This window comes from Notolepis coatsorum, assembly GCF_963971535.1.
Source record: "Notolepis coatsorum genome assembly, chromosome: 1".
NCBI lineage: Eukaryota > Metazoa > Chordata > Actinopteri > Aulopiformes > Paralepididae > Notolepis > Notolepis coatsorum.
The window spans coordinates 16843361-16904308 of NC_140165.1; the positions used below are offsets into that span (position 1 = coordinate 16843361).

The 60948-nt window shown below is 43.4% G+C and overlaps 1 protein-coding gene across 1 annotated transcript; it reads left to right on the forward strand.

The window, feature by feature from the left end:
• Positions 1-40812: 40812 nt before the first annotated feature.
• LOC311224623 (cyclic nucleotide-gated channel cone photoreceptor subunit alpha-like) lies at positions 40813-59675 on the forward strand (the record flags this gene model as incomplete). The annotated part of the gene is made up of 6 exons (XM_084309663.1): positions 40813-40882; positions 43492-43545; positions 47643-47741; positions 54621-54722; positions 58100-58206; positions 58327-59675. Exons 1-6 carry the CDS (start codon positions 40839-40841, stop codon positions 59673-59675), a joined length of 1755 nt encoding a protein of 584 aa, XP_084165789.1. The 5' UTR covers positions 40813-40838.
• Between the last annotated feature and the right edge of the window lie 1273 nt (positions 59676-60948).

Consider the following 60948-nt stretch of genomic DNA (forward strand, 5'->3'; position numbering starts at 1 on the left):
ATTGCAAGTCAAATGATACATATCTATAGAAATATCTAGTATCTAGTATCTAAAAATATCGAGTATAAAGCATTTGTCTCTGTGTGCACCTACCGCGTCTATACTTTCCGTAGCCGCATTTCTGGCAGACGTTCTCTGATTGGCCGACGCCAGTTTCTACACTGGTTAGGCTTAGGCACTCTTCGAAGTAGGTTAAGGTTAGAGTTTGTCTTAGAGCGTGACGGCAAGTTATTTCGACGGTTAAGCTTAGGCACTCTTTCGAAGTTGGTTACGGTTAGAGTTTGTCTTAGAGCATGGCAATAGAACGCCAGGTAGTTTGCAGGCTGTTCGACGCGGAAATGGGAAAAGACACAGCTCGTCACGCTATTGGGCAAACATGTCAGTGGCCAATCAGAGAGCGTCAGTCAGTGCCAATCAGAGAACGTCTGCCAGAAATGCGGCTACGGAAAGTATAGACGCACACCTACCGCATAGAGTTGTCCTCCGTACGCAGCGACTCCCACTGCGACACGCCTGCTGCTCATGGGGGCGATCAGAATCCACTGGTCGGTGTCTGGGCTGTAGCACTCAGCTGTGAACAGATACTCCCCCCTGTTCAAGCCACCACAGATGTAAACCTGTAATAAGAAAGAATATTCTAATTTAGTTTATATATTCCATTTGATTTCATTCTACTTTAATTGTCTGTTAATGTTGATGCACCAAAGGACCCAGACACATCTTTTGTATGTGCAAGCTTGGCAATAAAGACATTTATGATTTATGATCTAACGTTCCTTGTGTTCATCTAGCACCCTGTGTCCCTCAGTTCCACCCACCTTGCCCTGGAGGGCTGCTGCCCCGGCGCCGCCCCTGTGCTCCAGCATGGGTGAGATCACTGTCCACTGGTTGGTTTCAGGCTTGTAGCGCTCTGCAGTGTTCAGTACCACGCGTCCGTCTCTCCCTCCCATGGCGTAGATACAGCCGTCCAACGTGACCACGCTGAGCTGACTGCGGTGTGAGTGCATGGGAGCCGCCTGCAGCCAGCTGCGAGTGACGGGGTTGAACCTGCGCACACTGTTGAGACGCTGCCCTCTGTTGTCCCAGCCGCCGACGCAGTAGACCAGACCGTGGAGATAAGCGGTGCCGTGGCTCCACCGGGGACTCTCCCCCTCAACGCTCACGTCCATCCATCCACCGGCTCGGATATCGTAAGCCTCCATGGTGGTGCTGCCGCTACCCCAGCCTCCGATGGCCAATAGGACCTCCTGGGGCCGGCGTGGACGCATCAGGGGGTTTGGGAGCCTGTCGGAGCCAGAGGGGTTCAGGACGCTGAGGATGAGGGCCTTGCAGTCGTGGCTGTCCCTCACCACAGGGTTGTCCTGGACGTTGCTCTTGAAGTAGTCAGGCCTCATCAAGCCCATGCGAACCTGGGAAGAGACAAGCAGACAGCGGGTACAACTTAGACATCGGTTGTAGACGGTTTCTGTTGCTAGGGAACAGTTTGGACCCAAATGTTTGAGAACCACTGTACTAGGGCACCTAGTGTTGTTTTAATGTAATGCACAGTAATACAATTATTATAATCTTTTTTTTATAAATGTTTTTATTTTATTTTATTTTCATACATAAAACAGAACATAATAATAATAATAATAATAATAATAATAATAATAATAATAATAATAATAATAATAATAATAATAATAATAATAATAATAATAATAATAATAATAATAATAATAATAATAATAATAATAATAATAACAGTAACATGAATCATAATGACCTTGACAAGAGACAGACAAACAAGAAAAAGTTAAATAATAAAAATAAAATTAAAAATAAATGTGGCTCAGGCACTAGCAACCATGTTTGTGTATCCGTAATACAATTAGTTACCTTGGGCAGCAGCAAAGGGATGTGTGTTTTACGCTCCTCACGGGAGTGGTCGATCCAACGGAGGACGGCCTCGAACACCATCTCCTCGCTCTTCACGTTCAGTTCATCCCTCTCGATGATGTCCACCAGTTGCTGCGGGGACAGCTCCACAAACTCCTGTGAGACGTGCAACATCTCCTCAAAGTGGCACACGATGAAGAGATGGGCCTTGCGCCTCAGGTCAGGGCAGCAGTAGATGTCCGTGAACCTCCAGATGCCGACACAGTTTTCCAGAGACAGATGGCCATCTAGGAAGTCAGAGCACGCTCCTACTATGCCAGTGACGCGAAGCTGGTCTGCAGCCACCAGAAGCTCTGCCACGTTCTCTGCTGTCACCCTCACAAATCGTGTGTAGGAGTACTCTATGATGAGCTGCATCATACCTGCGGACACCCCAGGGATACTGTAGACTGGTTTCTCTGAGTCGCTCCAGCGAGTGAAGAGGGCTCTGTGGGATGCAGAGTATAGAGATATCTGATGAGTAAACAGTAAGCAACATTCTGTCCTGTGTAGTAATATATTTTCACTGTAGAAGTATAGGGTCTTAGCACAGTAGAAGTACAGTATAGTATATTTTTACAGTAGAAGTACAGTATAGTATCTGTTTACAGTAGAAGTATAGTATAGTATCTTTTTACAGTAGAAGTACAGTATAGTATCTGTTTACAGTAGAAGTACAGTATAGTATATGTTTACAGTAGAAGTACAGTATATGATCTGTTTACAGTATAAGTACAGTATAGTATCTTTTTACAGTAGAAGTACAGTATAGTATAGTTTTACAGTAGAAGTACAGTATAGTATCTGTTTACAGTAACAGTCCAGTATGGTATCTGTTTACTAACCAAGCTAACCTGAACCAAGCTAACCTGAATCAAGCTAAGCTGAACCAAGCTAACCTGAACCAAGCTAACCTGAACCAAGCTAAGCTGAACCAAGCTAACCTGAACCAAGCTAACCTGAACCAAGCTAAACTTACCTGAAATAGTCACTGCAGTCACACAGGAGGGCCTTGTGGGCATTCAACTCAGTGCTGTTGACTTTAATAACCACATCACAGAACCTTCCCTCCAGACGCAGCTCATTAAGGATTGTACAGGACATTGTTTCCTTTTCCATGTGGTGATTTTAAAATAGTATCTACAGAATATATTCAAGCTTACAGACAAGTAGCCGGAAACAACAAGTGAGATCTTCACTTGTCTTCTGAGATCTGAAATATTCTGAGAGAATTGTTGAATAATATACTGTACACAAATGTTCTAGAATGTTCTATTATGACATGTGACATTACAAATGTTCTAGAATGATCTATTATGACATCATACTGTGACATCACAAATGTTCTAGAATGTTATATTATGACATCATACTGTGACCCAAATGTTCTAGAATGTTTGATTATGACATCATACTGTGACATCCAGTGATGGGAATAAGAGCGTTATAAATAACGGCATTACTAATGGCGTTCGTTTTTTCAGTAGCGAGTAATCTAACGGATTACTCTTCCAATCTTAATAACGCTGTTACCATTACTGCCAAAAAATGCTATGATTGAAGCTGTTTTATTTCATCAGACAGATCTCTGCGCCGAGAAGCAATACTTTTTTTCCTTGGTTAGTGGGCAGTGCGCTGAGGTTGAGTAAAATGTCATGGTAAGCCAATCAGAGGTAGAGGTGGGCGGGTGTTCGAAAGAATCCAGAGTCTGACACACAGCGACAACACAGTCAGAGTCTGTCAGTCAATGACAGACCGCGGTTCCGTGTACGTTTTGATAGTTTGTTTGGCGCAGTGGCGAATCCTTATGGAAGCCAACGGAAGCCATGCCTCCCTAATATTAAAATATGAATTAATATCAAATATGAAATATGAAAAAAATAAATAAAAAAAAAATATTTTTTTTTTAATATAGTTTACATTCTTTTTCATCTGTGTTATAATTTTTTTTTTTTTTTTTTTTTTTAATGTCTCCCTCTTCTCCTTCTCACTCCCTCTAACACACTGTCAGACTCACTGTGCTCACTGATGCTAGTATAGGAGAGAGGCAGGGGGTAGGTCTCTTTCTCCAGGCTTCCAGCATTATAGAGTCCAAATCCGATCCTAGCCAATCAGATTCGAGCTGACTGCCACACCCTAAAAGTTTAAAACGGGGCTGTGAGGAAAACACTCAGCATATTTTCCCCTCTGCACTCTGAACATTGTATTAACCCGTAACTGTTCCCACGGGCCGAATATTGCCCCGATCCTCGCGAGATTAAATCCACGGGGACCTCTCGGCGTGCCGAAGCTTTTCCTAAATCACTTCCATCATCGAAAACGAGGGGAAAAGGTCGGCTCGCGACCCTGAAAATGTCGCGTGATTTTAAAAACGCTGTATTAAGTGAGCCTATTATGGGATCCACGCGAGCTTTCTATCGTGGAAACATCTGGGCGTCCCGCAACTTTTACTTATTCACATGTAGCCCCGAAAATGCTTAGAAAAGGAAAACAGAAAGCGTGGAATAAACTCGCCAAAACGGAAAAGTGTCCCACGGGCGCGCCGTCATTCCGATCGGCGTGAAAATATTCATGGCCATAGAGGAGACCGTGGGACACCTTTTTGCAACCGAATATGTGTCTCGAATTTGCTCCCACGCGGCGCGCAAAATCGTGCAAGGAAATATCGGACCAAAAATGAACCAATGCTCCAGCAGTATTAATGACCCTGATGTAAACAAGACAAACGTCTTTCTCTGGTCTGCATCCCCTTATACAATTGTGTGTATTGAGCCGTACTGTATTGTACCCATTCTGCAATCTGTTAAATAAATAAAAATAAAGTTTGACTGGCCGCCGAGCCATACTGTAGTGTACATGGTGACTGCTTGACTTAAAAAAAAAAAAAAAAAAAAAAAAATATTAATATTAATAAAAATATTTAATAATTTTTTTTTTAATAATTTTTTTTTGGCTTCCCCTGTTATTTTACCCACGCGACGCCACTGGTTTGGCGAGCCCAAATAATCCAAAACTAATCCAACGAACAACACAAGCGAGCAGTCAACGACAGACCGCGGGTCCATGAGCGTTTTTTTGTTCACTCTTGTGTTAGTTGTGTTGCAGCGCAAGGCACTATACAGTAGTGGAGGATACAGCCTTATCAACAGTGCTGCACTTCCTGGTTTAATAGCACAGTCTTCAGGTGCTTAGATATATATTATATATCTGTATGTTGTGTATGTCATAAATGTCATGAATTGAAAATGGGGGACCCTGATGTAAACAAGACGGAAGTCTCTCTGGTCTGCATCCCCTTAACAATTGTGTGTATTGAGCTGTACTGCACTGTACCCATTCTGCAATCTGTTAATTAAAATGTTCAATCAATCAGTATATATTTGTTATTTATTTTTGGTATAGTGCTTAAAGTGGAGATGAAGCAGTGAGCAATGTGATCCTAGTTTGTTTGTTGTGTACCTTGTGTAAGACAGGGTTCTATAATCAAATGTGAAATCTATCTTATTTGTCTGAAAAATATAATATAATATCCCTGTTTTCAACATGGGCGCCGCCATTTTGTTGCTGACGTCATGGCTGACGTCATACCGGGGGTTGGGTGTATACACTCTGGTTAGCTGCCTATATTGAATGGGTCAGTCAGCAAATAAAATGTTGCCTACAAAACAACGGGACCGCGGTGGTTCTGTTTGTATTGCTCCTGGCTGTTCAAACTAATTTTACCATGTGAGAGAGAGGAAAGTTGGTTAATTTCCACAAACTACCAGTGAAAAAAACAGTGTTGTTGACATGTTGGCTCGGGCTGCCTGCACCCAGACGGCGCGACCAGCCTGTTGGACAGGGAAGGAGGATCTGCAGCGAACACTTCATTGCCTCGGATTATGTTGTTGGGGTGGGATGTTTGTCCAGAAGACCACTAATCAGCTGAAGCCGGACGCGGTTCCCTCGGTCTTCGACAGACAGACCGGCGTTAGCTCTCGGGAGCGATCGCTAGCTAGTTGGCACCAGCCGGGGCCCGGCGTTAGCTCTCGCTAGCTAGCGTTAGCAACCGGAGCGTCGCGGAGCATTCAGCCTGCTGGCTACCTAGACCCACTTCAACCAGCGTCGCGGAGCAAGCTGTGTAGCCAGCAGGCTGAATGCTCCGCGACGCTCCGGTTGCTAACGCTAGCTAGCGAGAGCTAACGCCGGGCCCCGGCTGGTGCCAACTAGCTAGCGATCGCTCCCGAGAGCTAACGCCGGTCTGTCTGTCGAAGACCGAGGGAACCGCGTCCGGCTTCAGCTGATTAGTGGTCTTCTGGACAAACATCCCACCCCAACAACATAATCCGAGGCAATGAAGTGTTCGCTGCAGATCCTCCTTCCCTGTCCAACAGGCTGGTCGCGCCGTCTGGGTGCAGGCAGCCCGAGCCAACATGTCAACAACACTGTTTTTTTCACTGGTAGTTTGTGGAAATTAACCAACTTTCCTCTCTCTCACATGGTAAAATTAGTTTGAACAGCCAGGAGCAATACAAACAGAACCACCGCGGTCCCGTTGTTTTGTAGGCAACATTTTATTTGCTGACTGACCCATTCAATATAGGCAGCTAACCAGAGTGTATACACCCAACCCCCGGTATGACGTCAGCAACAAAATGGCCGCGCCCATAATGCTAAATGCTTCAGAAATGTACACAACAAATCGTTTTTTCTTAGAAACTGCTTATTTTTATAACGTGACTTCTTCTGTGGCTTATCTAAATACTAATGTGATGCTATGAATATGTATTTATCGCACTGCTTCATTTCCACTTTAACAAGCATAATTTAATGTTGCCCAGTTGTGGCCTGTTGAGGGGCAATACATATCAAAAGTTCCAAAACATCTATTGTGTTTGTATTTGTATGATCCACTATATAAACATAGTAATTATAATATCTACATACATGGCATTTGATTGGAGGCTAGTCTCACTTTGTCCCACAGCAACATTAAAATAGTTTAGATTTGTGTATGTTGTTTATGTAAAAAATGTACTTGAAAGTAACGCAATAGTTACTTTCTGAAGTAACTAGTTACTTGTAACTGAGTAAGTAATTTAGTAACTTTTTGGAAGAAGTAACTAGTAACTGTAACTAGTTACTTTTTAAAAGTAACTTGCCCAACACTGGTGACATCACAACGGAACATGTTTGAGTTCCATTTGAATAATTTAAATAATATGCTGACATTAAAAAAGAACAAATAAAGTGATAAAAAAGAATACATAAAACAATGATACAAATTATAATAAAATATTCAAGTAAAATGTATAGAAATAAAGAAAAATAAGACAATGAAATAAAGGTAATAATTCATTTAAAAGCTATTGTAAAAAGGTAAGTTTTGAGCAGTGCCAACCGAGTCTGCTGTCCTAACAGACTTGGGGTCTGTAGGGTAAGCACTTATTCCCTCCGCCCTGAACATTTATGGAGATGTATGGGCCTTTTAAGTCAGTGATAAAAGTGTCTTTCAAGGATAAGTGAGCTCCTGCACTGATTATTATAGTTCAATATTCAATATTTGATCACCAAAAACCCCCAAAAAGCTTAAAAAGGCCCCTCCCCGCCCAAAAAGGGCCCCCAAAAATAGCACAGTCCCAGTGCCCTTTTCAGCCTTTGAGCACCTGCCCCTCTAAAGCCCTGTGCACGTCCCTGGTCCGTGGTCAGACTCTAGACTAGGGAGATCCACCGTTGTAAACAGTAAAATGGGTGAACGCTTCCCCCCCCCCCCCCCCCCCTCGTGTGAGCCGGTGCTGGTGCCGAGGAGACGCACCTGAACGGAAACGCGTTTCGCGGAGCTGTCCAACTGACAAGGTGCTGAAACGCAGAGACAACGGCTAACGTCGAACGATAAAAGTTTTGACTACACCGATAATAACGATGTGAATCTTTTTCCTCTCTCGAAAATGTTGACACGAGGAAGAGGAGGACGTTGCCAATATGGGATTAACAAGTAAGAGCTCACCGTGAGATGTTCTTTGTATCGGTGGCTAATTAATACCGGACTGCATGTTCTCATCCACGAAATTCAGGTAAATTAAATGTAATCTACAGATGATGAAGTATAGTGTTATGTTTCTGTGTTACCCCCAGAGGCTTTTCCTGCACGTCCCCACCTAAGAGATCAACAAGTCTCACCACTTGAGGGTCTAATTTTAGCCAACATAATCCCAGAGAAAAGGATTTGAGTTAGGCTAGAAGGAGGCATATAGCTGAAGGGACTATTTATGTCTACTGTGGTAAACTCTATCTATCTATCTATCTATCTATCTATCTATCTATCTATCTATCTATCTATCTATCTATCTATCTATCTATCTATCTATCTATCTATCTATCTATCTATCTATCTATCTATCTATAGTCTGTCTGTCTGTCTGTCTGTCTGTCTGTCTGTCTGTCTGTCTGTCTGTCTGTCTGTCTGTCTGTCTGTCTGTCTGTCTGTCTGTCTGTCTATCTATCTATCTATCTATCTATCTATCTATCTATCTATCTATCTATCTATCTATCTATCTATCTATCTATCTATCTATCTATCTACTATCTATCTATCTATCTATCTACAGTATTTATCTATCTTGTTTATTATGTCTACTGTGATCTATCTGTCTGTCTGTCTACTTTATGTCTACTGTGATGAACTTGTGATAAAAATGTTCAAAATGAAAATGTATCTATCTATCTATCTTATTTATGGCTACTGTGATCTGTCTGTCTGTCTGTCTGTCTGTCTGTCTGTCTGTCTGTCTGTCTGTCTGTCTGTCTGTCTGTCTGTCTGTCTGCTTGTCTGTCTGTCTGTCTGTCTGTCCTATAATACTGTAATATACCTATAATCTAACATTCACTAATATAATGTAAAATAATGTTGGCATGTTCCTTTACAGTAAGTAGATGCAGGGTATATAGAACTGGGGTTTCCATTTGCCTCACTTGGCACATATCTTACTGGGAAAGGACACCCAATTTAAACATCCATACATGTTATGCCTATAGCTATGGTCTAAGACAGTCCAGAAATATTATTGACCATGAACAACTCCATGCCAAACCCGGAAATTAGTGCTAAAACACAAATGTATATCTATCAAGTCATCAGGTATAAAGTCTGAAGCTGCAGTGAGTTGGGAAAGTTCAAGTTTAGTTTTATTTGTCACATATATAATGTACATTACAGTGAAATGCTTGGTTCTGTATGAGCCCCCTGAGATTGTGCTTCTTACAGTAAAACAAAGTAAAAATAATAAAGACCAAACACTATACAAATGATACAATATACAACTAAAGTATAAACTAAATTACAAAATAAAGTACAAATGCAAACAAGAAGAGTCAGCTGGTTGGGCGGCTGAGTGGCGCAGTGGGCAAGGCGCTCGCCACTAACGTAGGATATGCTGGTATCGAGCCCAGCTCTCGGCGTTGCTACCGGCTCGGCTGGCCGTCATACTAACACAATTGGCAGTGTTAGAGGGTGGGAAAGCCGGTGGGTGGGGATTGGACGTTGTGGACAGCGACTCCTACAGGTCGGTTGGGTGACGCCGGTAAGGCGGGAACAGGAAGTATCGGGGGCAGCGTGAGCCTCCCACGCGTTACTCCTCGCCACAGAGAGTTCGGGCTGTTGCGGTGAAAAGATGCGACAGGCTGCCTCCTCGTGTACCAGAGGGGACGCGTGTATGCTTTTACCAACCCAGTTGTGTTTCCGGGTTCCCGTTTTGTGCTCTGATTGGCCACTGACCTACACGCGTATGCCCCCCTCGCTATCGCCTTTGGGGCGTGAGATATGAAGCCAGATTTAACTGGGTATAGGAAGGCAGTAATAATAAACACACTCGAAACAGCTATTACCAGACAATTACAACAGCAGTGGTGCCTGCTTCAAATGTCACGTATTATAGGCTATAAGCCTGTGTAGATCTATTCGGAATAATAAACATCGCCACCCTCTAGCAAAACATAACACAATGTGATCCTATCTCCGATAGAGCGTCTGGTCGCAGAGACGCGAGTTGAACAAACACATCGGGAGGAGAATGAATGAATGAATGAACCTGATGTAAACAAGACAAAAGTCTTTCTCTGGTCTGCATCCCCTTAACAATTGTGTGTATTGAGCCGTACTGTATTGTACCCATTCTGCAATCTGTTAAATAAGGTTTCATTCATTCATTCTCCTCCCGATGTGTTCGTTCAACTCGCGTCTCTGCGACCAGCCGCTCTATCGGAGATAGGATCACATTGTGTCATGTTTTGCTAGAGGGTGGCGATGTTTATTATTCCGAATAGATCTACACAGGCTTATAGCCTACAATACCTGACATTTGAAGCAGGCACCACTGCTGTTGTAATTGTCTGGTAATAGCTGTTTCGAGTGTGTTTATTATTACTGCCTTCCTATATCTCACGCCCCCAAAGGCGATAGCGAGGGGGGGGGCGTACGCGTGTAGGTCAGTGGCCAATCAGAGCGCAAAACAGGGAACCCGGAAACACAACTGGGTTGGTAAAAGCATACACGCGGAGGGGACACGTGATGCAAGGCTTCTATCCTCACTACAGCCGACCAGTGGGAGGCATAGTCTAGCAACGTTTAAGACAGGGGAGGGGAGAATTGGAAACACGAAATTGGGATGGGAGAAAAATAGAAAATGGGGAGAAAAAGTGGATAAAAAAATAAAAAGAAGAGTCAGCCGACTCCATCCCAGGCTGTGACATCATCTGTAGGGATGTGAATGGATTCATGTTTAATTTTGGCCACAAGGCACTCATGGCGGCGGCCTCTGAGGCCTAGTGTCACAGGCCAGAGGTTCTCTATGGCGCCTCGGACCACCATGGCTCAACCTGTGGGCGTGGCCTCTGAGCGGCACCAATGGGCAGAGCGAGGCCTCCAAGAGGGGGTGGTAGCTACTCTGCAGGGGGCCAGGGCTTCGTCCATTAACACGGCATATCACTCGCGCTGGCAAGTATACAGTTCTTGGTGTGCAGAGCATGGCCTAGACCCAGAATCCTGCAATGTGCAGGCTGTAGCCTATTGCTGTATGACGGGCTATCTGCCTCCACTTTGAGAGTCTCATCTTCTTCTCCTCTGTCCTCAGCTGTCTCCATCACCTCTTCTTCCTCTCCTCTGTCCTCAGCTGTCTCCATCACCTCTTCTTCCTCTCCTCTGTCCTCAGCTGTCTCCATCACCTCTTCTTATTCTCCTCTGTCCTCAGCTGTCTCCATCACCTCTTCTTCCTCTCCTCTGTCCTCAGCTGTCTCCATCACCTCTTCTTATTCTCCTCTGTCCTCAGCTGTCTCCATCACCTCTTCTTCTTCTCCTCTGTCCTCAGCTGTCTCCATCACCTCTTCTCCTTTGTCCTCAGCTGTCTCCATCACCTCTTCTTCTTCTCCTCTGTCCTCAGCTGTCTCCATCACCTCTTCTTCTTCTCCTCTGTCCTCAGCTGTCTCCATCACCTCTTCTTCTTCTCCTCTGTCCTCAGCTGTCTCCATCACCTCTTCTCCTCTGTCCTCAGCTGTCTCCATCACCTCTTCTTCTTCTCCTCTGTCCTCAGCTGTCTCCATCACCTCTTCTCCTTTGTCCTCAGCTGTCTCCATCACCTCTTCTTCTTCTCCTCTGTCCTCAGCTGTCTCCATCACCTCTTCTTCTTCTCCTCTGTCCTCAGCTGTCTCCATCACCTCTTCTTCTTCTCCTCTGTCCTCAGCTGTCTCCATCACCTCTTCTCCTTTGTCCTCAGCTGTCTCCATCACCTCTTCTTCTCCTCTGTCCTCAGCTGTCTCCATCACCTCTTCTTCTCCTCTGTCCTCAGCTGTCTCCATCACCTCTTCTTCTCCTCTATCCTCAGCTGTCTCCATCACCTCTTCTTCTCCTCCTCGAGCCCATCCTCTTTTTTTGTATCCTCCAACCACAACTATTGCTTCCCTCAGACAAAGTCTGAGTCCGAGGGAAGCAACAGTTGCGTTTAGAGGATCAAGAAAAGAGGGCGGGGTTTGACATAGAACAATGTTGTTTTGACATGCGGGTGCCAAGTCATTCCTGCCTTGATACCAAATTGATGACTCATATTGTTTTTTCATAATCTTTCATTCTTTTACTATGACTGAACAATTTAGTAAATGTCCCCCCAATTGACCACTATAGGCTTTCAGAAGTTTTGAAATTGTGATATAATACAGTATCTCCTCTTTTGTTGACACTATATTAAGGCAGAATAGTGCACATTTTCAGGGAAATAAATGTACCTCAGAGGTTTGCGTGGCATTTCTGACAAATGTCATAATTTTCATTGTTTAAGATACCATTTCAGATACACTAGAAGCCTATAGCATTTACATTTAACTGATGCTTATATCGAAAGTGACTTACAAATTATGTACAACAAGTCAGCAGGAGGGGTGAGTGGTATTGTTCATCTAGCAGTGCATAGTAGATTAAGATTAAGATTAAACTAGATTTGAAGAAGTTTAAGAAGTCTTTGTTCGCAGCACACATTGCTACGTAGTCCTGCAGTGAACACACACATGCCATGCGAGATGGGCGACACATAGGGAACACACACACGCATTTCTTTTTGAGCCGCTGATGAAACTTCCTATCTGCACTTGACTCATCCCGTCGTCCACTCCCCCCCCCCCCCCAAGGTCAGCCGGGAACAGACATGGGCTATGGCGTGGGGCCGCACCTGGCGACCAATCCAAGTGCTCCTGTCCATCTTTGCCAGGGACGCGATAGCGTTAGCGATCTGTTCTGTATGTTCTTCCATAGGGTTTATCTCTTTTTCATGGGGAAACCCTTGCGAGCACAGGGAGAACATGCAAAGTCCTATACTAGTATAGACACAGACACATTATCATAGTAGGTAGTAGTATATAGCAGAGGTGAATCAGAAAAGATGTGATGCCAAATATTTGAATAATGGCAAAAGATTATATATTTAAAAAAGGGCATTGTCCTTTAAGCAAACGTGCCTTAAAACAGTGAGTCAACACAGTGAATTCGAATCAGTTTAATTGCCGCTGACGTGGTGCTGCTGTGTCAGATCAACACTGGCTCGTTAACACCGCAGCACCACTGGGAATAGGGCTGTTATGTGGCCTGTTGAGACTGTGAGTAAGGGGGACGCAGCTGTCAATCAACTCTGCAGTCAGGCTGTCTGTCTGTCGGTTGCTTTTCAATACAGCCGCTCATTGAATGAATTCAAAGCAGAGTTATTGTAATTTTTTTTTGGGGGGGGGGGGGGGGGGAGGGGTTATTTTATTATGTATGAATTTCAGTTTAGTTTTAAGATAAGATATTCCTTTATTGATCCCCTTGGGAGGGGAGGTACAGGTACACAGTACATTTCGCAGAGTACATTTGACTCAAACTGAGTACATTTTATTCAAACTGACTCAGTTTGAGTAAAATGTACTCAGTTTGAGTCAAATGTACTCAGTTTGAGTCAAATGTACTCAGTTTGAGTCAAATTTACTCTGCGAAATTTACTGTGTATGGGTAGGGTAATAGCAGAAAGACATAAATATAGGCAATCACGATTCAAGATTCAAGAGTTTATTCATCACATACAGTACATACCAGAGGGCATACAGTGAAATGCGGTTGGCCATGCCCGCTACGATTGTGCAATAAAACAATAGTCAAATTTGATCTGAATATAAAAATATGAGAAACTGCTTAAAAAGAATCAGTGAACACACTCCTAACAGCATCTTCAAAATTTTATGGAAGCTTTCCCATGTCAGAATTTACAGTTGGGTAGAATAAACGTCAAATTAATGTGAAGTTGTGACATGTCAGTTGGCCTAGATTTTGGTCAGCCGGGTAAGTTGAATTTTTCATTTCACTTACCTATAAATACATACATTTTCAAGGCTGGTTTTAGTTTCAATTCAGGCCACTGAACTTAGAAGCAGGCCAGGCCAGTGTTTCTAGTTGCGGCGGCGCAATAGTTAGATAACCTAAGTGGGGAACAACCAGGAGATCACTGTGACAGAGAGTAATGCAGTCTAAACAGTCATACATCTTTTATTCAACTTCAGCCCTGATCATAACCATTTTTATTTTTAGATTTTTTTGTAATGTCAGATAAAAAATGAAACACTCCCACTTTTCTGAAAAGAGTTGTTGTTAAATCTGACATTACAAAAAATCCATCAAAATCTGTGTTGTTGCTAATCATTGACACATGTCTAGCTTGTAATAATCCCGCCCAGAAAAATTTACTTTGCATTTGATATATTGAAAATATTTTACTTTTTGTGTGTGTTTTTTAACAATAATTTGTGATGCCATCACACAAACTGGCATTTAAAGGGTTACAATTCGAAAATGTATTGAATATGTGTTTTCTTTGTGTGTGTGAGAGTGTGTGAGAGAGAGAGAGAGAGAGAGAGAGAATTAACTACATTTGCTGAAATACAGTTGTTCTTCATTTTCTCACTTGCTATGTGAGAATGTTAGTTATTATGTTCTCAATGCCCCTTGCATTGTATGAGTTGTGTGGAAGAGTTTGCTAGTTCTAGTGCTACCCCTTTGTACATTGTGGCTGTGTCTGACAAAAGTTAACAATAAATAATAGTATTAGGAATACATTTGCCTCCTGTGTGAACTGTGCATAGCTGAATAGACTGTATTTTAACATCGGTCATATGGTGGTACTTGGAGAGCCAGCTACGTTCTCAGGTGGTACTTGGTGTAAAAGGTTTGAGAACCACTGGCCTAGGCATTGTCCAACTAACACCTCTCCCGAAGGCTAACCGGTCATGTCCGCTTCCATTCATTGTGCTAAGCTAGGCTAACGTGCAGCCAGATTGCTGGTCTCTATCTTCTTGTCTCTATCTGGAGAAGACGGTAAGCTAATTTCCCCAAATGTTGGCGTGTTCCTTTAAATGTTTAAATGTTGAAACTGAACCTACGCCGCCTTGCTCACCGTGACCCTCTGTCACCCTCCTCTGTCTCCACCTCACGCTTCATGTACTGCCTCAGTAACAATAACAATAAACATTGAGGAGGCTTGACTGTTGCTGACAAGAAAGAATGAAAAAAAAAACGGCCAAAATGTGAGTGTCAATGTCAAAACATTTCATTTTAAACCTACGCCCTCAAAAGGAATGGACTTTTTGGCAACCCTTTCCCCAAGAGGACAGGGGTTAGTGGGTTGGCAACTTGGCATTAATACACAGCTAAATGGATCATAAAGCTTTTATTGCCTAAAGATATTCACTACATTTCATTATCTAAATACAGATTACATAAACCATGTCGTTTGGTGGGTACCTTCAATGTGTCTTGTACCATAAGTGCAAACATTTTTAACCCCTTCAAACTCATTATGATATTTGGCACCAATAATAGTAGGCTAATGTGATCTTGATTCTCCATGGGTCCAAAACACAGTCTTTATATTTATTGCTATCATTAAACTTAAACTCACCACTGGATATCATTTATGTTATTTGGTATCTTAAAAATTAATATTATTTAGAGGATCACCATCATATATAGTGGGAATAGCCAATTAGTTAGCTTGTTGAATGAAACGCTTCCACTGTGGGCGCTGATGGTGTAAACCAGTAGTTCTGAAAGTGGTGTCCGGGTTCTTGAATGGGGTTACAGCCCAGGGGGTCCTTAGCTAAATGGAAATAGTTTAATTTCACTATAATTTCATCCACAAGGAACAGAGTGACAGAATGTATGACTATTCTGGTCATATGTTTCACCCTCTCTCCTCTAATTCCCTCCTCTATCTACAGTAGACGTAGAAGTAATAAAACATTATCTAAAAAGCTAACATCTTATCAGGGGGGGGGGGGCCCTGATGTAAACAAGACGAATTGATTGATTGATTGATTGAACATTTTATTAACAGATTGCAGAATGGGTACAATAAAGTACAGCTCAATACACACAATTGTTAAGGGGATGCAGACCAGAGAAATACTTTAATCTGGTTTACATCAGGGTCCCCCATTTTCAATTCATCATAACATATATGACATACATGACATACAGATATAGACAGTACTGCTACATCTAGACATTTATGACATACCAGATCTACAAATACAGTACTGTTTGTGATACAAAAAGGGTCTAAAAAAGAGAGTATATACATTTGAGGGGGAAGAAACTGTACATTGGAGGAGGTTGGGTAGGTGGGGTGGGGGGAGGGAAACTGTACATTGGAGGTGGTTGGGTGGGTGGGGTGGGGGACGGGGTGGGTAGGCGGGGGGGGGGGGGTAACTGTACATTGGAGGGGGTTGGGTTAGGACATTTACAGGGGCCAGTTTCGAATTGCAGTCTCCCGTAGGTGCTCCTTGAGAGTGGTTTTGAAAGTGGGTAGTGATTCACATTCCTTTACAGCTGTGGGCGTTCCACATTGATGTGGCATAATTGCGAAACGTGTTTAGTCCCTTGTTTGAGCCGAATCTGGGTTTAACATGATTTGTGGGGAATATTCCATAGGCCTACACCTATAATGAAAATGCAAGTCCTTTTTCCCTTTTTATTTTATAATTATTATTTATTTTTTTAAACTTTTATTTGTATATGTATGTGGGGACGAGTAGGGACGAGTAGGGATGTATATTGGATGTATACTATGGATGGATGGATAGGTTTACCAGTCCAGGATCAGTAACATCTATACTGGTACTCACCCTTTTGTCTGTGTGTTTTTGTTTTTGTTTTTGTATGGGTGATGGGTAAAAAAAAAAAATTCAAGATTTACAATATACGTATGTACATTTGTGTGTGTATTTACGTATGTACAGGTATGTATGCATACCTGTACATGTATGTGTGACTATGTATATTTGTGTGTACTCTAAATGTAGAGTGATTTATTGACACAATAAAGTATTAAAAAAAACATGATTTGTGGAGCTCCCTCTGGTGTTGTGGTTGTGGTATTCACTGACCTTTGGGAAGTATTTTGACATGTACATGGGTACCTTAGTTGTGTAGTGTATCTTGTAGACAAGGCCCATTGCAAGTTGCTGTACTCTGTCATCTACTCTAAGCCATCCTTGTTATGGTTTGACACCGACCCCAAACGCACGACACAAGAGAGTAGGAATTCAGAGTTGCCAAAAACAAGGGCTTGTTTATTGAGACTAATTAACGAGCACAGAATAGGCAAGTCAAACAAGACAGGTACACAAGCAAGGGGGAAAATGTTCTGCTGCTCTGCAGCTTCTCCCGTGGTGGTAGTAGGGGGTAGCAGATGCTGACGTCTGAGCCGCTCTGCAGACTTCTCTCGGCAGAATCTCCGAAGTGTTGCGGGACCGAGAGAGAGAGAGAGGGAGCGAGTCAACAAGGGTGCAGGTGGAACGAGCAGGAGAACAGGAGAGGTGACTTGTACCCAAATACAAAAGTTATCCAAGTGAACTAATCTTCGTGTAAATACACACAGTGAGCAAAGTTCCACAACACAATCCCAAGTGAATATCTTCGTGTAAATACACACAGTGAGCACTGTTCCAAAACACAATCCCAAGTGAATATCTTCGGTGCAAAAATAGACACTGAGAGTGAAGTCCAAAAAACAATCCAATGTGAATAATATCTTCGGTGTGAACAACACACAGTGGGAGATGTAAAGTCCCAAAAATATTATCCCAGTGAGAACAACAAAAAGGCGATCGCTGGGTGAGTGACTGTCTGATAAAAAAGGTGGTAATCTTCAGTGTTATAGAAACACACGAAAACGGAATTTGATCAAGACAGTCAGTAAAAAACTCACCCAGACGAAGTGCGTAATGAGTGCTGGAACAGCAGCGGAGCGAGCGCGTCGCCACGGGGAAAAGGTGTCCAAGAGGAAGGCTTCTTGGAATATCCTGGAGGTAAAGCACAGAGAGCAACAGCAGCAGCAGCAGGAACGGAGAATGCAAACAGAGAAATATCAAAACGATCCAACAAACTTGAGTGGGGAAACGGGGTATAAATAATACGGGATTGATTGATTGACAAGCAGTGACAGCTGGGGAATGTGATTGAAAAGCGTGTGGACGGGAGAGAACCAATCAACGACGTCTCTGGGAAGAAGCGTGTGAATAGGGGAATGAAATGATTAACAGAAAACTTAAAGGGACAGAGCGAGTGGGAGAGCAGCGGACCAATCATCACAGTACTTCAAGAAGCCTGTGGTGGGGAAAGAGCCAAACCTTACAATCCTAGGTAGTCAAAGTGGGCAGGGGTGAGGTGGGTTCTAGGAGTCAGGTCAAGCAGTAGTCTGACCAGTTTGTTTTGAGATGTTTGTAATTTTGTTTTTAGCGCCTTTGAGGTGCTTTGGTACCATGAGGTGCAAGCATAGTCGTAGTACCCGTGAATGAGTGCTCCTGCCAGAGTCTTCAGGGTATTCTTGTTTACCAGAGAGGAGATCCGGTACAAGAATCGAGTTCGTTTGTTGACTTTTTTTTATTACATTGGATGCCATTTTGTCACAGGAAAGATTTGCCTATAGGATGGAACCTAGGTAGAAAGTCTTTCTCTGGTCTACATCCTCTTAATAATTGTGTGTATTGAGCCGTACTGTATTGTACCTGTTAACAGAATTCGGTTATAGGGCGACAATAATGTGGTCAAGAGGCATGGTTTCTATCTTGAGCCTTAACTGGCGTGGTTTATTATTCACATGGCAGAGCAGTAACACTACAGGTCTTCGCTCACTGAGAGACTGGGGGAAAGAGAAAGAAGTGGGAGGAGACATCTCTACTTATACTCGCCACCTGGTGGTATTCCTGAGTGTCTCCGCCTAGAGCGCCCTCTAGTGGAAACAGTTATATATGCAGTTAGACAGTTACTAGTGTAAACGGTTATATATGCAGTTAGACAGTTACTAACAATCCTACACAGAACCTCTGCCTTCAACAGTACCCATTCTGCAATCTGTTAATTAAAATTGTCAATCAATCAATCAATCAATCAATCAATCAAATGGGGGTCCGTGGTCAGACTCTAGACTAGGGAGATCCACCGTTGTAAACAGTAAAATGGGTGAACGCTTTCCCCCCCCCCCCCCCCCCCCCCCCCCCTCGTGTGTGTGTCCCCCCCCCCCCCCCCCCCCCTCCCCTCCTGTCAGCCCTCAGAGCGCGGTGCTGGTCATAGATATCTATAGAACACTAGATAGCTTAAGGCGGAGTCACCAGCGTCACTGAACCGCCGCCATCTTGGGGCAGTCAGCCTTGAGTGAGAGTGAGTGAGCTGCACAGACAAAAATACTCATAACTCGCTGAAATATTGACGGATTTACAAACGGTTTGGTTTGCTATAAACATCAAATATGTAGTTATGATACTGCATACTTATAAAAAAAAAGATTTTTTAAAGATGTTTTTTTTTACAAACCGCTTGAATCATAGCCACGTTAATAATGCTTGTAATAAACCAAACCGTTTGTAAATCCGTCAATATTTCAGCGAGTTATGAGTATTTTTGTCTGTGCAGCTCACTCACTCTCACTCAAGGCTAACTGCCCCAAGATGGCGGCGGTTCAGTGATGTCGCTCTCCATTGGCCGGCAGCGCGGGTAAGCTATCTAGTGTTCTATAGATATCTATGGTGCTGGTGCCGAGGAGACGCACCTGATGAACGGAAACGCGTTTCGCGGAGCTGTCCAACTGACAAGGTGCTGAAACGCAGAGACAACGGCTAACGTCGAACGATAAAAGTTTTGACTACACCGATAATAACGATGTGAATCTTTTTCCTCTCTCGAAAATGTTGACACGAGGAAGAGGAGGACGTTGCCAATATGGGATTAAGTAAGAGCTCACCGTGAGATGTTCTTTGTATCGGTGGCTAATTAATACCGGACTGCATGTTCTCATCCACGAAATTCAGGTAAATTAAATGTAATCTACAGATGATGAAGTATAGTGTTATGTTTCTGTGTTACCCCCAGAGGCTTTTCCTGCACGTCCCCACCTAAGAGATCAACAAGTCTCACCACTTGAGGGTCTAATTTTAGCCAACATAATCCCAGAGAAAAGGATTTGAGTTAGGCTAGAAGGAGGCATATAGCTGAAGGGACTATTTATGTCTACTGTGATAAACTCTATCTATCTATCTATCTATCTATCTATCTATCTATCTATCTATCTATCTATCTATCTATCTATCTATCTATCTATCTATCTATCTATCTATCTATCTATCTATCTATCTATCTATCTATCTATAGTCTGTCTGTCTGTCTGTCTGTCTGTCTGTCTGTCTGTCTGTCTGTCTGTCTGTCTGTCTGTCTGTCTGTCTGTCTGTCTGTCTGTCTGTCTGTCTGTCTGTCTGTCTGTCTATCTATCTATCTATCTATCTATCTATCTATCTATCTACTATCTATCTATCTATCTACAGTATTTATCTATCTTGTTTATTATGTCTACTGTGATCTATCTGTCTGTCTGTCTACTTTATGTCTACTGTGATGAACTTGTGATAAAAATGTTCAAAATGAAAATGTATCTATCTATCTATCTTATTTATGGCTACTGTGATCTGTCTGTCTGTCTGTCTGTCTGTCTGTCTGTCTGTCTGTCTGTCTGTCTGTCTGTCTGTCTGTCTGTCTGTCTGTCTGCTTGTCTGTCTGTCTGTCTGTCTGTCCTATAATACTGTAATATACCTATAATCTAACATTCACTAATATAATGTAAAATAATGTTGGCATGTTCCTTTACAGTAAGTAGATGCAGGGTATATAGAACTGGGGTTTCCATTTGCCTCACTTGGCACATATCTTACTGGGAAAGGACACCCAATTTAAACATCCATACATGTTATGCCTATAGCTATGGTCTAAGACAGTCCAGAAATATTATTGACCATGAACAACTCCATGCCAAACCCGGAAATTAGTGCTAAAACACAAATGTATATCTATCAAGTCATCAGGTATAAAGTCTGAAGCTGCAGTGAGTTGGGAAAGTTCAAGTTTAGTTTTATTTGTCACATATATAATGTACATTACAGTGAAATGCTTGGTTCTGTATGAGCCCCCTGAGATTGTGCTTCTTACAGTAAAACAAAGTAAAAATAATAAAGACCAAACACTATACAAATGATACAATATACAACTAAAGTATAAACTAAATTACAAAATAAAGTACAAATGCAAACAAGAAGAGTCAGCTGGTTGGGCGGCTGAGTGGCGCAGTGGGCAAGGCGCTCGCCACTAACGTAGGATATGCTGGTATCGAGCCCAGCTCTCGGCGTTGCTACCGGCTCGGCTGGCCGTCATACTAACACAATTGGCAGTGTTAGAGGGTGGGAAAGCCGGTGGGTGGGGATTGGACGTTGTGGACAGCGACTCCTACAGGTCGGTTGGGTGACGCCGGTAAGGCGGGAACAGGAAGTATCGGGGGCAGCGTGAGCCTCCCACGCGTTACTCCTCGCCACAGAGAGTTCGGGCTGTTGCGGTGAAAAGATGCGACAGGCTGCCTCCTCGTGTACCAGAGGGGACGCGTGTATGCTTTTACCAACCCAGTTGTGTTTCCGGGTTCCCGTTTTGCGCTCTGATTGGCCACTGACCTACACGCGTACGCCCCCCCCCTCGCTATCGCCTTTGGGGGCGTGAGATATAGGAAGGCAGTAATAATAAACACACTCGAAACAGCTATTACCAGACAATTACAACAGCAGTGGTGCCTGCTTCAAATGTCAGGTATTGTAGGCTATAAGCCTGTGTAGATCTATTCGGAATAATAAACATCGCCACCCTCTAGCAAAACATAACACAATGTGATCCTATCTCCGATAGAGCGTCTGGTCGCAGAGACGCGAGTTGAACAAACACATCGGGAGGAGAATGAATGAATGAATGAACCTGATGTAAACAAGACAAAAGTCTTTCTCTGGTCTGCATCCCCTTAACAATTGTGTGTATTGAGCCGTACTGTATTGTACCCATTCTGCAATCTGTTAAATAAGGTTTTCATTCATTCATTCATTCTCCTCCCGATGTGTTCGTTCAACTCGCGTCTCTGCGACCAGCCGCTCTATCGGAGATAGGATCACATTGTGTCATGTTTTGCTAGAGGGTGGCGATGTTTATTATTCCGAATAGATCTACACAGGCTTATAGCCTACAATACCTGACATTTGAAGCAGGCACCACTGCTGTTGTAATTGTCTGGTAATAGCTGTTTCGAGTGTGTTTATTATTACTGCCTTCCTATATCTCACGCCCCCAAAGGCGATAGCGAGGGGGGGGGCGTATGCGTGTAGGTCAGTGGCCAATCAGAGCGCAAAACAGGGAACCCGGAAACACAACTGGGTTGGTAAAAGCATACACGCGGAGGGGACACGTGATGCAAGGCTTCTATCCTCACTACAGCCGACCAGTGGGAGGCATAGTCTAGCAACGTTTAAGACAGGGGAGGGGAGAATTGGAAACACGAAATTGGGATGGGAGAAAAATAGAAAATGGGGAGAAAAAGTGGATAAAAAAATAAGAAGAAGAGTCAGCCGACTCCATCCCAGGCTGTGACCTCTGTAGGGATGTGAATGGATTCATGTTTAATTTTGGCCACAAGGCACTCATGGCGGCGGCCTCTGAGGCCTAGTCTATGGCGCCTCGGACCACCATGGCTCAACCTGTGGGCGTGGCCTCTGAGCGGCACCAATGGGCAGAGCGAGGCCTCCAAGAGGGGGTGGTAGCTACTCCGCAGGGGGCCAGGGCTTCGTCCATTAACACGGCATATCACTCGCGCTGGCAAGTATACAGTTCTTGGTGTGCAGAGCATGGCCTAGACCCAGAATCCTGCAATGTGCAGGCTGTAGCCTATTGCTGTATGACGGGCTATCTGCCTCCACTTTGAGAGTCTCATCTTCTTCTCCTCTGTCCTCAGCTGTCTCCATCACCTCTTCTTCCTCTCCTCTGTCCTCAGCTGTCTCCATCACCTCTTCTTCCTCTCCTCTGTCCTCAGCTGTCTCCATCACCTCTTCTTATTCTCCTCTGTCCTCAGCTGTCTCCATCACCTCTTCTTCCTCTCCTCTGTCCTCAGCTGTCTCCATCACCTCTTCTTATTCTCCTCTGTCCTCAGCTGTCTCCATCACCTCTTCTTCTTCTTCTCTGTCCTCAGCTGTCTCCATCACCTCTTCTCCTTTGTCCTCAGCTGTCTCCATCACCTCTTCTTATTCTCCTCTGTCCTCAGCTGTCTCCATCACCTCTTCTTCCTCTCCTCTGTCCTCAGCTGTCTCCATCACCTCTTCTTCTTCTCCTCTGTCCTCAGCTGTCTCCATCCATCACCTCTTCTCCTTTGTCCTCAGCTGTCTCCATCACCTCTTCTTCTCCTCTGTCCTCAGCTGTCTCCATCACCTCTTCTTCTCCTCCTCGAGCCCATCCTCTTTTTTTGTATCCTCCAACCACAACTATTGCTTCCCTCAGACAAAGTCTGAGTCAGAGGGAAGCAACAGTTGCGTTTGGAGGATCAAGAAAAGAGGGCGGGGTTTGACATAGAACAATGTTGTTTTGACATGCGGGTGCCAAGTCATTCCTGCCTTGATACCAAATTGATGACTCATATTGTTTTTTCATAATCTTTCATTCTTTTACTATGACTGAACAATTTAGTAAATGTCCCCCCAATTGACCACTATAGGCTTTCAGAAGTTTTGAAATTGTGATATAATACAGTATCTCCTCTTTTGTTGACACTATATTAAGGCAGAATAGTGCACATTTTCAGGGAAATAAATGTACCTCAGAGGTTTGCGTGGCATTTCTGACAAATGTCATAATTTTCATTGTTTAAGATACCATTTCAGATACACTAGAAGCCTATAGCATTTACATTTAACTGATGCTTATATCGAAAGTGACTTACAAATTATGTACAACAAGTCAGCAGGAGGGGTGAGTGGTATTGTTCGTCTAGCAGTGCATAGTAGATTAAGATTAAGATTAAACTAGATTTGAAGAAGTTTAAGAAGTCTTTGTTCGCAGCACACATTGCTACGTAGTCCTGCAGTGAACACACACATGCCATGCGAGATGGGCGACACATAGGGAACACACACACGCATTTCTTTTTGAGCCGCTGATGAAACTTCCTATCTGCACTTGACTCATCCCGTCGTCCACTCCTTCCCCCCCAAGGTCAGCCGGGAACAGACATGGGCTATGGCGTGGGGCCGCACCTGGCGACCAATCCAAGTGCTCCTGTCCATCTTTGCCAGGGACGCGATAGCGTTAGCGATCTGTTCTGTATGTTCTTCCATAGGGTTTATCTCTTTTTCATGGGGAAACCCTTGCGAGCACAGGGAGAACATGCAAAGTCCTATACTAGTATAGACACAGACACATTATCATAGTAGGTAGTAGTATAATAGCAGAGGTGAATCAGAAAAGATGTGATGCCAAATATTTGAATAATGGCAAAAGATTATATATTTAAAAAAGGGCATTGTCCTTTAAGCAAACGTACCTTAAAACAGTGAGTCAACACAGTGCATTCTAATAAGTTTAATTGCCGCTGACGTGGTGCTGCTGTGTCAGATCAACACTGGCTCGTTAACACCGCAGCACCACTGGGAATAGGGCTGCTATGTGGCCTGTTGAGACTGTGAGTAAGGGGGACGCAGCTGTCAATCAACTCTGCAGTCAGGCTGTCTGTCTGTCGGTTGCTTTTCAATACAGCCGCTCATTGAATGAATTCAACGCAGAGTTATTGTAATTTTTTGGGGGGGGGGGGGGGGGGGTTATTTTATTATGTATGAATTTCAGTTTAGTTTTAAGATAAGATATTCCTTTATTGATCCCCTTGGGAGGGGAGGTACAGGTACACAGTACATTTCGCAGAGTACATTTGACTCAAACTGAGTAAATTTTATTCAAACTGACTCAGTTTGAGTAAAATGTACTCAGTTTGAGTCAAATGTACTCAGTTTGAGTCAAATTTACTCTGCGGAATTTACTGTGTATGGGTAGGGTAATAGCAGAAAGACATAAATATAGGCAATCACGATTCAAGATTCAAGAGTTTATTCATCACATACAGTACATACCAGAGGGCATACAGTGAAATGCGGTTGGCCATGCCCGCTACGATTGTGCAATAAAACAATAGTCAAATTTGATCTGAATATAAAAATATGAGAAACTGCTTAAAAAGAATCAGTGAACACACTCCTAACAGCATCTTCAACATTTTATGGAAGCTTTCCCATGTCAGAATTTACAGTTGGGTAGAATAAACGTCAAATTAATGTGAAGTTGTGACATGTCAGTTGGCCTAGATTTTGGTCAGCCGGGTAAGTTGAATTTTTCATTTCACTTACCTATAAATACATACATTTTCAAGGCTAGTTTTAGTTTCAATTCAGGCCACTGAACTTAGAAGCAGGCCAGGCCAGTGTTTCTAGTTGCGGCGGCGCAATAGTTAGATAACCTAAGTGGGGAACAACCAGGAGATCACTGTGACAGAGAGTAATGCAGTCTAAACAGTCATACATCTTTTATTCAACTTCAGCCCTGATCATAACCATTTTAATTTTTAGATTTTTTTGTAATGTCAGATAAAAAATGAAACACTCCCACTTTTCTGAAAAGAGTTGTTGTTAAATCTGACATTACAAAAAATCCATCAAAATCTGTGTTGTTGCTAATCATTGACACATGTCTAGCTTGTAATAATCCCGCCCAGAAAAATTTACTTTGCATTTGATATATTGAAAATATTTTACTTTTTGTGTGTTTTTTTAACAATAATTTGTGATGCCATCACACAAACTGGCATTTAAAGGGTTACAATTCGAAAATGTATTGAATATGTGTTTTCTTTGTGTGTGTGAGAGTGTGTGAGAGAGAGAGAGAGAGAGAGAGGGAGAGAATTAACTACATTTGCTGAAATACAGTTGTTCTTCATTTTCTCACTTGCTATGTGAGAATGTTAGTTATTATGTTCTCAATGCCCCTTGCATTGTATGAGTTGTGTGGAAGAGTTTGCTAGTTCTAGTGCTACCCCTTTGTACATTGTGGCTGTGTCTGACAAAAGTTAACAATAAATAATAGTATTAGGAATACATTTGCCTCCTGTGTGAACTGTGCATAGCTGAATAGACTGTATTTTAACGTCGGTCATATGGTGGTACTTGGAGAGCCAGCTACGTTCTCAGGTGGTACTTGGTGTAAAAAGTTTGAGAACCACTGGCCTAGGCATTGTCCAACTAACACCTCTCCCGAAGGCTAACCGGTCATGTCCGCTTCCATTCATTGTGCTAAGCTAGGCTAACGTGCAGCCAGATTGCTGGTCTCTATCTTCTTGTCTCTATCTGGAGAAGACGGTAAGCTAATTTCCCCAAATGTTGGCGTGTTCCTTTAAGTGTTTAAATGTTGAAACTGAACCTACGCCGCCTTCCTCACCGTGACCCTCTGTCACCCTCCTCTGTCTCCACCTCACGCTTCATGTACTGCCTCAGTAACAATAACAATAAACATTGAGGAGGCTTGACTGTTGCTGGCAAGAAAGAATGAAAAAAAAAACGGCCAAAATGTGAGTGTCAATGTCAAAACATTTCATTTTAAACCTACGCCCTCAAAAGGAATGGACTTTTTGGCAACCCTTTCCCCAAGAGGACAGGGGTTAGTGGGTTGGCAACTTGGCATTAATACACAGCTAAATGGATCATAAAGCTTTTATTGCCTAAAGATATTCACTACATTTCATTATCTAAATACAGATTACATAAACCATGTCGTTTGGTGGGTACCTTCAATGTGTCTTGTCATTTTTAACCCCTTCAAACTCATTATGATATTTGGCACCAATAATAGTAGGCTAATGTGATCTTGATTCTCCATGGGTCCAAAACACAGTCTTTATATTTATTGCTATCATTAAACTTAAACTCACCACTGAATATCATTTATGTTATTTGGTATCTTAAAAATAAATATTATTTAGAGGATGTTGAAGTCAGAGGTTCGGTGTAGGATTGTTAGTAACTGTCTAACTGCATATTTAATTTAATTTAATTTTTTATTTTAGCTTTATTTTACCAGGTAGTCACTTGAGATCAAATATCTCTTTTTCGAGCAAGACCTGGCCAAAATATATAACTGTTTCCACTAGTAACTGTCTAACTGCATATATAACTGTTTCCACTAGAGGGCGCTCTAGGCGGAGCCACTCAGGAACACCACCAGGTGGCGAGTATAAATAGAGATGTCTCCTCCCATTCTTTCTCTTTCCCCCAACCTCTCAGTGAGAGGAGAACTATAGAACTGCTGCTCTGCCATGTGAATAAATAAACCACACCAAAGATAGAAACCATGCCTCTTGACCACATTATTGTCGCCCTATAGCCGGATTCTGTCAACAGAGGATCACCATCATAGTGGGAATAGCCAATTAGTTAGCTTGTTGAATGAAACGCTTCCACTGTGAGCGCTGATGGTGTAAACCAGTAGTTCTGAAAGTGGTGTCCGGGTTGCCTGAATGCCTTCTACAACAGAACTGCGTTTCCGCGTCTCTGATTGGCCAGGTCATTTCTGGTCATGTGACATGTACGCCCAATCGTGGGACCGCAAGTTTCTACACTGGTTAGGCTTAGGCGCTCGTTCGAAGTTGGTTAAGGTTAGAGTTTGTCTTAGAGCATGGCGATAGACCGCCTGCCCGGATTCCGACGGTTAAGCTTAGGCACTCTTTCGAAGTTGGTTAAGGTTAGAGTTTGTCTTAGAGCATGGCGATAGAACGCCAGGTAGTTTGCAGGCTGTTAGACCCGGAAATAGGCACAGAACTTGCTGTCCCACGATTGGCGCACATGTCACATGACCTGGCCAATCAGAGCGCAAAACTCGAACGCGGAAACGAAGTTCCGTCGTAGAAGGCATACATGCGTCCGGGTTCTTGAATGGGGCTACAGCCCAGGGGGTCCTTAGCTAAATGGAAATTGTTTAATTTCACTATAATTTCATCTACAAGGAACAGAGTGACAGAATGTATGACTATTCTGGTCATATGTTTCACCCTCTCACCTCTAATTCCCTCCTCTATCTACAGTATCGTAGAAGTAATAAAACATTATCTAAAAAGCTAACATCTTATCGGGCGGGGGGGGCCTGGTGTAAACAAGACGAATTGATTGATTGATTGAACATTTTATTAACAGATTGCAGAATGGGTACAATACAGTACAGCTCAATACACACAATTGTTAAGGGGATGCAGACCAGAGAAAGACTTACATCTTGTTTACATCAGGGTCCCCCATTTTCAATTCATCATAACATATATGACATACATGACATACAGATATAGACAGTACTGCTACATCTAGACATTTATGACATACCAGATCTACAAATACAGTACTGTTTGTGATACAAAAAGGGTCTAAAAAAGAGAGTATTTGAGGGGGGAAAACTGTACATTGGAGGAGGTTGGGTGGGGGGGGGGTGGGGGGGGGGGAACTGTATATTGGAGGTGGTTGGGGGGGGGCTAGGCGGGGTGGGGGGGGGGGTGTAACTGTACATTGGAGGGGGTTGGGTTAGGACATTTACAGGGGCCAGTTTCGAATTGCAGTCTCCCGTAGGTGCTCCTTGAGAGTATGGTTTTGAAAGTGGGTAGTGATTCACATTCCTTTACAGCTGTGGGTAGGGCGTTCCACATTGGAGCGTAACAGTAAGAAGCATTTTGTATAAAAGTATTCTGTACTTCTGTATGACAACTATTAAAGAAACTTGATGTGTCATAATTGTTGGGTGATGAAAAAAAAAAAAAAAAAAAGTGTCAAGATTTACAATACGTATGTACATTTGTGTGTGTATTTACGATGTACAGGTATATGCATTGCATACATGTATATGTGACTATGTATATGTGTGTGTACTCTAAATGTAGAGTGATTTATTGACACAATTGACAAAAAATACATGATTTGTGGAGCTCCCTCTGGTGTTGTGGTTGTGGTATTCACTGACCTTTGGGAAGTATTTTGACATGTACATGGGTACCTTAGTGGTGTAGTGTATCTTGAAGACCAGGCCCATTGCGGGCGGCTAGGTGGTGTAGTGGGCAAGGCACTCGCCACCAGTGTGGAGACGCTAGGATTTGCGTCTTCGAATCCAGCTCTCCACATTGTTTTCAGTTTAGCTGGTCGTCCGCAGTAATACACATTGGCCGTATTACGGGGAGGGAAAACTGAAGGGTGGGGATCGAACGTTGTGAACAAGCGACTCCTACAAGTCGGTTGGTGCGCCTGCGCAGTAGAATCAGGAAGTGTCGGGGGCAGCGTGAGCCTCCCACGCGTTACTCCTCGACACTGAGAGATCGAGCTGCGCAGGTGAAAAGATGCGACTGCTGTTACCTCAAGTACCGGAGGGGACTTGTGCTATGTATGACTTAGTCCACATTGCAGCCGGCTTGTGGGAGGCAAGAAACAGCGTTCGTGACAGGGGAGGGTTGAATTGGATGATACGAAATTGGGATGGGAGAAAATATAGAAAAATGGGAGAAAAAGTGGATCAAAAAAAAAGAAGACCAGGCCCATTGCAAGTTGCTGTACTCTGTCGTCTACTCTAAGCCATCCTAGGTTGTCAAAGTGGGCAGGGGTGAGGTGGGTTCTAGGAGTAAGGTCAAGCAGTAGTCTGACCAGTTTGTTTTGTGATGTTTGTAATTTTGTTTTTAGCGCCTTTGAGGTGCTTTGGTACCATGAGGTGCAAGCATAGTCGTAGTACCCTTGAATGAGTGCTCCTGCCAGAGTCTTCAGGGTATTCTTGTTTACCAGAGAGGAGATCCGGTACAAGAATCTAGTTCGTTGGTTGACTTTTTTTTATTACATTGGATGCCATTTTGTCACAGGAAAGATTTGCCTCTAGGATGGAACCAGTGGCGTAATTTAAGTAAAAGCCAAGGTATGGCAATTAGGGAGGGGGGGGGGGGGTGAAGGGGGGTTTCCCCCCCTTGGTGGATTTCTTTTGTCAAATCAGTTGCGCAATAGTCCCTTTTGGTGAGTTGTTTCTATACAATTCATCTAAAGCTACCTAGCATGTCCTATATGCTCTGTAAATACTATGTACAGATACCGAGATGTCACACCATGTTACCTGTTTATTGCACTGTTGTTTTTATTGGATTCTATTATATGTTGTACCACTGTATTTTTATTGGATTCTATTATATGTTGTACCACTGTATTGCACATCGTCGCGGGCAAGACCAGCCGCATTTCATTGTATACCTGTATGCCGTGACAATTAAAACTCTTGACTTGACTTGACTTGACTTATATGACATTTAGGTATGACAGGACTACACAAGCATTTTTAGTATAGAAATGTGTCAACAGACTAAATCAGGGAACCACAATATTTTGCATACAATTTATGCAGAATGTAATATCATAACTGTCTATTATTTTTCTTGCAATTGAGCCAATTTTCCTTAGGTACGGTTTTGAGGTGTGTGTTCAACAGAATGTAGTATCAAAAACACATTCACAAAAACTATGGGTTACTGAATGCTGAACTGCACTGTTATAATCACTAAGCCATTGTAAGACCTTACCTGTGTCCCTGTATCACTTGTCTCTGCTGCCCTCTGATTAAAAAACGTCTGTATGTCCATTTTCCTTTTTTTGTGGCATATTTGAGTTAGTAGTAAAATTCACCTAGTAAAAGTGAGATAATTGACAATATCAAAACATGCTAGGGCTGTACCGAATAGTTCGAAGCTTCGTTCATAATGTTGACATTCGAATTCTAAATCAACATAAAAAAAATTGTAATTATAAAAAAATAAAAAATAATAATATATATATATATATTTTTATTTTATTTGCCAAGGTATGGCAAGTGCCATACCTTGCCATACCAAAATGACGCCCCTGGATGGAACCTAGGTAGAAAGTCTTTCTCTGGTCTACATCCCATTAACAATTGTGTGTATTGAGCCGTACTGTATTGTACCCAATTCTGCAATCTGTTAATTAAAATGGTCAATCAATCAATCAATCAATCAATCAATCAATCAAATGGGGGTCCGTGGTCAGACTGATCTACCGTTGTAAACAGTAAAATGTGTGAACTCCCCCCCCCCCTCCCCCCTCCTCCTCCTGTCACTGAACGCTCAGAGCGCGCGGTGTTGGTGCCGAGGGAGACGCACCTGAACGGAAACGCGTTTCGCGGAGCTGTCCAACTGACAAGGTGCTGAAACGCAGAGACAACGGCTAACGTCGAACGATAAAAGTTTTGACTACACCGATAATAACGATGTGAATCTTTTTCCTCTCTCGAAAATGTTGACACGAGGAAGAGGAGGACGTTGCCAATATGGGATTAACAAGTAAGAGCTCACCGTGAGATGTTCTTTGTATCGGTGGCTAATTAATACCGGACTGCATGTTCTCATCCACGAAATTCAGGTAAATTAAATGTAATCTACAGATGATGAAGTATAGTGTTATGTTTCTGTGTTACCCCCAGAGGCTTTTCCTGCACGTCCCCACCTAAGAGATCAACAAGTCTCACCACTTGAGGGTCTAATTTTAGCCAACATAATCCCAGAGAAAAGGATTTGAGTTAGGCTAGAAGGAGGCATATAGCTGAAGGGACTATTTATGTCTACTGTGATAAACTATCTATCTATCTATCTATCTATCTATCTATCTATCTATCTATCTATCTATCTATCTATCTATCTATCTATCTATCTATCTATCTATCTATCTATCTATCTATCTATCTACAGTATCTATCTACAGTATCTATCTACAGTATCTATCTATCTATCTATCTATCTATCTATCTATCTATCTATCTATCTATCTATCTATCTATCTATCTATCTATCTATCTATCTATCTATCTATCTATCTATCTATCTATCTATCTATATCTATCTATCTATCTATCTATCTATCTATCTGTCTCTTGTTTATTATGTCTACTGTGATCTATCTATCTGTCTGTCTGTCTGTCTGTCTGTCTGTCTGTCTGTCTGTCTGTCTGTCTGTCTGTCTACTTTATGTCTACTGTGATAAACTTGTGATGAAATGTTCAAAATGTAATTGTATCTATCTATCTATCTTATTTATGGCTACTGTGATCTGTCTGTCTGTCTGTCCTATACTACAGTAATATACCTATAATCTAACATTGACTAATATAATGTAAAATAATGTTGGCATGTTCCTTTACAGTAAGTAGATGCAGGGTATATAGAACTGGGGTTTCCATTTGCCTCACTTGGCACATATCTTACTGGGGAAGGACACCCAATTTAAACATCCATACATGTTATGCCTATAGCTATACATTTACATTTACATTTAGTCATTTAGCTGACGCTTTTATCCAAAGCGACTTACAAGTTCTGTGCGACAAGACAGCAAGAAGGGTATAACTCTATCAGCTGAGTAACAATGTTCATCAAAGTGTTGCGTGTTACAGTGTAGGTTAGTTTATTAGGACAAGTGCATGACATTAAGGTTAGTCGGGGTTAGATTTTTTTTTTTTTTTTTTTTTATCATTTCAGATAATGGTTGAAGAAGTGAGTCTTTAGTCGACGGCGAAAGATTGGACGGGATTCGGCTGTCCTAACTGGGATGGGTAGTTCATTCCACCATTGTGGGGCAAGGACTGAGAATAGGCGGCTTCCCTTTGATGACCCTCCGGGAGCTTGGATAGGAGTAGATCTGAGGCGGCCAGAAGACGCAGAGCGTAGGGGTCTTGAGGGTGTGTAGTTAGAGACCATTGACCGGAGGTAGGCGGGAGCGGTTCCCTTTGCCGCACGGTATGCTAGGTCGAGGGCCTTGAAGCGGATACGTGCAGCAATGGGGAGCCAGTGCAGGTCCCTAAGAAGTGGGGTGACATGGGCTGACTTCGGTAGGTTTGAGATCAGGCGGGCCGCTGCATTTTGAATGAGTTGAAGAGGCTTGGTGGCAGTGGCCGGGAGGCCAGCTAGCAGTGCGTTGCAGTAGTCGAGGCGGGAGATGACTGTTGATTGGACGAGGAGTTGGGTGGCTTCTTTTGTCAGGAAGGGGCGTATCCTTCTGACGTTGCTCAGGAGGAATCTGCAGGTTCTGGTTGTCGCTGCGATGTGAGCAGAGAAGTTCAACTGGTCGTCGAGGACAACACCAAGGTTCTTGGCGGTCGGCGACGCGGTCACAGCTGCATTCTCGACTGTGATGGAGAGGTCGGTCAGGGGGGAGGATTTGGCCGGCAGGTGGAGCAATTCTGTTTTGCTTAGGTTCAGTTTGAGGTGGTTGGTCGTCATCCAGGCGGAGATGTCGGACAGACAGGCCGAGATCCGCTCAGAGATGTGGATATCTGAGGGAGGGAAGGAGAGGAAGAGTTGAGTATCATCGGCATAACAATGATATGAGAAGCCATGAGATGTGATAATGTTACCCAGTGATTTAGTGTAGAGGGAGAAGAGAAGGGGTCCTAGGACCGAGCCCTGGGGGACACCCGTCCGGAGGGGGCGGGTGGCCGACAGAGTCCCTCTCCATGACACTTGGTAGGAGCGGTCATTGAGGTATGATGTCAGCCATGTCAGCGCAGATCCAGCCACTCCCATTCCTGCGAGGGCCGCGAGGAGGATCTGATGGTTGACTGTGTCGAAGGCTGCAGATAGATCTAGGAGAATCAGGACAGAGGAGAGGCCTTTCGCTTTTGCTAAGTGAAGTGCCTCTGTGACCGCAATGAGGGCCGTTTCTGTGGAGTGGCCAGTCCGGAAGCCAGACTGATTGGGGTCTAGGAGGTCATTCTGTAAGTTGGTTGGATACAGCACGTTCAAGTGTTTTAGAAAGGAAGGAGAGAAGAGAGACAGGGCGATAGTTGGCTATGACGGTGGGGTTCAGGGTTGGTTTTTTTATGAGGGGCGTGACTCTGGCTTGTTTTAGGGAGGTGGGGACCACCCCCGAGTTGAGTGAGGAGTTGATGGTTGCAGTTAGGAATGGGAGGATGTCCGGTGCTATGGTCTGGAGGAGTGGGGAGGGTAGCTGGTCCAGCTGGCATGTAGTCGGACGGTTCGACGTTACCAGTGTCAGGGTCTCGGCTTCTGTAATGGGAGAGAAAGATGACAGAGTGAAGGATGAGGTTATGAGAGCTATGGTCTAAGACAGTCCAGAAATATTATTGACCATGAACAACTCCATGCCAAACCCGGAAATTAGTGCTAAAACACAAATGTATATCTATCAAGTCATCAGGTATAAAGTCTGAAGCTGCAGTGAGTTGGGAAAGTTCAAGTTTAGTTTGATTTGTCACATATATAATGTACATTACAGTGAAATGCTTGGTTCTGTATGAGCCCCCTGAGATTGTGCTTCTTACAGTAAAACAAAGTAAAAATAATAAAGACCAAACACTATACAAATGATACAATACACAACTAAAGTATAAACTAAATTACAAAATAAAGTACAAATGCAAACAATGAAGTACAAAATGCAAACTTTTTAAAGTGCAGAAATGCTAAATATGTTATAGATGACACTGTGAGCTCCCAGGGGAATGCTCAGGTTATAAAGGTACATCTCCTGTCTCAGAACTGAGAGCACTACTATAGAATAAGGTATAAAAACTCACACACAAAATCAATTTCCCATTCATTGTCAATGGAGCAGCTCCGGACTTTATGATGACATCACTATACTCTTACTCATAGTATATATTCAGATTAAAACTTGTTTGCCTATAATTTATTGTACATATAATATAACCGATAGGGCATACAGACCCTCATCTGCACCTTTGTTTACACTGTTTATTTTTCTCATATTTCTATATTCAGATCTAATTTTATTGCCTATATCTATGTCTTTCTATTATTACCCTGCATATTACCCTCTACTATTACCTGTACCTCCCTTCCCCCCTCCCCCATGCTGCTATGACTTCCAAATGTCCCCAAAGGGATCAATAAAGGAATATCATATATTATCTTATCTTACAAGTATCTTACAAGGGAGAGAGTAGCTCTTATTCACAAATATTGATTCAACTTTCCAAGGTCATGGAAATAACATAGATAACAGACGGTGCCTGACCCGAAGGAGTGTGGTTCTCCGACCCAATCCTTCTTTCTTGGCAAAGGTCTTGCGTGAGGGATATGTTACTGTAACGGTCCCTGGAGTTTGTCAGCTCACTCTCCATCCGCAGCTGGAGAAGGACATGAATTGGCCTCCAGTGCACTTTGCCCCCGTGAGGGCTCTGGAGGTCATTACGCAAAAAACGGACCAGCTCTTTGGGGAGCGAATCCGGGGGTCAGGTCTGTTGAAGCTGAGGCTAAGAGTTGTGGTGCATTGTACCAGGGGAATAGCCACATCAAGAGCTCTTCTGTGGGCGGGGTGTTCTCCTGTCTGAGGTGTGTGCCACAGCCAGTTGGGCCTCATCTGCCACCATTGTTAGATTTGATCAGGTGAACGTGGCTCCACCTAACGTAGCGGAGTTGGCGGTTCTGGGCAGCTCCTCTGTCTTTGCAGGCGAGTTCTGTTCAGTCCTGGATAGGCTCTAGACTTCTCTTCTCAATTGCCAGGTGAACGGGGCAATGCTATACCCACATTGGAGTGATCCAATGGAGGGAAACATAATGCAGGTTACGTAGGCAGCCAGACATTTCTTCCAGCAGGTGCGTCTGTGTGGGAGGGGCCTTTACAGGGTGTGCAGGTGCGTCTGTGGGGGAGGGGCCTTTACAGGGTCTGCTGGTGTGTCTGTGTGGGAGGGGCCTTTACAGGGTCTGCAGGTGTGTCTGTGTGGGAGGGGCCTTTACAGGGTTTGCAGGTGTGTCTGTGTGGGAGGGGCCTTTCCAGGGTCTGCAGGTGTGTCTGTGTGGGAGGGGCCTTTCCAGGGTCTGCAGGTGTGTCTGTGTGGGAGGGGCCTTTACAGGGTCTGCAGGTGTGTCTGTGTGGGAGGGGCCTTTCCAGGGTCTGCAGGTGCGTCTGTGTGGGAGGGGCCTTTACAGGGTGTGCAGGTGTGTCTGTGTGGGAGGGGCCTTTACAGGGTCTGCAGGTGTCTGTGTGGGAGGGGCCTTTACAGGGTCTGCAGGTGTGTCTGTGTGGGAGGGGCCTTTCCAGGGTCTGCAGGTGTGTCTGTGTGGGAGGGGCCTTTACAGGGTGTGCAGGTGCGTCTGTGTGGGAGGGGCCTTTACAGGGTCTGCAGGTGTGTCTGTGTGGGAGGGGCCTTTCCAGGGTCTGCAGGTGCGTCTGTGTGGGAGGGGCCTTTACAGGGTGTGCAGGTGCGTCTGTGTGGGAGGGGCCTTTACAGGGTCTGCAGGTGTGTCTGTGTGGGAGGGGCCTTTCCAAGGTCTGCAGGTGTGTCTGTGGGGGAGGGGCCTTTACAGGGTCTGCAGGTGCGTCTGTGTGGGAGGGGCCTTTACAGGGTCTGCAGGTGCGTCTGTGGGGGAGGGGCCTTTCCAGGGTGTGCAGGTGTGTCTGTGTGGGAGGGGCCTTTACAGGGTCTGCAGGTGCGTCTGTGTGGGAGGGGCCTTTACAGGGTCTGCAGGTGCGTCTGTGGGGGAGGGGCCTTTCCAGGGTGTGCAGGTGTGTCTGTGGGGGAGGGGCCTTTCCAGGGTCTGCCCGGCCACACAATGCATGCGCAGGTGCGCGCGGTAGTGAATTGGAAAATCCATACCATGAACGTATCCCTTCACTGCGGAGTGATGACCCACATTGGGGAGTGATCCAATCGGGTCATATAACCGCAGTTACCTACATAACCTTCGTTTTCAAACCTTGGTCACCATCGGGGAGCCAGGTGTGTCCCAGGATGAGTGGTGAGGGCAGAAAGTTGAACTTTGCTCAAGAGGGAGGGGTTGGGTGGGGAAACACTGTACAACTGTACAAGCAACACTGTACATTGGGATATTGACAACCATACTAGGTCATTTACATTGGAGGGGGTTGGGGGGGGGGACACTGTACAAACAAGCAAAACTGTACATTGGGATATTGACAACCATACTAGGTCATTTACATTGGAGGGGGTTGGGGGGGGGACACTGTACAAACAAGCAAAACTGTACATTGGAATATTGACAAAACCATACTAGGTAAATTACTGTACATTGGAGGGGGTTGGGTTAGGACATTTACAGGGGCCAGTTTCGAATTGCAGTCTCCCGTAGGTGTTCCTTGAGAGTGGTTTTGAAAGTGGGTAGTGATCCACATTCCTTTACAGCTGTGGGTAGGGCGTTCCACATTGATGTGGCATAATTGCGAAACGTGTTTAGTCCCTTGTTTGAGCCGAATCTGGGTTTAACATGATTTGTGGAGCTCCCTCTGGTGTTGCTGCCGGGAGGAGCGGGACCCAAGCTGGGAACCTTCTGATGACCTCATTCATTATTATTCTGGACTGCTCTAGTCTCTACCCCTTGAGCCACTGTCACCCCACTATAATTGTAGATTGTATTCTGTTCACAAAATGCCTCTCCATCAGCCTAGTCTCCTCCTCTGTCCTCAGCTGTCCACCATGTTGTCTCCTCCTCTGTCCTCAGCTGTCCACCATGTTGTCTCCTCCTCTGTCCTCAGCTGTCCACCATGTTGTCTCCTCCTCTGTCCTCAGCTGTCCACCATGTTGTCTCCTCCTCTGTCCTCAGCTGTCCACCATGTTGTCTCCTCCTCTGTCCTCAGCTGTCCACCATGTTGTCTCCTCCTCTGTCCTCAGCTGTCCACCATGTTGTCTCCTCCTCTGTCCTCAGCTGTCCACCATGTTGTCTCCTCCTCTGTCCTCAGCTGTCCACCATGTTGTCTCCTCCTCTGTCCTCAGCTGTCCACCATGTTGTCTCCTCCTCTGTCCTCAGCTGTCCACCATGTTGTCTCCTCCTCTGTCCTCAGCTGTCCACCATGTTGTCTCCTCCTCTGTCCTCAGCTGTCTCCATCACCTCATCTTCTCCTCTGTCCTCAGCTGTCTCCATCACCTCTTCTTCTTCTCCTCTGTCCTCAGCTGTCTCCATCACCTCTTCTTCTCCTCTGTCCTCAGCTGTCTCCATCACCTCATCTTCTCCTCTGTCCTCAGCTGTCTCCATCACCTCATCTTCTCCTCTGTCCTCAGCTGTCTCCATCACCTCATCTTCTCCTCTGTCCTCAGCTGTCTCCATCACCTCATCTTCTCCTCTGTCCTCAGCTGTCTCCATCACCTCATCTTCTCCTCTGTCCTCAGCTGTGTCCATCACCTCTTCTTCTCCTCTGTCCTCAGCTGTCTCCATCACCTCATCTTCTCCTCTGTCCTCAGCTGTCTCCATCACCTCTTCTTCTCCTCTGTCCTCAGCTGTCTCCATCACCTCATCTTCTCCTCTGTCCTCAGCTGTCTCCATCACCTCATCTTCTCCTCTGTCCTCAGCTGTCCATCACCTTGATGTCCAGGTGCTGAGGAGGCAGCAGACGTACCGTCAGACAGGATGATTTGCACGGGGCAGTCCTCCCCCAGGCCGGGCGGCAGCCAGCTGTCTGTCCACACACCAGACAACATGGAGCGGATAGAGGGTGACAGCAGGTGACACCCACATGCCAGTGTTCCCACAGACATTGCACGCATCATTTTTCATTTTAAAAGGACATTTAAAAGGATACAATTCACTTTTAAATGCTGTTTTTTTTAATAGGAAGAAAAATCGGATCCAATATTTAGGGCTTAAAACCAATTTCCCACAATTAGTTACACTTTAAATACAAAAAAAATGCAATTTCTTGATTCAGAACAATTTTATCATGGATGAACAAAACTTTCAATGCGAATGGTTGATTTGAATTTCAAGGACTTTCTAAGCACCTTGTTAAAAGATTGGCTGTTTTCAAGGAATTCCAGGCCTTGGCCTTTTTTTGGTAAAAAAACAAGCACTTTAAGCACTTCAAGGATCTTGTGTGAACCCTGTGCCATGTTCTGGAGGAGAGCAGCTAAAGAGGCTTCTGAGTTCCCTCACCTCTCACTGAAAATGACCATTGTGATTCACTAGAATGGAGCTTGGGTGTCACTTTCTGTAAATGTCCCTCTCTCTCCGTTCTTCCCAGGCCAATGGATGATGGCGAACAAGTACCTTTCACAGGGACAGGGGTCATGGCAAGGTGAGTGTTTTATTATATATTTAGTATAGATGAAGAGGACATGTTAGAAGCACCATTATTATAGAAGAATGGTATAACATATGTAAGATACAACACACAACCACAGGGTCAAGGATATGGAGGGAGTTTGGGTGGAAAAACATAATTAGATTCTTTATAACACCAGAAATACAGGGCACCTATACACCAACACAGAAACCATGCTGGAGAAAATGTGGACAGGAAATAGCAAACCACACACACATATTCTGGGGGTGTCAGATAATAAAGAACTATTGGGAAGAGATATGAGAGATAATAAATGAAATGGTAGGATATGAAATACCCCAGACAGGCCAAGTATTGTATTTAGGGAACTTAACACAGGAAGTAATTCAGGGGGAAGACAAATACTTGATTAAGATATTACTAGTAGCAGCCAAGAAAGCATTGACGAAAATGTGGTATAGAGTAGAAGCACCGACGAGGGAACAATGGACAGAGATAGTGGGGGGATACAGGAAATGGAGAGAATCAGGCTGAGGCTACAAGACGAGAAGTTTGAGTAAAAATGGGAGAAGTGGGAAGAGTATAGGAAGAAAAGAAACGACATCACAGGAGAGTGAAAAGGAGACAAGAAGAGAAATAGAAATCAAAATGAAAATAAACTATGAAGGTACCAAAGAACCCATGTCACTTTATTCTTTTATCTCTTTTCTTTGTTTGTTTTTTTGTTTTCCCTTTTCACTTTAGTTAATTTATTTGAGGTCAACTCTTCATTTGATTTTGATATTATTTTCTACTATCAGCTTCAGCTATATCTTTTAGTTCTTATCTGTCAAATTGTATTGTACTGTCTTTTATCATTTTGACCGCCAATTGTATTGTTGTATGTGGATGTTTGTTTGTAAATCAAGAAACTGAAAAAAAAAAATTAAGTAAAAAAAGCACCATTATTATTAGAAGCCCATAAAATATATACCTAGCATATCTATAAGGTTATATAGAACCACAGAATCATACTTAGATGGTCAGAATTATGCTGTGTAACAAAGGTAGCAGACTGGGGTAGGTGGAAGGTGCAATATGGTTGTACAATTAATCAAACACACAGTCAATAGCTGAAGCTCCCTGCTGGACAATGGCCAAAATCTGTGTTCCGACTTAGGTGAGCGTGCCTTCAGGACAGGGCAACAGTGGCTCAGGAGGTAGAGTGCTTGCTTGTCTGGTAATTGGAAGGTTCCCGGTGTCGAAGTGTCCACGAGGCAAGACGCTTAACCCCTAACTGCTCCTGATGAGCAGGTCGGCACCTCGCATGGTCGCCGCCTCTGCCGTCGATGTGTGAGTGAATGGGTGAATGTGAGTCATAAGTTGTAAAGGGCTTTGGATAAAAGAGTTATATAAATGCCGTGCATTTACCGTCAATATCATACATACATAATATCCCCCAACCCTTAAATGTAAATTGTACATTTGTAAATGTAAATTTGTAAAAAAATATATATGTAAATTATAAATCTCCCCCAACCCTTAAATGTAAATTGTAAATTTGTAAATGTAAATTTGTAAAAAAAATATATATATATGTAAATTGTATATTGTATAGTAGTGTATATAGGAACCAGTTTCTCAGGAACTTAGCATGTCTTTTTTTTTTCTTTTTTTTTTATCATGCATATCTTGTGTCTTACCTATTACATTTTTTCTATGCCTATTTTTATTATTGTATTTTGCACAATCAATGCGGGCATGACCACCCGCATTTCACTGTATGCCCTGGTATGTATGTGACAAATAAACCTCTTGATTCTTCTTTCTCCTGCAGGCTGTCCCGCTTCGTGCTCTTCTCGTGGGGCTGGGGCTCGAGCGTGGGCCCCTCGGACTCCACGGTGGGCAGCCACACCACCTTCAGACAGGCCTGGAGGGCAGAGAGCATGACCTCCCCCAGGCTCTCCAACCAGCGCCGCCGCCGGAGGAAGTGAGTCTTTTCATTTCATTTCAAACTTTGATTTCAACTCGAAAGGCAACTGAGGTTTCCCTCATATACAGTTACGTCGAGTGTACATACAGAAATTAGCACACACACAAAAAAAGCATATAAAATCATAACAATAAGACAAGAAGGACCCAGGCCTATAGGACTGTGCCCCGAGAGAGTTAATTGCGCCCTGAGAGGGAGGTTTGCCCTGAGTGGGAGGTTCGAATGGTCAAAGTCAAACAGGAGGGAAGACTGTCAGGTTTTAAACTGTGGATACCAAACAGAGAAGGCAAAGACGACTTTAAACTGTTAAACAGTAATGCAGAACTATTTTATTGCACTGTAAAAAACTGTGATTTTCTATGTCTGCACTTTATGTGCTCATTTCATGTCTATTCTATTCATTGCACTGCACTATTGCACTATTTTACTCTGTCTATTCTATCTTACTCTTTTTATTATTGTCTATTTAAAACTGAATCAAACCATAAACAAGGTGGCCTGTTGGGATGTTAGATCCTAATGTGAAAAACTGTGATTTTATATGTCTGCACTTTATGTGCTCATTTTATGCCTGTCTTTTTTCTGTTGTGAAGCAGCAGATGCAAAAAAAGTGCTATACAAATAACGTAACAAATAAATTAAAACACGTACAACTTGATTGTCAAAGGTTGGATATCAAGGTTTTAAACTCTGCAACAGAGGGGAGAATCTCAAGCTTTAAGGACAGTTGGAGTTCATTCAATGAGCTGAGGGGCATCATAGCGAAATGCAGATTTACCCTGTTCCGAGCAAACTCATAAATTTTTCATTCATTTTATTTTGTTTCGTACATTGGGGTACAGTTCATCTTTGCACAATATCACCAACATCTTTATTTTATTTTTTTTACATGATACACCCATGGCCGAAAAGGAGCAGGATGAAGAAGAAGTTTCCTGCCTCCTTCCAAACTTAATATTTATTTTAACATAATGGTCAGCTCAAGTGCACCTTACAGCTTCATACCATATAATAATCATAATCATAATCATAATAATATAATAATAATCATTACCATAATTATGATAATAATGATAATATGACCATGAATAATAATAACAGTAATAATAACAACAATAATATTGCTAGATACCAATAATAAAAAATAATAAAAAAAAAACCTGCGTCACGAGCCTCGGATGCATGGAAAAGAGAAAAAAACAAAAAATAAATAAAATCAGATACAGAGAAATTTATACCTGCTGTTCATGTTCTCATTGTTCTGTCTTTAAAAGTATTTTTTAGTTGTAAATTTTTTTTACAAGAGTTTGACTCCCACCACTGATACACTGTATCTGTTTCAGGGTTGTCCGTGCAGCACACTGATGTCTAAAATGACCTTCCCTTCTATGCTCTCCATTCTGTGATATGAGGACAAACCTGTTTTGTAGATTGGCTGGTTTTGATTTGATTTGATTTGATGTTTTTTATTTTCGAGTCTTACATTTCTCCCATCCCACTGTTAGTCGTTATGCCAATTCCCAACCCCCTTCCTGGTTGTTGCGCACCCCCCCCCTACTGTTGGTCCGAGAGGCCGGAGACTGTCACATGCTTTCCTCCGACGCATGTGCAGCCAGCCGGCAGCCAGCCTGGCCGCGCAGATTCTCACTGGGAGAGTGTAACGTGTGGGAGGCCGCACTACCTCTCACCAGATCCTACCTTCGCTGAGCAGGCGCCCCGACCGAACTGTAGGGGTCGCTGTCCACAACGCCCAGGACCCACCCACGGCTCCCCTCCCCCTAACTCAGCCAAACGAGTTAGTATAGCGATCAGCCCGAGCCAAGGCAATGCTGACTCTCCGGGAGTCGAGTTTTCACATTTAATGATAGTTTATTTTCCTTAAACCATTTCTTGAATTTGTCCATTTCATGCATGATAATGCTTGCTAAAGCTTTTAAATCATATCCTGAGCTGTAAAAATGGTTGTCGTCCGCAAATAATACAAATTTCAATAGTTTTGACACTTCACATATGTCATTGATATATAAAATAAACAGTTTAGGTCCTAAAACTGAACCTTGTGGAATTCCACATTCAATGTGCATATGTTCAGATACGTTTCCAGCGAAGTTCACAAACTGTTGCCTGTTATCTAAGTAACTTTTTAGCCTAGCACTATTCCTCTCACCCCATGAGTGAAGCTTTGACAATAGTATGGAATGGTCTATCGTATCAAAAGCTTTCTTGAGATCAATAAACACCCCTATAGTGAACTTTTTGTTATCCATAGCTGTTGCTATGTCCTCCACTATGTCTGTCACATACAATGATGTATTTTGGCCTCTGATGATGTGCATGGTGAAGCTTAGAAACATTGGGAAGTGATTGTTATGTTCAATTGTTGTTTTTGGTATCTTATAATCCCGTAAGCCAGGGATGGGTCGTTGGACATGACACGAAAAAATTATTTCATTCATTCATTCATACAGTATCATGTGTATCTGACAAATAAACGTTGACCTTTTTTCTTTGCATTATCTCCAGACAAGAATGTCCTGTAGTTTCTCCTAGCGTGACCCTATTCATGATATGAGCTGATGCGTTGATGTATCTCCCCCTCTCCTTAGTAACGACCGGTACCCTCTGGTCGAGCTGAACGCGAACAACTGCAACAACACTGAGTAAGTGGAGTCACTCCTATACGTGTCATACTGTGATTTACACCTTGAAATCACACTCCTACACAGAGCGGTCTCTACAACTGTACGTCACAGCCACCACAGACACCTCTTGATTGATTGATTGAAAAGTTTATTAACAGATTGCAGAATGGGTACAGTACAGTACAGCTCAATACATACAATTGTTAAGAGGATGCAGACCTGAGAAAGACTTTCGTCTTGTTTCCATCAGGGTCCCCCATTTTCAATTCATCATATGACACACACGACATACAAATAGACAGTACTGCTACATCTATACATTTATGACATACCAGATTTTCAAATACAGTACTGTTTGTGATACTAAAAAAAATCCAGAAAAAGAGTGTATATACATTTGACATAGAAAGCAAAAGGGAAAAAATGTGTACCAAATCGGTGTGTATAGAGTATCACTAATAACGAGAAATTAAGCTTTTCTGTTAATTTTTATTTAACCTTTATTTCACCAGGTAATAAGCTTGAGCTCAAAGAGCTCTTTTTGAGCAACACCCGACATAAAACCATACAGGACAGTAAGTGTTACAGGGGATTATTTGAGAGGGAAGGTCAGGTTAGGCTAAGCATCAAATATAACATTAATGCAGCGTGTCCAATAACCAGTAAGAGATGTTTTAAGTCCATTCCAGGTAAACGGAGCAGAGTACACAAAAGCCCTCTTCCCAAACTCAGTGCAAACTCGTGGGACTGAGGTGGAAAGAAAGTCCTGAGAACGCAAGCTGTAGGAAGAGTTTGACGAATGAGTTATGCAGTGATGTTGTCAGAAATGTAAACGGACTATAGTGCGTTGTCTTTTCGGCGTAAGGAAACCATACCTTTATGACTGCGTTTGTCATCATTTGCATGGACAAGCCTGCACAGACGCCGTGAATACAGATTATTTAACTTTTTTGGTTAAAGAGACAATAAAATATGGGGGGGAACAACAATATAGCATTATTTATTCAGTATGTTAAGGGAAAATTATAAGAGTAATGGTACTGTAGCACTGGTTAGTTTACTTCCCGTTTGGACAGATGTCTATGTCTGACCCCCCCCCCCCCCCCCCCTCACCCCAATACACACTCCTTTATGCAACAGCATCAAAGCAGAACAGGAACACTGGTTGGAAAAAGTATATGTTACTCCTCTACGTTCCAACAGCCATCACTGATATAGAGTGGGGTCTCTCAGCCATCACTGATATAGAGTGGGGTCTCTCAGCCATCACTGATATAGAGTGGGGTCTCTCAGCCATCACTGATATAGAGTGGGGTCTCTCAGCCATCACTGATATAGACTGGGGTCTCTCAGCCATCACTGATATAGACTGGGGTCTCTCAGCCATCACTGATATAGAGTGGGGTCTCTCAGCCATCACTGATATAGACTGGGGTCTCTCAGCCATCACTGATATAGACTGGGGTCTCTCAGCCATCACTGATATAGAGTGGGGTCTCTCAGCCATCACTGATATAGAGTGGGGTCTCTCAGCCATCACTGATATAGAGTGGGGTCTCTCAGTCCCTCCGCTCTGCAGTAACATGGAAAATACATGTTCTGGTATCCCTTCCCACTTTATCCAATCAGGAGAGAGAACCCCAAATATTTTTCAATTATTTCAAGGAATCTTGCCAGTGCTTACTGCACTGGCAGATTATTGTACTACTTGTTTCAAGCACATATATTATTATTACAAATATTATTTGCTTAAAACTTTTTTTTTTGGTCAGACAATCTTTGCAGTGATGAGGGGTTCTCTCTCCTGATTGGATAAAGTGAGGATGGGATACCATAACATGCATTTTGTGTTTACTGCAGAGTGGAGGGACTGGGAGACCCTAGCCCAGGGGTCGACAACCTGCGGCTCCGGAGCCGCATGCGGCTCTTTAGCCAATCAGCTGCGGCTCCCTGGTCAAAAAAATAAAGAATATATGTATATATATATTTTTACTTTTTTTTCTTCTCTTATTTTGGAGATCGATGTCATACTGTGACACTGAAATTTCATCAACAAAAATATTTAGTCAACTAAAATATTTCATCAACTAAAATATACAGTACGTCTGCAAGTGGCTAAACTTGAGTTTCCGACCCCCCAGTAGGCTAACCATGGATAAATCCAAAAAAAGGAAAGTCTGAGGAAAATAGAGGGTTTAATTCAGCGTGGACAGATTGATTTGCTTTCACAACTAACAATGCAGGCTTACCTGTATGCCTGATATGTGGTGAGAAATTTGTGAACAACAAAAAATTTACTTTTTATTTGATAGATTTCCACAAATAAGGGAATGGCTCAAATAGAGCTGCATAGTTCAGGGTTTTATTTCAAAGTAGGTCTACAGATGTCAGTGTTTTGTCTCCTCTTTTGTGTTTTATTTCAAAATAGGTCTACACAGCGAGTCTTTTTTCTCCTCTTCATAAGAGTTTGAGGTTTTCCTTTGTTATGACAGGTAAAAACGGCAATAAAGTCAAAACATTTCTTTTTGTTGCTTTATAATTCCATGAATGCAACAAACCGTGTGCTATAAGTATAAAGTATAATAAATCGCAAATTACTTTGGGTATGCAATTGTCAGGCGTTTTATGCTAAATGTGGGGTATGCTTGGGAACAGGTATGCAGTGGTGGTCAAACGCGGTTAAACGCCGTTTAGGCTACGTCACTGAGGGAGATTGTTTTGATTCAGTTTTCTTTAATGAAATCTGTTCTCTCAAATCCCAGCTAGAGAACCTCATCTCGCCGTATACCCCGGCCGGCACTTATCACCTAGACTTTGCATAACAAGCCCTGTAGGTGGGGGGTTGCTTGATCTTCCGACTGGAAGGATGAGACAAGTTGTGCTTCAGTCTGAAGGAAACTGTCCTTCAGTAAACTAACTCTAAGTTACATTGTTAATTTAGTTTTCTAGTTTACGTTAATTCAATTAAAGAAATTGTAACTACAATAACATTTAAAACATTGTTATGCATAATAATAATCATCTGTTCTGTGCGCAACCGAGGGAACATGTATGCGCGTGCGCGGGAGCGCGCGTGCACATGGCGTTTGGCCTACTGTCATATTACGACTGCACCACTGCTTGGGAATAACTATATATAAAATTATACACTGTGTCATCTTCATTTTAAGGGTAAATTGGTTTTGCGGCTGCAGAGGAATTTTATTTTGTGGGAGGGGGGGGGGGGGGGGGTGGCTCTTTTGATAGTGAAGGTTGCTGACCCCTGCCCTAGCCCCTTACGTGACTGCGATGTGCAAGCCAGGGGCTTTATAAAGGGGCTAGGGAGACCCATGTTATACTGACCAAAACACTCTATATCAGTATTTATTAACAAAAGAAATACTACTTACAGCATCTTTATTAAGCCAATGCCCAAGAATGGCTTCTGGTATTAATAATAAGGTCGACTGCACTGCTGAACCAAAACATGCTATATTATGCTGACCCCTTGTGGCCCATTGAGTCTACTACACACAAATCTCGACTTTTTAATTTGATGAAGCTTAGATCCTTTGACATCAGCAAGTCACTTCTTCCTGTGTTCTACCAAGGTATCCTGGCTAGTGTCCCTTTTTATGCTGTGCTCTGCTGGGGTGGGAGGCAGCATCACGGTCATTGACAAAAAATTTATAAATACAATTATTAAAAAGGCTGGCTCAGTGATTGGCCTTCCCCCTGATTCCTTGGAGAAGCGAACTAGGACTAAATTGAACGCCATTTTATCTTTTGAAGGCCATCCTCTGTACAATATATTTGATGCTCTGCGAAGCTCATTTAGTTTTTGATGCCTCGATGCTCTACTGAGTGACTGAAAAAGTCCTTTGTTCCTGCTGCAGTTAAATTCTTTAATGAACACCGCTAGCTCTGTGTTGAGAGGCTCTCTTCTTCTCTTCTTTCTACTGTGTTATGTAACGTGTACTGTATGTTATTGTTTCTTGTTTTTGTATTTGTATTCACTCTGGTGGCAAACCATGTTTCCCCTCGGGGATTAAGAATAAACCACACCATAAGATCACAGTGAAGCATTTCCAACGAACCACCATGTTCATTGATTTGTTCACAATATTTGTTCACAGCAAAAAAGATGACAAAAAGGAAGAACCAAAGAAAGACGAGAAGAAGGACGAGAAAAAGCCAGAACCAAAGAAAGATGAGAAAAAGAAGGAGGAGCCTCCGTAAGTATGGCGTCATAATCACGAAAGTAATCCAGAGACAGATTATTTTGTCTGGAATATGTTTTAAAAGGTTCCAGACGCTTGTGAGCAAGTACACTGACACGTTTCCATTCGTGCACAACATACAAGCGTGGCTGGTAGCTCTGTGTCCTGAGAGGCCTAGATATTATTCCAAGTTTGACAGGGGAGGGGTCGCTATTGTTGGCCACACATTGGTTGTCGCGAGAGGACTGGATAAATTCACACTATAATACATTACTATATATTACTACTATATATATTATTACTATATAAAACACTACATATGTATATACAGTATACTGTATGTAGGCCCTATCCCCACTCAACTCCAACAACATCGGACCAGAACTAAACAAAAATACCAAGAGGGGCCATTTTGCCTAGAGGTCACCGTTTGACGGCATTGCAGATTCTACCTTTAAGACATACATATGGTTGAAACATGTTGTCTGATCGGTTCCCCAAATATGAAAAACAAACCCATTTTTGTGTTTTGTTTTTAGCTGAAAACACACTGTGTTGAAAACGGTTTCTATTCTATAAACAGAAATAGATTCGAGAACGGTTTCAAATATTAAAACGCTGAAATAACCAACAATGAAATAGTCCGAACATTACTAGACACACTTTGCAAGATAGAATAAATCCACAGCTATGTGTTCAACTACCAGAGGTGGGACCAAGTCCCAAATCTTTACACTCAAGTCAAGCCATTGGAAATGAGGGTCTCCCTCATTGATTCCCGAGTTTAAATAAAGTATAAAGGAAGTCCAAAGTCAAGACAGGCAAATGTCAAGCAAGCCGTAAGTCTGAAACTGAACTTCTGAGGGCGGCACGGTGGCAGAGTGGTTAGCACTGCTGCCTCACAGCAAGAAGGTCCTGGGTTCGAACCCCAGCAGGGGGCCTTTCTGTGTGGAGTTTGCATGTTCTCCCTGTGTTTGCATGGGTTTCCTCTGGGTACTCTGGTTTCCTCCAGGTACTCTGGTTTCCTCCAGGTGCTCTGGTTTCCTCCAGGTACTCTGGTTTCCTCCCACACCATGAAGACATACAGGCAGGACTACAGATGGAAACTAGCTCATTAGCAAATTCTGGCACATTTACATTGATGTGGAAACTGAATAAGTTGATTAATGTGCACTGTCCCTGGGTACAAAATTAATAAACTTAACTTAAACAAGTCCTAATATAAAATGTTTAAGCCAACAGAGTGATAGGCTATGTTTTTTTTGTGTGGCTAATTTCGTTTTTGCTCATAATTTCACAATCAATGAATCATTGATTCCAGAGTTTAAAGGTCCCCTGTCTTATAAATGGCCTTTTCCAGTGTTTAGCATTGTTTTCTAGCAACGGTGGTTTGTATCAATGGGGTCTGTGTCTCTAATTCTCGTTTTGGCGGATTGCTCCAATTCAGTTGAGACAATATCCTCCCCCAGTGAACTAAGCCATTCTGATTTGACTTGCTATCCTACGTAGCAAGGAGCTGATCTGCATAACTAACGCCCCCTCTATGGTTGTAGCCACACTCAACCATTCGCTCAACAACAGAGCGAGTGGAAATACTGACACTTCCTCAAACGGGTTGACGTGGTGCGGGTGCCGACAGAGAGAGCAGAGAACAAGCGAGCGAGAGAGAGGGAGAGAGAGATAGAGAGGGAGAGAGAGGGACACGGAGCACCCAACACACACACACACTCCCGACCGCGCGTGCGGGGAAACACACACACGCATTCTGGAGCACTCGCATATCACTGTCAACCTGCTGCAAAATATCATTGTGCGCGCCCGTATTCCGATCCGTGCAATAATATTCACAGGGGTATATATTGTCATTTGAAACAAGTTACCAATGCATTGTCCCGTGGGATTATGCCCCCCCGCGGTGAAATTAATTAGTATGCAAAGCGCTTATGGGCGGAGCCCAGCCCCAAAACAGCTTGAAATCTTGAAGTGGAAAAATGCTGCTTTAGAGTACTTGATTAGAAATACAAAACAATGAATAAAAAAATTAAAAATTACAGATGTGTTCCATAGACTCACAGGAATTGTGTAACATTGCCCAAATAGTGAAAGGAATAGCAAAACATGGGACCTTTAAATAAAGTATAAATGAAGTCCAAAGTCAAGACAGGCAAATCACAAGCAAGCCATGAGAACTGATGAAAATGTTTAAGCCAACAGAGTAATAGGCTACGTTCAAATTGAGTTTTTTGCTCATAATGTGACTGAGATCTGATTTTTTCACAACAGTGTGAACAGCACAAATCACATGGGCCCTCATTCATCAACGTGTGCGTAGAACATGTTCTATTTCCACACGTAAGCACAGAATGTAGAATCAGTGTACGCACAGGAAAATCGGGATTCACCACACGTGCGTACGCAGGTTCTACGCACACCTGTCATGATGAATATGACTTTGATCCTACGTTTGAGCTCGTGCACTGTTTTAAGTATTTGCATACCAGAACCGCCCCGATTAACCATATACGGTAATGGTATACCCCCATGAAATGTGGAAAAATGAACTAAGCCGAGGGAAGCGTGTTATGAGAACGGTGATGTCGGATATGATATCTATTAACCATTGCTGCCTGGGAAGCGCAAACACTAATAAAGAACGCGCTGGAATATGACTGCCTTTTCCCGTGTTGTTTGATTAATACCCAGGGATTAAAGTTCTCCTAAATTTTATTCCAAATCGCGATGGATCTTCCGTCAATTTTCTACCTGCTGCATATGATTTCTAGAGGCATACTACAATCTATTTTGATGTCAGTATTGGGTAGCCTATATAAACAATAATACGAGAGCATATACAAGAACAATGAATCTCACTGCATGTATGATGTAGCCTGCCTTTCAATACATGAACTTGAATTCCATCATGTTTGTGTGCGGGACTCACAAGGCTGTTGTCACAATGGGTGGTACCGGTACAGTAATAATAACAGTCCACACAATATCACGATGGACCATGCCATAGCCTATGTTCTATTAGGACATGATCTGTGACGACAAATGTTCTAGAATGTTTGATTAAGATATCATACTCTGACAGCATGCCTATGATCAACAAAAACGCGAACTTGAATCCCATCATATACATAGTCTGTCCACTATCTGGTGTCATTACAATGCGTTTTCTATTCTTTCTTATGCAGTAAAAAGGGGGAAGAACACTATATCGTGGGTGTTCATATGACTCTGCTTACAGCTTCGAAACTCCACTTGTTTCGTTTAACGTAAAGCCTTTTAAATATAATCAAAACGTTCCTGTGTTTCTGCGGTCTGTGCGCAAAATAATAACGAGTTGAGATACGCGGAGCGCAGTCAGTAGCCTACACCCCGTATATTCCGATAACGCTATATAAACCATGCTGCATTCATTCTGAGAGAAAGATCTATTATTCCAAATGCTATTTATAGGGTTTTGACCATAATTACACTACTGTTGCTATTTTACAATGAACTATAATGAATTACGGTTCATACAGAAGTTCTGTATGAACCGTAATTCATTATAGTTCATTGTAAAATAGCAACAGTAGTGTAATTATGGTCAGAACCCTATAAATAGCATTTGGAATAATAGATATTTCTCTCAGAATGAATGCAGCATGGTTTATATAGCGTTATCGGAATATACGGGGTGTAGGCTACTGACTGACTGCGCTCCGCCAGTGTTGAAACTAATGCACAGAAGCTCATTTCCTTGTTGTAATAATATATTCTACCACTGGGCGTCAGCTAAGTGTGCTCAGAGCTGTGCGTAGACATAAGCACAAAGTCAAGTTCAAGTTGAAATTGATGAATCCCACTCTTTGCTTAGAAATGATCGTACGCACAGGGTAAGCACAAATCTGTGCGTAAGACACGTTGATGAATGAGGGCCATGGACTCTGATCTTTTCAATTCTTGATTTGGGCCACTTTCATAATGTGGTGCTAAATCAGATACAGGTCTGATTTGTTTTAATTAGCTGGTCTCCACTGCACATAAACTTATAAACTGTGACCTCATTGTCCTCCATCGATCTTCATTATTGTTCATTTGAGCATGCGGGTCAGTTCAGAAGCGTGACCAGTTCACCCTGGAATCTGATATTGGCCACATTAAAAAAAAAAGTGAACAGTCAAAAAAAAAAAATCTGATCTGAGAAATGAATCAGAATTGAGCAGTGAGGCTAGCAGTGTGAACGTAGCCAAAGTTAGTAGTATATTCAATTTAGATGATTCTGCACCAACCCACAACTTCTTGACTTGATTGGCGGCTGACGGATTGGTCCAAAGTGGAATTGTAATCAGTGAAATTAACCCTTTCACTGCCACACTACCAAATGGTTTACCCCTTCACTGCGATAATACAGAAGGTTAACCCTTTCACTGCCACACGGCAAAGGGTTAACCCTTTACACAACCACACCACAGAAGGTTAACCGTCTGTAGTGTGGTAGTGAAAGGGTTAAGTTGATTTGCTTTACACCTTTTATGGCCTTTTATAGTAAAGTCTTTCAAGTCATAAGGTTAATAATAATATAATAATTTAGGACCTGCTCAGAGGTCATCAATCGGCACGCATGCGATTCGTCTCTGCGATTAACCCATCCCGTCGGCCTGTACGTTAATGCCAAGCAAGCAGTGCAAAAATGCTTCCGCATTCGTCACCGCACGCTAGTGCGGTAAAGCGCCCTTCTTTTCAGACAAATGCTACCGTGCTCGCTCAGGTGCGTGCGTGCGCCGGCGTGCTCGCGCGAGGTGCCCGCGCATGCGCATGAGATCCCGCCTTGGTTGGAATTACGTAACCGTCCAAATACGGCATGACTCTCATTCGGCGCTATAGCTCACCTCGCAGAGCAGCGGTCCTGCGATCCTGCGGTCCGTTGTTGGTGAGTTCGAATCCCATCAAATCTTTTTTTTTTAACGTGATTTTTTTTTTAACGTGTATTCTTTCGCCGGTTAAGGTTAGGCATGGTTAAGGTTAAGGTTAAGGTTAGGCATTGTTTCGGAGTTGGTTAAGGTTAGAACGGTTAAGTTTAGGCGCTGTTAAGGAGCTGGTTAAGGTTAGAGTTTGTGTTAGAGAATGGCAATATTCTTTCTATGGTTAAGGTTAAGGTTAGGCATTGTTTCGGAGTTGGTTAAGGTTAGAACGGTTAAGTTTAGGCGCTGTTAAGGAGCTGGTTAAGGTTAGAGTTTGTCAAAGAGAATGGCAATAGACAGCCTATTTCCGCGCGACCTGGGCGCTGGGCGGCGGAAAATGAAAGGCGCATTACTGCACGCCACTATGGTAAATTTTTGCACTGCTTGCTTGGCATAAAGCTACACGCATCCCGTCGTCCTTCCCCCCAAGGGCAGCCGGGAGCAGACAGGCGTCAACGTGAGCCGCGCCAGGGGACAAATCCAAGTGCTCCTGTCCGTCTTCGTCAAGGACGCCACAGCGTTAGCGATCTTGTTGTTGTGCATGTTTTTCCATGGGGTTTATCTTATCGGGGGGGAAACCCTTGCGAGCACGGGGAGAACATGCAAACTCCACACAGAAAGGCCTGGGAGATACCCCACCTGGGTAACTGGCATCATGGAAACATGGTCCCCAAGCGGGAATCGAACCCTGGACCTTCTTGCTGTGAGGCGACAGTGTTTGACCACTACACCACCGTGCCGCAAGGTTCAAATCCTAGTGAAGTCACAAGTCATTGGTGTTAAAAGTCGAGTTCCAAGTCTTTTATGATGTCGTTGAGTCAAGTTTGAAGTCATCAAATTTGTGACATGAGTCCAAGTCATGTGACTTGGGTCCACACCCATAGATATATATAGAACACTAGATAGCTTGCCCGCACTGCCGGCCAATGGAGAGCGACGTCACTGAACCGCCGCCATCTTGCCAGGGGCAGCCTTGAGTGAGAGTGAGTGAGCTGCACAGACAAAAATACTCATAACTCGCTGAAATATTGACGGATTTACAAACGGTTTGGTTTATTACAAGCATTGTTAACGTGGCTATGATTCAAGCGGTTTGTAAAAAAAAACATCTTTAATTTTTTTTTATATAAGTATGCAGTATCATAACTACATCTTTGATGTTTATAGCAAACCAACCCGTTTGTAAATCCGTCAATATTTCAGCGAGTTATGAGTATTTTTGTCTGTGCAGCTCACTCACTCTCACTCAAGGCTGCCCCTGGCAAGATGGCGGCGGTTCAGTGACGCTGGTGACTCCGCCTTAAGCTATCTAGTGTTCTATAGATATCTATGTCCACACCTGTCAGCTACTATATTCAACTACTTTCAATGGATATTTTGCACAGCAGTGTTGTAGTCAAGTCACTAAATCTCGAGTCGCCAGTGTTCGAGTCCGAGTCACCAAAGAAGAGCCAGAGTTGAGTCCGAGTCGAGTCCCCATTACCCTAGTCTGAGTCAGAGTCATCAAGGTTGAGTCCACTCCACTAAAAAAAGGTCTACATTAAACATACGGTAAATGACACAGCGGTCACCATTTCAAAGGGAGTTTATTTACCTTGTGACACAATAGCCAAACAAATGCAGTAGCCATCAATATCTTATGCCAAATGATTAGGGCCTATTAAAAGAAAATCTATTAATTATCAATTAACAAGTTCGAGTCCTCGTCTACACCTACCGAGTCCGAATGCAGTCAATGCTCGAGTCCAAGTCGAGTCACGAGTCCTGAAAATCAGTCCAGGACTCGAGTACCACAGCACTGCTGCACATGTCTACTATCAACAGCTATTTTTGCCATGGTCGGTTAAATATCCCAACTGATGTTCAACACTAAAGTTACTTCCAGTGGTTGCGGAAGTCGTTCTAAAAGACATTTATGCATCTTGGGTATTTTGTCTTTCAGAAAAGAAGTGTGGATCATGGACCCTTCCTCAGAAACGTACTACAGGTGGCTGTGTGTCATCTCCGTCCCTGTGTTCTACAACCTGATGGTTCTCATTGTGAGGTCTGTTCCTGTGATTTGTGCTTCCTCTATAGATGCAAGGCAACTATAAAAGGGAGTGTCATCACGTCACCATGTAGCCTGTCATCACGTCACCGTGTAGCCTGTCATCATGTCACAGTGTAGCCTGTCATCACGTCACCGTGTAGCCTGTCATCACGTCACCGTGTAGCCTGTCATCATGTCACCGTGTAGCCTGTCATCATGTCACCGTGTAGCATGTCATCACGTCACAGTGTAGCCTGTCATCACGTCACCGTGTAGCCTGTCATCACGTCACCGTGTAGCCTGTCATCACGTCACCGTGTAGCCTGTCATCACGTCACCGTGTAGCCTGTCATCACGTCACCGTGTAGCCTGTCATCATGTCACCGTGTAGCCTGTCATCATGTCACCGTGTAGCATGTCATCACGTCACAGTGTAGCCTGTCATCATGTCACCGTGTAGCCTGTCATCACGTCACCGTGTAGCCTGTCATCACGTCACCGTGTAGCCTGTCATCACGTCACAGTGTAGCCTGTCATCACGTCACAGTGTAGCCTGTCATCACGTCACCGTGTAGCCTGTCATCACGTCACAGTGTAGCCTGTCATCACGTCACCGTGTAGCCTGTCATCATGTCACTGTGTAGCCTGTCATCATGTCACCGTGTAGCCTGTCATCACGTCACCGTGTAGCCTGTCATCATGTCACCGTGTAGCCTGTCATCACGTCACAGTGTAGCTTGTCATCATGTCACCGTGTAGCCTGTCATCACGTCACAGTGTAGCCTGTCATCACGTCACAGTGTAGCCTGTCATCACGTCACAGTGTAGCTTGTCATCATGTCACCGTGTAGCCTGTCATCACGTCACCGTGTAGCCTGTCATCACGTCACAGTGTAGCCTGTCATCACGTCACAGTGTAGCATGTCATCATGTCACCGTGTAGCCTGTCATCACGTCACAGTGTAGCCTGTCATCACGTCACAGTGTAGCCTGTCATCACGTCACAGTGTAGCCTGTCATCACGTCACAGTGTAGCCTGTCATCATGTCACAGTGTAGCCTGTCATCATGTAGCCTGTCATCACGTCACCGTGTAGCCTGTCATCATGTCACAGTGTAGCCTGTCATCATGTCACAGTGTAGCCTGTCATCATGTCACAGTGTAGCCTGTCATCATGTCACCGTGTAGCCTGTCATCACGTCACAGTGTAGCCTGTCATCACGTCACCGTGTAGCCTGTCATCACGTCACCGTGTAGCATGTCATCATGTCACCGTGTAGCCTGTCATCACGTCACAGTGTAGCCTGTCATCACGTCACCGTGTAGCCTGTCATCACGTCACCGTGTAGCATGTCATCATGTCACCGTGTAGCCTGTCATCATGTCACCGTGTAGCCTGTCATCATGTCACCGTGTAGCCTGTCATCATGTCACCGTGTAGCATGTCATCATGTCACCGTGTAGCATGTCATCACGTCACAGTGTAGCCTGTCATCACGTCACCGTGTAGCATGTCATCATGTCACCGTGTAGCCTGTCATCACGTCACCGTGTAGCCTGTCATCACGTCACCGTGTAGCATGTCATCATGTCACCGTGTAGCCTGTCATCACGTCACCGTGTAGCCTGTCATCATGTCACCGTGTAGCCTGTCATCATGTAGCGTGTCATCACGTCACAGTGTAGCGTGTCATCATGTAGCCTGTCATCACGTCACAGTGTAGCGTGTCATCACGTCACAGTGTAGCGTGTCATCGTGTAGCGTGTCATCACGTCACAGCGTAGCGCTATATTTTTTTATTTGAATACAGGCTTCAATAGAACTGGCACCAATCAGAGCATAGAATGCTGGTATTCTTCCTTTTTTTTCATAGTTTCCTTGTATAGACGATTTCACTGGAATTCTGTTGCTAGGGAACAGTTTGGATCCTTTCAACTATTACATTACAGCAAACATTGCAATAGGAAATAAACGTAGAATTTTATTGACCATATTCACACGTCAGCCATTTTGCTTGTATGGCACGCTGCTCAGGTTGGTTTCCTTTCCACCACTGAGCATGACGTAAAAACAAAATGGCCACCGTGTGAATAGCAGTCTATTAAAGGGATATAGTGCTGTGACAAACTGTCAAAAAGGGCTTTAGTTTTTGACATACCCCTACCGGAGGTAGAACAAAACACAAGCATGTTTTTCCTCATCTCTAAGGTCTCCCATATATGAAATGGATTCTTGTATACAAATATTTTACTGCAAAACTTGTTAAATTGATACATATTGTTATACTCCCCCAAAGGAAAAAAGAAACAAAATATAGCCTGGCAGTATGGGAGTTGAGACATATAAACTCATGTAGATTAATAATACAAGCTCCAAGAGCTTTCAAACTTGACATGCTAGCAGACAGACAGTTGCTTAACCTAATAAAAAAACCTGGATGTGAATATTTTTATGCATGTAGGAAATATATACCTATGTACATATGCTTAAAATAAGCGGAAATGTAAAAAATGAATATCTATGCAGAATGTTCTCAATTACTTTGTAGTAGCTCTGCCATGGATTGTCATAGAAACACAGATGAGTGCTTTTTCGGAAAGGTGTGGTTGTGCTGAATCCAGCAATACTACATGTGTAAATATAGCATGCATGGTCAGGGAGTTAGCTCAGTAAATGTATGAGGTGTCCTAAATTAAAGAAAATTAAACATTGACATAATGAAGTCTTCAGTCCAAAGCCCATTATCAGTGGTGAGAAGCATGTTGACAAATTCAATGTTACTGCAAAATAAAGTCACTTGAGGTAATGTTCTGGTCTATAATGTTAATATATTTATGATACATTTAATGATACTTCATATGGAAACAAAGATCCAATTGAATCAGGTTGAAATTGACGCGTCTCAATGCCATTAAGTGAACCGCTAGACTCGCCTGACTAAGAAAACTGCGCCCGGAGACATTTGAATGTAACACAGGGCAAGATATAAGGTTTCAAAGGGTGCTCGATACTACCACCTGGCAAGAGGCGGCCGGTATTGCACTTTGCCGATCTCAGGATGATTCCCCATGTTAACCCCAAGGTCCGTGTGCCTGTAATGAATAGAAATATCGAATAAAAGAAATAACGATGAAAACCCGACTATACTCGGGTCTGGCGCTGAGCGGTTGGCGAGATAACCCGACTATCCTCGGGTCTGGCGCCGATTGAGTTAACCTTCGGCAGTGTGGCAATGAAAGGGTTAACCCTTTGTCATGTGGCAGTGAAAGGGTTAACCTTATGTCACAGTGAAAGGGTTAACCCTGTTGTAGTGTGGTAGTGAAAGGGTTAAACAAGTTTTGTTTTAAAGGTAATTTTTATGATTCACCCTTGTGTGCCCCCTCCCCTCCAGGTCTTGCTTCAATGAGCTGCAGTATGAAAACACAACGTTTTGGATGGTCCTCGACTACTCGTCAGATCTAATGTATTACTTCGACACGTTTGTGAGAGCCAGGACAGGTCAGTTTAAAAAGGAATTAGTTGACTATGTAAAGAAATACATGATTGGCAGAAGACATCTTGTAAAAATGGTGATGCATATTACACTACGTTGCTGACACTTTGTATCGCAACCAACAGGTTTTCTGGAACAAGGACTGCTTGTGAAAGATGAAAAGGTTCTTAAAGAAACATACATGAAGACGCGGCAATTCAAGTACGACGTGATCGCCATGCTTCCCACCGATATTATATTCTTTCAAATCGGCATTAACAATCCAGAGTGGAGATTCAACCGTCTCTTTAAGATGGGTCGCCTCTTCGAGTACTTTGACCGGACAGAGACACGAAGCAACTTCCCCAACATCCTTCGAATTGGCAACCTTGTGCTTTACATCATCATCATTATCCACTGGAACGCGTGCATTTACTTTGCCATCTGCAAAGCGCTGGGCTTGGGGTCCGACACCTGGGTGTATCCAAGTATGAAGAATCCAGATCACGCACGCTTGTCCAGGCAGTACGTTTACTGTCTCTATTGGTCCACGCTCACCCTGACCACCATTGGAGAGACGCCGCCCCCTGTCAGAGACATCGAGTACCTGTTTGTGGTCGTCGACTTCCTCACCGGTGTCCTGATCTTCGCCACCATCGTGGGTAACGTCGGTGCCATGATCACAAACATGAACGCGGCACGTACCGACTTCCAGGCCAAGGTCGACTCCATCAAGCAGTACATGGAGTTCCGTAGTGTCACCAGAGACCTGGAGCTCAGAGTGGTCAAGTTCTTCGATTACCTGTGGATAGAGGGGAAGAGCTGCGACGAGAAGATGGTGCTAAGGAACCTTCCGGACAAGCTGAAGGCAGAGATCGCCATCAATGTGCACCTGGAGACGCTGAAGAAAGTGAGCATCTTTCAGGACTGTGAGGCAGGTCTGCTGGTCGAGTTGGTGTTAAAACTCCAGGCACAAGTCTTCAGCCCCGGAGACTACATCTGTAAGAAGGGGGACATCGGCAGGGAGATGTACATCATTAAATCGGGACAGCTGGCCGTGGTGGCGGATGATGGAGTCACACAGTGGTGTGTCCTCAGTGACGGCGCGTACTTCGGAGAAATCAGCATTCTCGGTATCAAGGGCAGTAAGGCGGGTAACAGAAGAACCGCCAACATCCGTAGCGTTGGCTACTCTGACCTCTTCGCCCTGTCCAAAGATGACCTGATGGAGGCACTCACGGAGTATCCGGAGGCCAAGTATCAACTGGAGGACAAAGGAAGGAACATCCTGATGAAAGACAACCTCATTGACGAGGCACTTCTCAACGCCCCTTCTGACCTCAAGGACTTGGAGGCCAAGGCCAAAGAGATTGAGGCTGTGGTGGAAATCATGAATGGCAAGTTTCGTAAGCTGACGGAGGGATACGAGACCTTCCAGAGGAAGCTGAAGCAGCGGCTCACCAATATCGAGAACCAGGTCCTTACATTCGACTAATGACAAGTAGTAATTCAGTAGTATTACTCAAGTAGCTGGACAGACTTGGACATTGACTGTTTGTCTCCACTCACTATATTCATATGTTGTACCATAGAGCGCTTCCCTCCTAAGTTAATTATACTCAGACTTAAACTAGGCATTGTTGAAACTAGTTACAACATAAGAGATATTGATTGTGAAATGTTGCATTGACGTAAATATGACATTAATATTTATGCAAACCAGGTGTGGGCAGAATCACATTTGAAAAGGATTTTCAACATTTGAGGCAGTTGAGAGGTAATTTACCTTCCTGTGCGCTTGGACAGAAAACATGAACAATCCTTGTATTTTTCCTCAACTATTTTAAACTTTCAACTACCATTTTGTCCTGGTCTGATGTAAACTGTAATTAATTGACAACTGGTAACATAATAGGTACTATTTACAACTTGTTTGTTGGCTTTCTTTTTTGAGAATGTGATATTGATTGTATGTCACTTAAACATTATTTATTGTAATTTTCCAGTCAAGGGAAAACATTGATATATTTATTTAAAAAGCAGTACTAATGTTAAGGATATAATTTGTGGAAGACTTTAAGCCATGGTAAGTAGATGACCATGGATCTTTTGGTTTAATAGTTATGTCTATTACTGCTTAAATATAATGTACAAAAACGGTTCTTACATTAATCGTCAAAATTATTTTCAAGTGTTTGTAGTAAAATATGGATACATGTTTTTATTATGATTGTGTCATTACATTGATATATCAAAACAATGTATCCAAATGTTGGGGCCCACATTCACAAAGCATGTATTAACACTTTCAGCGCAAGAGGTCGCTGTGTACCGTGTGGTAATTAGGCCACCGCTTTAATACGGATACATGGCGGTGTTTGCAGGGCTCAAACTATTAAATATCATAGCTATGGATATAATATTGCCCATTTGACATCGAGTATCCATCGTTCAATTTGTGAAAAAGAAATAATTTCTTCATCCATACATTCCCGTTTTATACCGTGGTGAATGAGTATAGTTTTAGAGTAATCCTGTCTAATCCCAGAAAACGACGCTATGCAGCATTTAGTGCATTTCACTCAAAACCGTGCCGTTTCTCGCCTGTATCAACAATCAATCTGAAATCAACGCTATATTATCGGTATTATGTTAGATGATGAATGGATGAAAGGGGGGGGTTGTTTTTCCATGCTTTGATCGCCACCAACGGGATACGTTACAACACACACATTACACACATAATGTCGGATCGCTGTGAATGGATT